At 34.7% G+C, this 72,089-nt stretch overlaps 1 protein-coding gene, 1 long non-coding RNA gene and 1 pseudogene across 2 annotated transcripts; 2 read left to right on the top strand and 1 right to left on the bottom strand.

Annotated features, from left to right (window-relative positions):
- The first annotated feature begins 1,822 nt into the window (after positions 1-1,822).
- On the top strand, positions 1,823-6,419 carry LOC131643734 (uncharacterized). Its single transcript, XR_009296280.1, has 3 exons — positions 1,823-2,588; positions 3,036-3,123; positions 4,937-6,419. It is a non-coding gene; the product is annotated as an uncharacterized LOC131643734 (long non-coding RNA).
- A 13,290-nt stretch (positions 6,420-19,709) lies between these two features.
- On the bottom strand, positions 19,710-33,430 carry LOC131650385 (protein FAR1-RELATED SEQUENCE 5-like; annotated as a pseudogene).
- Positions 33,431-45,916: 12,486 nt separating this feature from the next.
- On the top strand, positions 45,917-47,031 carry LOC131650382 (uncharacterized). The gene is made up of 3 exons (XM_058920095.1): positions 45,917-46,060; positions 46,165-46,409; positions 46,512-47,031. The coding sequence occupies exons 1-3, from the start codon at positions 45,917-45,919 to the stop codon at positions 47,029-47,031; spliced, it is 909 nt and encodes a 302-aa protein (XP_058776078.1).
- Positions 47,032-72,089: the final 25,058 nt, after the last annotated feature.

Here is a 72,089-nt window from a genome sequence, read left to right as displayed (position 1 = left end):
GAAACAGGGTCATCAATGATTATGACGTTAGTCAGCAGTCTTGGAACTCTCAAAGATCAATAAAGAACGAAATCTTATAATGACAAGAAACGCCTATTTCTGTTGACTCTCGAAACAGGCATTTATTGGGGGCAATTTGTTAGCTGAAGATTTCGTTTTATATTATTTATCCTTCGAAGAAGTAGAAAATCGAAGGAAAGATGGTTACTGATGGCCATCCCTTAAAAATAAAAGAATGGCTACTGATGGTCATGCTTCGAGAGTAAAGATTTCTAAGTTCACTATGAAGATAATGAATACTGAAAGCTAGTGAAAAGTATGTGTCTTCGGGGACTTAGACAAATTTGTAAATATATTCAAGTATTACTACTTAGCGTGTTTTTTCGTAGTGTTTGTTTAATACACTGCCACGCGTCGAAGACAGACTCAGGCGGGAAGATTTGAAATTCGAAGACGGTTTCGTAACTGTCCAAGTAACAGATGGCATCGCTAGAAGTTCTTATGAGAAACGTGGCAGTAGATTAGTATAGGACCGTTAAGGTCGAAACTAGTATAAATAGGAGTCTTAATGTTAGGATTCTGTGTGTTCATTTTGTACAAATCACTCACATATTTACTCAAGTATCAAGCGTTAAGAGAAAGAGTTCGCTAAGAAAATGTACGTATGACACCACCATTTTAATACATGTGTATTACCCTTTGCTTTTAAATATTTTCCAGAATTACTGCATTTCGTTTACTTCTTGCCATTTACATTTCTGTATCTTTACTTTAATGTCATTTACTTTCGAATTACTTTCATGTTATTTACTTTCAAAGTCTTTTACATTTCTGCAGTTTAAGATTCTTTACGTTTCAATAGTCCTTTTAATTTTCTATGTTATGTTACTTATCTTTTCGCTGAAGTCACATTTATATATAACAAAGTGATTGTCAAGACTATTTGTTCTTTAATCGAACAACGCTTATTGAAGAAGACAAATAATGAATATGGTTCGAATGAACGTTGATGACAATCTTCTTGACTATGTGTCCTAGGATCAATCTAGTCGATCCTGCGAGTAACCAAATCATATTTATTATAGTTTGGAAGACTAGCGGTTGTTTACCGGAAATCACCGTAAACAGATCCCCAATTTTTACTATATTCATCTTGGACTCTGTAACTGATTTGCACGTTGGAGTACTTACTAACCTTGCAAGTCCACCCAATTCCATCGTATCAAAGATCAACATCATCGATTCTATAGTTCTACATCGTCAAACAACAACAATTTTTGTTCCTATACATAACTAATAAATGATAAATTGTTATTAGTTAATTTTTAGTATATGTTTAAACTTTTGTTCGATTTTGAATTTTAAACCTCCAATTTCTTTTAACCCTTTAGTTCAACTATTTAAAATTGTTTGACCTACTACTTCGACCTAATGTATTCTCTTTCAAATTAAAAATTTGTAACACTACATTAATCCATTTAATATTGCTATTCATTTTATTAATTTGGGTTAAATATGTCAGAGGTCCGAATAAAAAATTACAACATTCAATTTTAGTCCATACAAAAATTTTCTTCAAACAATGGTCCTCGAAATATTTTTTCGTTTTTCCCGTTAAATTCCACCAACGGAGGCTTATGTGGCACGCCACGTCAGTCAAAGTCAATATTAAAGAAAAAGAAGCAGGTTGCGGGAGGTTTTAAACCCCCTTTAAATAACTTTAAAAAACAATAATGTTTCACAAGAAATTAATCAAACAGTTGATAAGAAAATCGTTGTTACCATCATTCTTCACAATGATCCAAACAGAACTATCACTACAAGAAAATTGTTGTTTAGCCGGGTGAATTTGCCAGGTGACAAACACCTCGCAAAATATTGCACTTGCGGGATGCATTCCACCTCGCAACCCAGATTTCTAAAAAAATAAATAAAAAATGTTTTTCCTATCTCGCAACGGAGGGAGGGAAGTTTGAAATTTTGGAAAAAAACGTTGTAGAGTGTTAAACACCCCGCAACAATTTTTAAAAAAGTTTTTAAAAAAATAAATATTACACTTACTGAGAAGTCAGGGTAGCAGGTGACTTTTTGTTGATTTTACTGACACAAAAGTTGCGTAGTGCCAATCACCCCGCAAGTCTCTACACCATTTTACTTTGCGAGGTGAGAACCACTCCGCAAGGTTTTTTTTTTAAATTTTGAAAAAAATAAATCTAGAAATTAATAATGATAGAAAGTGGTAGGTACATGTGTCAGACAAAGAGGTTGCGGGGTGAGAAACATGCCGCAAGTGTCAATGAAAATAAAGTTTGTAGGGTATTTCGCACCTCGCAAATGTTATTTAATATTTCCTTTTCATCTCCACCTCCCACGTTCTCATTCTCTCTATTTTTCCATTTCCACTCTGCCTCCCACACTTGCATCATTCACTGAAGAAAAACAAAATATTCACAGAACCTTTAACCCAACAAGAACCTCACAAGCTGCATCGTTCCTTCCAAACCTTCCACAAGTTGCAATCTCGTTTCAAGCCTTCTCACAAGATACAATTGTTTGTTCCTTTCTAGGGTTTCAACATTTGGGTTCAGGTATTTTTTTTTCATTTTCATTTTATCAACATTCATGCTAATTCAACTTTCGATTTCGTCGAAAGGGTTGAAATGAACTTCGTAGTATAATAAAGACTCCATTTTTATCTTTTATTCTGTCACTATATAAGGTTTCAATGGTTAATTTCTTTCATTGTGGTTGTCATTTCTGTCACTATAACTTAATCTAACAACGACGAGAACTATATAGATTTGCAATGTTTTTGGTAAGAAGGGTGGGGAAGAAAAGGAGTTTGAATGGTTAATTACTTTCACTGTTTTTTACTGGGTATATACACTTGATAGTGGATAATGTGGATGTTCTCTGAATGTCTTGCCTCTTGATTGTTTGGATTTTTTAAACTGAATGTGTATGTATTATTTTGTGCAATTTGAATGTGTGAGTTTGGAGCTGATATGAGGTTTGGTTTTGATGTGTGATTGCAGGTCTTTTCTCTCGGATGGATGCGAAATAAGATGGCTCGAGTTAGAGTGATACAATAAATTGACATTGGCCTTGAAGTGTTTTGGCTTGGTATGAATCTGTAAAACTTGAATTGAATCAGTAGCTCTGAATTACTCTTATGCATAGTTTCTGAAATTGTTTACAAATGTCAGCTCTTTTGACATACAATTATCGTTCGTATTTGCCATTCATATATAATTCTTGTAGTGCTGAACTAGTTTAATTTGTCATTCGTATTTGTCGTTCATATATAATTCTTGTAGTGCCGAATTGTTAGTAGTAATAGTTAGAAAAAATAATACATACACATTTAGTTTAAAAAATCCAAGGACCAAATTTGAATGTGTCTTAATTAAGGAAATAATATACCATCAGAACTCGCATAGCTTGTCTCGTCAAGTTGTCTTCCACTGAAAATAGATAGATTATTATTAGTAGTACTGCTTCTTGTTGAACCTATTTGAGCTGCTTTCTGAAGAAGTGCAGTAGCTGACATTGGAGTAGTACTAGTTTGTGCCATTTGCATGATATCACAAAAAACAGATGAAATATTATCAACTGAATTATATGGTTGATGATTAATATTCTGTTGATTTTCATGGTTGAACCATAGTGATAAACTTGGCTTTTGCTGATCACGAAACCCTTCATGTGGAAAACCAGCTAGATTTTGACGTGATATGAATCCATGTGACAAACTAGTTTGTGTGTTCATCAAATTTGACTCTTCATTCTTGAAATTTAGAGTTGTTGGTACCACAAATATCTTCTGAAATCAAAGCTCAATACCCCAAAAACCATGATCAATTTACACCAGTTTTTAATACTACAACACAAATTCAACACCCTTCTTCTGCTACAAGCCATGATCATTTCACACCTCAACACATGCCACCGAGTTCTGGCGTGGCGGATTCTCAATATCCTTCTGCTGGAAGGCATGGCCAGTTTAAACCAGAACTGCTACCAACTGAACCAAAACCTTAACACTACTCTGGAACAAGCCATGACACATATCATTTCGGTGTGATGGAATCTCATGAGCCTAAATATCAACACCTCAGTGCAATGAAAACTCAGTATCCATCTTCTGGAACCCATGATCAGTTTGAGCAATCTTTGCCACAATATTCTAGGGTAACTGAGCCTAAACTTCACCACCAATCTGTTACAAGCTTGCCACAGCATTCTAGGGAAATAAAGACTCATTACTCATGATCAGCTAAGAGCAGAGTTACCAACTGAACACCACTCTCCACAATATTCCAGTGCCATGAGAACTCCTTCAGCTGGAATCCATGATCAGCTAAGAGCAGAAGAACACCATTCTCCACAACATTCCACTGCCATGAGAACTCAATACCCTTCAGCGGGAACCCATGATCAGTTTAGAGCAGAGTTACCATGAGGTGTGTCTTGCACTCTCTTCTGCTAAAGCATCACAGAAAGCTCTATGTGTAATAAAACTATCCTTCCTGTGTGAAATCCAATGAAATCCATCATTAATAAGTTAACCATTTGCACTATGCAATAGTACTATCAAGGATTTAAACAACCGGCACACCGTCCGTAAAGACTTTTGCGATTTCAACTAGTACAGGTGATACCGTTTTGACGTCATGACCGTTTTTTAAAACCTTGAGTACTATTAAAAATATGTGATACTCAAGAGTAGGATTTTACTCCCATTGATCTAATTAGCTTGCTCTTGAAGTTTAAAGGGTTTCAACATTATATATACACCACTGTCAGATTTAATACTTCATGGTATGATTCTAGTGTCTTCATCAAGCATTTGATGAGGAAGCTAATTGTCTTTTTGTAAGGTGATAATCATTAGTTTTGGCCTTTTTTAATGTTCAATGTTTGATTATTCTTGCAGCTCTTTACTTTGTTGCTGTAGTCAATCTTGCTGCTCTTTACTTTGTTGCTGTAGTCACTCTTGCTGCACTTGTTGGACAGCATTTGGTGAGGTGATAATCATTAGTTTTGGCCTTTTTTAATGTTCACTGCTTTGATTATTCTTGCTGCACTTGTTTAATGTTCAACTGATATTTTGATAATCATTAGTTTTGTTTTTTCTATCATTAGGGGCTGTTTGTGTTAATTAAGGATGATAGATGTTGGGGTCTACTACACTTTTAATTGAAACCAAACATGTTATTTTAATTAGACATAGATTTAAATTATTGTTAAAAATTAAATAGTCTTTAAATTTAGACCACTCTCTCTAATAACTAAATGAATGTTAACAATGGTGGAAATAAACTCTATGCAAATGTTGTAACTACTGGGTGCGATATTTCCATTTTTTTTCAAACAGAAGTTACATCAGTATATAAAGCTAGTTGGTTAAGAAACCTAACTAACTAACCAATTGTTAGTTAGTTAGTTTAAACCACTAAAAAATCACTAACAACCTAGGATTATTATGTTTCATGGATTAATAACTAAATATCATGGCTAGGTGTAGAGGTGTCAAGTAGAAAACTCTATATATCCATAATATCTTAAGACAACCTACTATTGCCAGACTCTCTGCAGAGGCAGAATATGAAAACCATGTCAGCTTTGACATCTGAACTATTATAGATGAAGCAATTGTTGAGAAGTGCGATAGACATAGATTTAAATTTTTGTTAAAAATTAAATAGTCTTTAAATTTATACCATGTTAAAAATTATTGTTGCAGGGGCAACTCTGTAATGTCTAATTTCCGGTTCAGTTTAATATTTCAGTTTAATAGCTAACTAAATTTTTGAATATATGATGATATCCTTGTTGTTGATGTTTGAATAAAATTGTGTGATGACTTGTTGGTTTATGTGTATCTCTTCATAGAACCCCATGCTATTTATTAAGTTTTGATGCTGCCTCTATTTTTCTCATGTGATCCAATAAGTGCATATTTAAGGTTCTTGAAGTTTAGTTTGATGGCTTCATATTAAAGGTTATATTTAGATTTCTTTTCTATGGAATGACATTTAATTTTCTTTTCTATATTTTGTATGTAACATTGAGAAAAAAACAAATGGAGTTGGAGGAAGCATTGAGACTTTCACAAGAACAAATGATGCTTACTCAACAACAAATTCAACAACAAGTGCAACAACAAATACAACAACAAATGCAACAACAAATGCAACAAATGCAACAATTCTTTCGACAACAATATGGTGGTGGTGGATTTGGAGCGGTTGGTAACCAAGGAGTAGTAGACGAGAATGATGAAGAAAACGAAAATAATGCGGACGACCCGGATCCTAAGTGAATATTATTTTGAATTTAAATATTTTGGATAATCATGAATTTCTTTATATTAAATATACATTTCTTTATATTAATTATGAATTTCTTTATATTAAGTATGAATTTAAATATTTAGAATTAACTATAAATTTAGTATTTTTAAAATAAAATTAAATTTTAATTATTTATTATATTTATATTATTCTAAATATTTAGAATAATATAAATATTTTTTTTTACTATATATGTTACTACTTGCGACGTGCAATAAACAAGGTATGTCAAACTAATTGCCAGGTGAAATCCACCCTGCAAGTATTAAATATTCAAATATTGCTAAATGCATCTCACCCCGCAAGTTGTTTTGGATCATATGTGTCACACTGAACGAAGTTGGTAGCACTTATTGGAAAGCGTGTTTGCGGGGTGCTATACACCTAGCAAAGTTGCGGGGTGAAAAGCACACTGCAGAATCACCTGTGTCACCTGCTCTGACTCAACTGAACAAAGGTGCCTGTACCTCTTGGAAAGTGTGTTTGCGGGGTGCTTTTTACCTTGCAATGTTGCGGGGTGAGAAACACCTGGCAAATTTGCGGGGTGCTTATCCCCTTGCAAAAAGTTGCGACTAACGTTTTTGCGAGGTGGCTAGCCCACCTCGCTAATGTTGCGTTGCAGGGTGAAATTGGTATTTGCGGGGTGGCTTTCACCTGGTAAATCTGAGTTTTTTTTGTAGTGTATTAACTTATAGAGATATTGAAAAGCTCTTTTCAACCATGTTCATTTTTCTTTTATTTATTTTTTGCCTGTTACTTTGATCAAATACAAAGACTTCACAAAGTTTGAAATTGATACCTTGATGAAGCAATGGCCATCACATATTTTTGGTCCATAATATATTCATGATGATGTGAAGAATGAGGGTAACTAAGATTTTTCTACCAACTATTTAATTAATTGCTTGGGAATTCTTATTTGTTTTTTAAGTTATTTAAAGGGAGTTTAAAACCTCAGTAAATTGTCTCTTTTTCTTTACTGTTGACTTTGGCGTGCCATGTAAGCCTTTGTTAGTGAAATTTAATGGGAGAGATAAAAAATAGAGATGAAAAATATTGCGAGGAACATTATTTGAAGAAAAATATTGTACAAATTAAAATTGAAGGTTGACATATTTATAGGGATTAAAAACTTATTTAAGCTTATTAATTTATTATAAATTACACCTAGGGGTGAGAATAGGTCAGACCAGCCTACAGGGGCCTATAGCCTAGCCTATTTAAGGCCAGGTCAAGCCAGATCTGTTTAATAAAAAGGTCAAACTTAGACTCTTTAAAAAGCCAATTTAATTAAATAGGTTAGGCTTAGGCTATTAGAAAAACCTATGAAGCCTTATAGGCCGACATATATATATATATATATATATATATATATATATATATATATATATATATATATATATATATATATATATATATGCTAAATAAGTCGGCCTATATAAGCATATATAGGCCGACCTATATGGCTTCTTAAGTATATGGATTAATTGAAATTTTTAATGAGAAACAGACTTTTAAATATGCTTTCAGGTCATACCAGATTTTTAAAAAGATCAGATCAGGCCAAAAAAGAGAGCCTATAATAGATCATAGACCAGACTCAAACCTTATAAGGTTATCGTAGACCAGACTCAGACCTTCTAAAACTTATCCTAAGATAGGACAGACTTTTAATTTTGTAACCTTGTGATCCATAAGAATTTATTATAAGTTACACTAATAGAGTTTAATTTTGATCAATAAGAATTTATTATAAGTTACACTTATAGAGTTTAATTTTGTAACCCTGTGATCCATAAGTTACACATAGCTTGTAGTAGTGCCAATTTAATTATAGGATAAAAAGCTGAAATTGATAATTGTGGGGTACAGGTCAGTTTTCACCATTAAAGAAATGGAGTGAAGCCACAACATTGTATAAAGTGCTTCGAAACCGGAAATTCATAAAACAAAATAGCACAGCATTACTTTCTCTCTCCATCTTTGGCTTTTCTTCCTTTTTGACCATTTTATGAGTTTTGGCTAAGCTCATCAAATTCACAAACCATCTCGTTTTGCTCGAAATTTCCTTTATTGTCCTCTTGTGTTAGTCCTTACCACCTTGTCCAAATTTAAATTTTGTCTTTTGAAGCATATAAAGAGCACTCCACTCACACAATATTATTCACTAACCTATAGTTTTCATAAATTATGGTGCCAATAACCACATACTTCTTGTTACTCGTCTCTTCTGTTTTCTACGTTGTATGGGATGCTAGAATTGTGCTAGAGGAATATGCTGCTCAACGTGATCGTCTTGCCTTTCGACACTCTTCATTGGGTTTCGCTGCTTACACCATGAGCCACCTCGATGTTCCTTTCATTATGTAAATTTACGTTGCTTCATATGTGTTGCACTAGTTAAGCTTATGTCTTATGTTTTGCATAGGGGTGAGACATTATAACCTTTATCTTTTGTATGATTGAGAAAATGTTGAGTGGTTAATCTTGTTCAAAATATTTATTTCAAACTCCCAAATAAAAACTACTCCCTTTATCTCAAATTACTCACTTTGCAAAAATATTTTGTTCCAAATTAAGTCTTAGTAAATTTTCAGTGCAACTTTAATAATATTTTTTGAATATATTCTCCATCATTAATCATTATTGGAATATTTTTTTATGAAATTCTTTAAATTTTTTAAGTAGAAGAAATAAATAAAGAATAATATTATAAAATTAAACATAATTTATCTTTTAAATACAAAATTAATTATATTTTTTAATAGTGTGAAATGTTTCAAATATCTTAAAATTTGGGATGAAGGGAATAAGAGTGAAAGTATAATTAACGAGGGGTTGAAAAAAAACAGTAGAGGAAAACCGCATTGTAACTACTGTGAGTATGTGACAGAAACATCTTTTAAAGAATCAACCGTTACCGACAATATCCTATCTTAGCTATGTTGCATTGAATATATTTCTGCAATGCCATTAATACATACTATTTTAATTTGAAAGACTATAACGCCAGTAAATTAAATGTTTTTTTTCTTGAAACCAAAAAATTAAATTCTAGATGTTGTGAGGTTTGTTTTTTTATACGTTAAAGTTTAAGTCACTTGAACTCCACGGACTCGCAAAGGTCAGAGCTAGGGGTGACAAAACGGGACGCCCGCCCCGCCTTATGCCCGCCAAAAAACAAGCGGGGCGGGCATGCCCGCCAAGTAAAATGGGCATCAAAATTATGCCTGTCCCGCCAAGATGGCGGATTGGCGGGCGGTGGGCTTACCCGCCTATTTTTATTTATATTTTTTTAATAGATTAATATGTTTTTTTTACCTTTTAATTAAACTTTTCACTTATTTCTTAAAACAATTTTTTATAAAAGTAATTTTTTAACAAATTTACACAAAAAAATATTACATATATTTATAAATAAATGTATAAAATAAACCATCAAGGATTGCAATTACTAAAATTAACTAAAAAAAGAGTGAGTTTTGGAGGAGGAGCGGGTTTTGGCGAGCGGCGGGCTTTGACGGGGCGGGTATGGCGGGCAGCGGGTTTTGGCGGGACGGGCTTTGGCGAGCGGCGAACCTAAAATCCCAACCCAACCCGCCATTTTTTGGCGGGTGCGCGGGGGGCCCGGCGGACCCCGGCCTGTTTTGCCACCCCTAGTCAGAGCAAACCTTAGATGTTTGTGAGGTTTAAGTCATTGACAATTTCATTTTTTAAGTCAAATGGCAAATCCAAACTCTAGTTAAAGAGTACTCCCTCGGTTTCTTTTTAAGTGTCATTTTAGCAAAAAGCTCTTCAACCAAGATATTGGATTTTTAGGGTTACTTTTCCTATCATACCCTTATTTATTTTTCACTTTCCAAATAAATTCATTCATACACTCTCTTTTTTCAATAACTAATTGAAAAATGTGAGGTGGAGTTATTGAGAAAATAAGGGTATAATTGACAAATTATAACATTAAATTATAAAACGACACTTAAATAGGAACAAAAAAATTCTTCTAAAATGACACTTAAAAAGGAACGAAGGGAGGAATAGATACGTATAAAATTTGTGTAAATCCTATCTTATTTGCCAATTAATGTCGATATGATTGAGTTGGTTATGTTCAAATTCTAGACCTCACATATATGTTTGTTTCATAAGGTGAGAGAGGGGGAAATTTTAAACAAATATATGTTTTGTTTACAAGGTAGAGAGGGTTTAAAGCTAATTTGTCAATTCATAAACGACATAGATAATCAAACTCAAAATATTTGATATTTCAAATATTCTGAAATATATTAAAGTGTAAATAAAATATTGATAATGTCATAGAATTATTATATGATCAATGATAAGATGGACTATTTTCTCATCTTGATGATCCATCTAATTCTATAAAATATTTATAAAATTAAATTCTAGATAATATATAACTTATATGTTATGATTATATATCGATATGTAATACAACTCAATAATTTATAAAACAATTAAGATATGGCAAACAAAATAACAAATGAAAATGAACAAAACAAAATACATGAAAAAAGGAAATTAAGTTGAGTCATAATAAAAATAATGGAGTTCTTAAAAAAATATGGTGGAATTCTAATAAAATAGGTATACATTGGTTATCCTGAGACTGTTTGTCTTTGACTAAAAATAACGGAGGTAATGGTTTCAAAAATTTAAGTGCCTTCAAGTATGCTATGCTCAGTAAACAAGTTTGGAGTTTCATGACAAAGTCATACAACTTAACCACTGAACTCCACAAGGCCAAGTATTTTCTCAAATGTGAATTCCTTGATTCAGACATCGCGCACAATCCCAATTATGTGTGGTGGAGTATTTAGAATTTGAAATTTGTGGTGCGAGATGGGTACAAGTGGTGTATTGGATCAGGAGCAAACATTCTTGTTTAGGTCAAAATTGATTACATGATAACACTTCGTTGGACAATCCTTGACCGAACAACTGGGTAGTGACTAATCTAAAAGGTTTGGACTTGTTGAGTAGTAACGGTAAACAATGGAACTCTAACATGATTTATTCTCTAGTAGGGGTGGAATTGTGGCAAAAGTCCTTAATACTCCTTTATTTGAGGCAGCCCAAGAGGATAAGTTAGAGCGAACGTTTGAAAAGAATGGTAGGGTTTTTTTGGAGTCTAGGTATGCTCAATTTAGGATAAATTCTATTTAATCTTTTTAGATTTATGGATGTAAGACATGTGACAAAAAATCAATTAAAGGTTGATATTTAAAATAGATAATTATTTATTTATTCAATATAATTAAAAAAAAAGAAAAAAAAATAACGTTCTCCCTTCCCTCATGTTCCAACTTCCAATTCTCTAAGGCTTTATTTACAAGTTCGGAGGGGAGGGGAAAGGAAGACTTCCGAAAATAAAATTTTAAAAAAAATATAGGAAAATATTTGACATTTTTTTGAAAAAATGATTTTGTTTAGAATGATAAAAGAGTCATTATCATTATTATATTTTGTTTGAAAAATTTATATAGACCCTCCAAAACCCTTTAAAACTCTCCTTCAATATAATTTTTGAGTTCCCCATATTAGGAGATTTTTTATGTTATAAATAAAATGAAATCCTCCAAAACCCTCCTACCCAAATTATTTCTATTTTTTCACCCAATCTTTCCTATTTTCCAAAGCCCTCGCAAACAAAGTATAAAACATTTTTCTCTTTCTCATTTTATTTTACGTTGTCATTTTATCTCCTCTCCGCTGTCATAATTCATAAATTATCGTAATTCTATTATCGAAATTTATATATTATTGTAACTTTGTTGTCAAAATTTATGCGTTATTGTAATGTTGATGCCGGAATTCACTGGCAATCAACATTGCCGGTCATTGTCATATCTTCGATAACAATTTAAGTCAATTCAACTCGGTAAATCAGTTGTTGTAATCAGCGCTACAGTAACAACATCGCCGCTGAAATTTGACAAAAATCAGCGTTGCCGGCAATCAATACTGTTAACCATTGTCATATCGTAAGAAAAATTAATTCAATTCAACTCCATAAATTCGTTGTTTTCGGCAATTAGCATTGTCGGTCAATGTCATATCTTTTGGAACAATTTAATTCAATTCAAAGACCTAAATTTGTTGTTGTAATCAACATTATAGTAACAACATCGCCACAAGAAAACAACATCACTGCCAAAATTTGACAGAAATTAGCGTTGTCGACAATCAACATTGGCATATCTTCGGTAAAAATTTAATTTAATTCAACTCCATAAATTTGTTGTTGTACTGTAATCAACGTTATAATAACAGTATCGCTGTCGAAATTTAACAAAAATCATATCATTGTCATTACTGTAATTCGACTGAAATCACAACATTACAATAACAACACATGAAGATTTTTCTTTTCTTCTTAATTATACTCCCTCCGCTTTTTATTATAAGTCGTTTTGGAAAAAAAAACTGTATTTAAATATAAGTCGCTTTATAATTCCAATGAATAATTAATGCTATTTTTCCTATTATATCCTTAAATATTTATTATTCTCTCTCCTTTCAATTATATAAATTTATCTTCCATATGTCATTAATGAAGGATAATTTTGTAAAAACCTTCATAATTTCTTATTTTCATACAACAATTATTATTTTTCTTAAACTGTGTGAAAAGTCTAAAACGACTTATAATAAAAAACGGAGGGAGTATATTTCATTTGGATTAAAGATTATTTTTAAATAATAGAGTTGAATTTTAACAAAGGAAAGGAAGATATTGTTTGAACAAGATTTGTTCTGATCAATATTCTTGTTTTGATGATAACAATGTATATGAATTTTGTATAAGACAATGTGGTACTCTAATCCTATGCATTTTCCATTTCATGAAATATATAAGGAGTATGCACAATTCGCGCTAAGAAGCACTGACTCAGAAGATTCTGGATTGCGAAATCAGAACATGCTCTCGCAAGACATCAGAAGATGGTCAAGCAGAATCAGAACATGGTCTATGAAGCATCAGAAGAACTTGAGATCAGAAGCAGAAGCACTGAAGTTCTTATGGTATCACGCTAAAGCACTTCAAAGCCAGAAGACAAGAAGATGCTCTGCACCAAGCTGTAACTCTGATTCTGATTATTCAAACATTGTATTCACAAAATCTGAGATCAGAAGTTATTACTAGATGACAGGCTACGAAGTCTAATCTCTGACTGACAAAAGGAACGTTAGAAGCTACAAAAGGCAAAATCAGTAAAAACAGAGAAAAGCATGGCTCGAGGTAGTTGACAAAACAGTGAAAACATTAAATGCAAAGTTGTCCAGTCACGCAACGCATTAAATGCAGTTCAACGGTCATCTTCTCAAACGCCTATATATAGTGAAGTTCTGATCAGAAGCAGCAACCAACTCTTGCAATTATACTGAAACGCTGTTGAATTCATTACTCACGAACTTCATCTTCAACCACACATTCTTTGTAATATTTAGTGAGTGTTAAGCTTAGAACTTAAGAGAAATATCACAGTTATGATTATAGCTTTCTAAGAAGCATTTCAATACTCTTGTAAACATTTACTTTACATTGATTTGTAAAAGCTTCCTAGAGTGATCAGTGAGATCAGTAGACTCTAGAAGACTTAGAAGTTTCTAAGTGTTGATTTCCTAGAGTGATTAAGGTGTGATCAGTATACTCTAGAAGACTTAGAGTGTTTCTAAGTGGATAACCATTGTAATCAAGATTGATTAGTAGATTAAATCCTCAGCTGAGGTAAATCACTCTAAGGGGGTGGACTGGAGTAGTTTCGTTAACAACGAACCAGGATAAAAATATTGTGTTCATTGTTTTTATCTTAAGAGTTTTTAAACTTACACTTATTCAAACCTCCCCTTTCTAAGTGTTTTTCTATCCTTCAGTTATTACTTATATTTTAGCGAACATGAACACAAATATGCAAAAAAACAAGATAAAATCCATATGTAAATAAATCAAAGCTCTAAAAATGATCTTCAACATTTCTAAAATTGTAACAAATATGTTTCTAATAAATACATCAAAAATACTTAGACATTATATGTCTAAAAGAAGTTTTGATTGTTAGTGCTTGATGCACTTTGAGTAATAGAACGAATGGGAGAGAATGAAAAGTAATTGAGAGTTGTTATTATTGAAATCAGAAATGTTATTCTTACACCAAACCTTACACCTACACCGTATGTACGTACGACACCATTCTTGTACGGACGATACTGTTCATGTACGGACGAATACTATTCATGTACGGATGAATACTATTCATGTACGGGCGTTTATTTTTAATACCTGGACGTGCATTAACCAACTTCATTACTGTATTAACCAAGTTTTTACACTGCATTAACCAAGTTTGATGACTCCTAAAAAAATATTTTTAATACCTGGATGTTGCATTAACCAACTTTATTACTACATTAACCAAGTTTTTACACTGCATTAACCAAGTTTGATGACTGCTAAAAATTATTTTTAATACCTGGATGTTGCATTAACCAACTTCTTTACTGCATTAACCAAGTTTTTAGACTGCATTAACCAAATTTAATGACTACTGTAAAATACTGTTGAGTATAAGTATTGGTGTAACAATTGGGTGTATGAATAAAATTACTCTATTGAAATATTGTTATCAGAAAACTGAATTTTATATATATATATATATATATATATATATATATATATATATATATATATATATATATATATATATATATATATATATATATATATATATATATATATATATATATATATATATCATATGAGAACGGGTAAGTTATATGAGAATGTGAGTATGTAATAACAACCATTGAATTTATATTTAATGGTTGAGATTAAAAGATATTTTTAAAATTTGATTAATAATTTCTCTTTCCTCTTATTGCACATGATTTAGTGAAGATTATAATTTAATCTCAACCATTCCTTTTTAAATCTAATGTTTCTTATCTGGGCTGGTCCCGATCGACTCTTTAGAGGCCCATGACAAATAATAAAAATAGGCCCCTAATTAAAAAATTAACATCATTTATTTAAATTATAAATAGCATCAAAACATCAAAAGTAATCATTAATCCATGTAACTAACATAAAAAACAAATTCTAATCAATATTTTCAAAATAACTTCTAGCTACTTGAAAAAAGTCTCCCTTCTAGCATTTTTTGAAGCAAATTCTTCAATCAAGTCTTCATATTGTATATTCTCCAACAAATCATTCTCAATACCATTGAAATTGAATAGATAAATAAAAAAATTAGCCTTTTCACTTTACTAAATAAAAATAACATTTAAAAGTTTAACTTAGAAATTTCATAGATTAAGTTTAACATTAAAAAAAAAATCAATTAGCAAAACAATGAATCACATTTCACTACTTTGTCTATAAAAAAAAAACTGTTACAGTGAAACATTATAACATATATATCTTCATCACGCCTTCTTTTTCATTCTCTAACAATAAACAAGTACACCACCATGTTCATGAGTTCATTAACAATCCTCTTCATTCTTCACTTTTTCTCACTCTCACTCAAAACAAACAACAACACAACACCCACTCAAAAATAAAACAAAAAAACTCATTTCTTCCCTCTCAATCTTATGAATAAAAAATTAACGGCAACAATATTAAGCAAGCATCAAGAATCAATCAAGACTTTTACTTTTAGAATCAAGGAAAAAAATGAAACAAAGTTATCAATAAATAATTTTTCGAAGCAAATCGCAAAGAGAGATATATGAGGTTATCTCGGAGACGGGCACAGTGGTGCCGTGGTGGATTCACTGGTTTTTGTGTGGTGGCGGGCGACGATGCAGACGAAGTGGTGGCTAGAGGTGGAGAAGTGAAGTAACAAAACTATCGATATCAGTGAAAACTGAAAAGTTGTAGAGCAGAACAAAAACTGAAGGAAGAAAATCTATTTTTTTATTGCTATTGTTTCTGTTGGGCTTATAATAGATTGGGCCTGTTAGTTGTTATTTACACACTTTGAACTGATTTATACTACTACTAAAAATAAAAAAAGTGAGGCCCTATGCTGTGGGCCTGCTTGCCCTGGCCCAGGGCCGACCCTGGTTCTTATTCATTCTCTCTCTCTCTCTCTCTCTCTCTCTCTCTCTCTCTCTCTCTCTCTCTCTCTCTCTCTCTCTCTCCAACCTTGGTTTCTACCTTCACAATCCTTCTCTCTCATCTCTTCCTCAAATCCTAATCTCATCGAAATCGACATTCATCCAAGGTATATCTTCTCATCAGAAATATTATCTCCAAACTCATTTTCTCTTCAACCATCACAGTCCTTCTCTTTTTCCTTGAAACCCTAGCGTCACCGCCCCTTTCTCCACCATGTCTTTAGCCACCACTTCATCTATCAGTAACTCTCACTATTTCTCAAAAACGCCGTTCCAGAAAGGAGAACCCATCATCTCCAACGCCTTTGTTTTTTTGAAAAATAATGAGTTTTGATTTTCGATTTTAGATTTCTTCTGGTTTTTAATTTTAGGGTTTGTCATCACAAAACCATAATAGTTTTGTTTATCTGTATATTATGTTAGATTTGTGTTTGATATTTGTTCTTGGGGAATTGCATTAATATTGTACCACATTATCACTTGCGTATTCGGGATCCATTGGTGAGTCTGTAGCAAATGTCATTTCTGTTTGGATTTCTATTTGTTTCCAAAAGACTAACGATACAAAGTTCAATAAAAAGCTTAATAGTGTGAAGTTTCCTTTGTATTCTCCTTTTGTTTCCAACATTTTGTTTTTACTCGTACAGATACGCTAGATACACTTAAGTTGTACAAGCAAGGTGAACTTGAAATTCAACTATTTGTACATTTTGTTTTGATGTCATAGGTATGTTTTTATGTATACTACAGTTACCAATGAAGTGCACTTGCTTTAAGTTTGATATTTTCCAATGATAAAATAGTTTCAATAGACTGATGTGTAAGTAAATTAACTTTACTATATCTGCTGGACAATTCTTGATGTAGTTTGTATGCCTTGCAGTATTTTCTAGACAACATGTTTCATTTATTTTTAGTTGGTTGTGAGTGTATTTTCTGGAATGTAATGGTATGCGGTGTTGTGGTTTTATTGTTCTTCTTTGCATTTTCATGAGAATATCAGTTTAATGAGTTGATTGTTGTTGCTTACATTTTCCTTTCTTGACCATGATTTTGTGTATTTCAGTATAATGGATATTTGTTTATTGGTTGGATTTTTCTTTCTTGCATCTTGTATACATTATCATGTTTTTTTACTTTCCGTTTAATAAAAGTTTTTGCTTTTAATATTTTGGTGTTTGTGAAGTTATAGTTTCATCTCAACTATGTTAATGTATAACCAATTTAGTTGGACATTGCCATTTCAAACTTGTACTGAAGAAGCAGTATGTTGTGTTTCTTTATTGTTAAAATATTTGTTTTTTGTTCTTGATCGATTGAATTTATTCTCAATAATTTTATTGTGTATAATGCAGAGTATTAATACTTTTCATCCATGAAAAATAATCATTTCAAGATTCTTTTTCTTCTATTTCCAGATGTGTATTCATGACCAGGTGAAAATGAAATCATATTTAATATTGGTTCAGACAATGGTTTATATTATGAATCTTTCTTGCATCTTATGGTGGTGATTTGAGTTATAGATGATAATGTTAGAAGGTGCGTAGTTATGCTCCATAGTAACTAAGTTTGCTTCTGTTTCTTTTTTCAGTAATATTGACGATGTCGACAAAGCCATGGATAATTTTTCTTGCATCTTATGGTGGTGATTTGATTTATAGATGAAATGTTGGAAGGTGCGTAGTTATGCTCCATAGTAAGTAAGTTTTCTTCAGTTTCTTTATTCAGGAATATTGACGATGTCGAAAAATCATAGATGAGATAAATGAACAGACGGATGCAGCCGATCGATTGGAAACCTTATTTATACGGTGAGTTATATGTATTCCGTTTTGCATGTAGGTATTAGGAGATGTAGTATCTGAAATTTCTCTATCAATTGATCTATGAACTCCCCATCAACTGGAAGCTTTTTCTTCCACATACACTTGTATGTCAATCCCTTTCTCAAAACCAGACTCGTGATACCATTTGTTGGGGGAGTTTTTTTCACTAGAGAGCATTGATACATAGTGTAGGACTAGGCACCTTTGTGAGAGACACACCACTTATTCACCCAAAACCTTAAGGTGATAGGTGAGTGGGTTCTTCCATTTATAAATACTCAAGTCACCACATTCCTATCCAATAATTAATTATTGCATCCAAGTGGGATATTGTTAGATTAATTAATTTAATTAATCAAATATGATTGAAATAATTAATTAATTATGTTATGGTTATATATAATATTTTAAAACAATAATAAATAGTTTAATGTAGCCGAGTAGAAAAAGTTTTACTTAGATATGCAAAGGTAGTGTGTTCGAACCCTGCCATTCTATACCTCTTAACTTAGCATTTATATATTTTTTATTATTTTAATTTTATTTATACTACAGTACAATATAACTATAGTAAAATTTTAAGTAGTTTTTTTTAAAGATATATACTAGAAAAAACATATATTAATATATGTTTCAATTTTATTTATATTACAATATAACTATAGTAAAATTTTAAGTAGTTTTTTTAATGATATATACTAGAAAAAACATATATTAATATATGTTTTGTTATTATATGTCCGAACTGACACATATGAATGGTCCAATAGCTCTCAGATATGACAAAAACTTGATAAATAAACAAACTTTACACGAAAAAATTATGAAAAATAATTGTCTAAGACAATATTAATTTAGATTAATTGCTCAGTTTTTTTTGTTGGGTCCATTTTATTATTTGTCTTGGGTCTCTAAAAAATCAGAATCGACCCTGTATACGTATATATAAGTATGTGACTTATATACTAAGTAACTAACATAGAAAACCCTAACCCTCACAAACTTGGGCTTAAGTTACTTAACTTGGATTTTACTCTCAATAATGAAATTCCAATGAGTCAATTTTATTTGATTGTGTCGTTTGGGTAGTAGCTTGATGTTGAGTTCCATTCTCAATTCGATTGGGTTGTGTCACTTGAAAGTTAGCTTGATGTTGAATTCCATTGTTAATTTGAATTTATTGGATTGAAGTTTTTTGCTGCATAGTAATAAAATATAAAAATAAATGAAAAAATTAAACAAAATTTAATAAATTGATAACAAATACTTACCGGTAACGATTGCACTAAATTTTCTTGAGAGCTCATTCTCTTCTTCTTTTTATTTTTGAGTATATATTTGACTTTCTTGCTAATTTTTCAACCCAAGACTTATCTTATTTTTTGTTATTATGCAAACAATCTCGCTTCTTTATGAATTTTTCCATACCAACGGTGTACATGTTGTCAATCTCATCATTTACAATTGATATGGATACATGAACCATTCCACTTTATTCATCATCCACGTAATTTTTTCTAACATATCATCAAGTATTTTTCTCGACTCTTCATACACTTTGGACAAAAATGTGTAAGTTTCATAAGACTTTGAAGCTCTATTGGTCAATTTGATCATTCCAGGACATAACTTATTACATCGCTTCATGAAGTGTGCTTTTATGTCTAATTCAACATGCCTTCCATTCCAATCTTGATTACTTCCACGCCTTGCACCTCTTGTCCATCTCTTAAGTATATAGTGTTCTGGAATTGACTTTATGTTCATGACATCAAAAACTTTCAAAAGTGTGACTACATAAGATGCCACGTGTCTCATATTTACGACTAGCACAAGAAACTTTTTGTTCATAGAATCTCTCATTAATATCCTCTCTTTTGTATTGTCATAATATATGACAACATACACACCTCCTTTTAAATATTTTATGAAAGTGTGTTGATATTCTTCATACTCCTCTTGGAATTCCTTAAAATTTCTTGGAGTGTAAACACTTCCGGCTTGTACGACCATACGAGCCTTCTTCATTTTCAATTTAGGAAACTTATGTATTAACTCATATTCAGCGTCTAACTCATTGTTCAGTTTACCATTAAAAACCCTTTTCAAGTGAGTAAAAAGTTTGTACCAAATTTAAATTTGACTTCAAATGATTTTTGAAATCATCATTAAAGTTTTAACTTAATTGAGTAGATCTCATTCTTGGAGTGTGTTTACCCAGAAAAATGGTAAACAAGCGCTAGTTTCCTTTTTAAAGGTTACTTTTGCAGAGTCAACTAGAATACTCCAGGACTAATTGCTTTATTTTGTTATTTTATGTGTATCTGGTTTGTATTAAATGCAACAGTGGCTTTAAAGTAAAAGTAAACACTGAAATTAAAGGTTTTAAAGTAAATCAAAACAATAAAAAAGCAGTAAATGTGCACTGAAAGATGAAATATAACGTAAAATGATTGCATTAATTAAACTGGTACGCATACGTACATTACAAGGTTGCACTCTTTACTCATTATTGCACAGAGATTTGAGTTTACTTGTGTTTATGTAGAAAATGCGGACCCCTTAACTATTCCTATTGAACTTGCTTAAATAGTAAAAATAAGATAACTACTACTAACGGTTGACTGTCATCCGCCGACACGTGTCTTCGACATGCAGCATCTTCGATGTATAAGGCCTCCACGTGTCTCTTGTAACTGCTGAAAACCGTCTCCTTTTAACTTCTAATACCTCTCGACTTCCACTTCAGTTTCTGCAGCAAAATTCTTAAGTCTTCGCATACTTTTGGTCGAACACTGAAGCCTCTGATAATCTTTCTAGTCGAACGGCTTCGACTACTAAGCATTACTTAGTCGAACCGCTTTGACCCAAATGGCAATGTAGTTATTTAATTGAGGCCTAATTACCAATTTAGGGCCTTTCTACCAAATTGAAGCCCAATTACCAATTTTGAGTCCCAGTTGCCCATTTATTGGTAAGTCGAAATCCTAGGGTAACAAATTGCCCCCCAAGCGACTTCTTTCGACTGACTTTAGGAAAAAGAAAAGATGGCGTTTCAGTTCTTTCTTGGGTTTCGACTTTTGTTAATTCCCATTACGCCATGATTACATTTCATTTTCCCAGGCACTAATTATTACCTAAACACTAGGTAGTGGGCTTTTTACCTGTTCCCAACTTGCTTGTGTCAGTTTCCAAGATATTTAATACGATCTTTGATTTTCTAACTTCCTTTCCCACGTTTGTCTTGCTGAAGTAACTACATATTCTCTATATATATAGCCTTATTTCTTCCATTTCCTTTTGCATTTCCCTACGCATAACATCTTAAATATTTTCATACTTCAATCTTCGTCTTCAAACCATGGCACAACCTTTAACAAACGCCCACATAAGATCCTGCATCAAGAAAGAATTTAAACTTTCTGAAGAAGAGTTTGATGCGAACCACATCAATGTTCGTGCTCTCTATGCTGGTCAGGGACTTGAGTTTTATCCTGAAATTTTAGATGGTAACATCTATCCCTGCATGCTGACTGAATTTTGGAGGTTTGCATCTTTGCGCATAGATCCAGAAGGGAGGACTACTATAACCTCCAACATTCGAGGGGCTCATGTCATCATCACTCCTTCAACAATCTCTGATTCGTTGAAATGCAGTAATACCGGTGAAACTTTTGGTGACAATATTTTCAACATGAACACTTCTAATATGTTAAGGGATCTCATGGACAATGACCCCTTTTGTGCCAAAGTAATCAGAATTTGGCACCAACTTTTGGTGGGCAACTTTCGTCCACGCAACCATGATGAAAATAGCATCATGGTGGAAGACTTGGAATTCATTTCCTGTGCCCTTCAGGGGAAGAAAATCAACTTTCCTCTATTGATTTTTAAGCAACTTGTGGAAGCTGTCTCTTTGACTGCCTCTCGTCAAGGAATGGTGACTTGTCTTCCTTATGGAAGATTCTTATCCTACCTATTCCTCAAGCAAGGTGTGGTGAGGAAAATGCGCAAGACTGGACGTATGGATATGTTTCGAAGCCGAAAGTCTGCCTCTACTATCCTTGAAAGACATCGACCGAAGGGTTAACTAATATTAGATATTTTAGTGACTTTGGTTTTTTTTTATTGTACTCTTCGATCGCTCCACTTCTTTATGACTATTTTTGTAATAGTTGGCTACTTTTATAGCCATCTTTAATCTAATATTTCAGCTTCGGTCTATTATGCGTATTTCTTGAAGTGTAGGTTTATATTTTTTCAAATATTTACCATTCACCCTCAAAATTCGACCATCTGAATTTAATTCTTCAATTTCACATGCATTGTTTGAAAACACTTGCAAAATTTTAAACGGTCCTTCCCAACTTGGGGACCATTTACCTAATAACTTATTCCTTTGATCCATGGGCAGGATAACTTTCCATACATAATTACCTACCATGAATGTCTTCTCTTTGACTTTCTTGTTGTAAGCCTTCGCTACTTTTTCCTTTTGTCTTATTAACCTATCCAACGCTATTAGCCTTTCTTCGTCTAATTCTACTAATTCATCTAACATCATATTCCAGTATTCGTCAGACGAGAGACTGTTTTGTCGTTGAATTCTTGTCGACTGTAGGTGAATTTCTGCAGGCAATACAACATCATGCCCAAATGTCAAACGAAATGGGGTAGTCTTTATTGCTTCCTTTGGTGACGTCCGACAAGCCCAAAGGATTTGGTCGAGCGTTTGGTGCCAATTTCTTGGCTTTTTCCCCACATGCTTCTTTATCAAATTTATAATAACTTTATTAGCAGCTTCGACCTGACCATTGGCCTGAGCGTAATATGGAGTGGTTGTTAGCAATTTAAATCCTGACTCTGCTGCAAAAGCTTGCATCTTTCGACCAACAAAAACTGATCCTTGATCAATAGTAATAGTTTTTGGAATTCCATATCTTTAGATAATGTGTTTTTGTATGAAACTAATCACTGCTTCTTGATCAGCATTAACTAGTGGGATTGCCTCTATCCATTTAGTAAAATAATCTATTCCTACTAAAATGAATCTTTGTTGCTTAGAAGTGTTAGCTGAAGATTTCGTTTTATAAATTGGTTCTTCGAAGAAGTAAAAATTCGAAGGAAAGATGGTTACTGATGACCATCCCTTAAAAATAAAAGAATGGCTCCTGATGGCCATGCTTCGAGAATGAAGACTTCTAAGTTCGTTATGAAGATAATGAATACTGAAGCTAGTAGAAGTGTATGTCTTCGAGGACTTAGACAAAATTTATGAAATATGTTCAAGTATTACTACTTAGCGTGTTTTCGTAGTGTTTTTAAATACACTGCCACGCGTCGAAGAAGGACTCAGGCGGGAAGATTTGAAATTCGAAGACGGTTTCGTAACTGTCTAAATAACAGATGGCGTCCTTGGAGTTCTTATGAGAAACGTGGCATTAGATTAGCGTAGGGCCGTTAAGGTCGAAATTAGTATAAATAGGAGTCTTAATGTTAGGATTCTGTGTGTTCATTTTGTACAAATCACTCACATATTACTCAAGTATCAAGTGTTAAGAGAAAGAGTTCGCTGAGAAAATGTACGTATGACACCACCATTTTAATACATGTGTATTCTCTTTCGTTTTCAAATATCTTTCAGTATTATTGCATTTCATTTACTTCTTGCCATTTACATTCCTGTATTTTTACTTTCATGTCATTTACTTTTGAAGTATTTAACATTCCTGCATTTTAAGATTCTTTATGCTTTAACAATACTTTTGTTTCATATGTTATTTTACTTATCTTTTCACTGAAATTATACTTACGTATAACCAAGTGATTGTCAAGACTACTCGTTTTATTCGAAACAATTCTTATTAACGAAGACGAATCATGACTATGGTTCGAATGACCATTGATAACAATCTTTTTGACTATGTGTCCTAGGATCAATCTAGTCGATCCTGCGAGTAACCAAATCATATTTATTATAGTTTGGAAGACTAGCGGTTGTTTACCGGAAATCACCGTAAACAAGAAGATGCAGGTTTGATTTCTCCTATTAAATCCAAAGCCCATCCTCTAAAAGGCCAAGGTTTGACAATGGCATGCAATTCACTGGCTGGAACATGTTGAATGCCTGAAAATTTCTGGCACTCTTGGCATCCTCTTGCATATTCAATACAGTCTTTTAGCATTGTCGGCCAATATAAACCTTGTCTAAACAACAGCCATTTCATCTTATGGCCTGACTGATGAGCTCCACAAACACCACTATGAACCTCTGACACAGCCAAATATGCTTCAGCCTCACTTAAGCATTTCAACAATACACCTTCGGCTGTTTTCTCGTATAAATCATTTCCTAATATCACATAGTTTAGAGTTCTGTATTTAATCTTTCAATCAGTTCCTCCGACTGGATTATTTAGGTATTGGACCAATGGGTTTCTCCAATCAGCATCAGTCATATTGTCAATGGCAAAAATTTCCAAGGCGTACAAATCTTTACTTTCAACTTTACTTTCAACATTATCACCTACCCCCTCGAATTTTGACGTCGACAATTGACCTAACTTGTCTAATACTTCATGGGTTTCTTTATTCTTGATCTCGACCATATCTTCTAACTTGTCTTTAGAAACTCTATACTCATAAGCAATTTGTGCCAATTCATTGGCAATGTTATTGTTAGATCTTGGTACATGCAAGATCTCAACATGTTCGAATTTTTCTAATAAGCGTATCACAATTCCATAATACATTATTAGATTTTCTTTGATGCATTTATACTCTTTTTTGATTTGTCGAATTATTAGCTCAGAATCACCTCGAATCTCAACTCGTGTTGCCCCTAAATCTATTAGGGCCTTCAAACCAGTTATCAAGGCTTCATATTCGACCTCATTGTTAGAGCATATTTCTTTCATTTTATAATGGAACTTTGTTGGAAGTCCTTTGGGAGAAATAATCAAGACTCCAATGCCTGATCCATTTTTGTGACTAGAACCGTCAAAAAACAATTTCCAGTTGGTTCGTTCGACTTGATTTACAGACAATTCGACTAACCCATGGTCGACTATAAAATCAGCCACAACTTGTCCTTTCATAGCTTTTAAAGGAACATATGTTAAGGAAAATTCAGTTAGCGCTAAAGCCCACTTACCAATTCGACTATGCAAAATTGGTTTAGACAACATATGTTTAATAACATCAAAATGAGAGGACACATACACATCAACAGGCTTTATATATTGCTTAAGTTTGTTACATGAGAAATACAAGCATAAGCATAATTTTTCAATATCATTATACCTAGTTTCAGCATCTACTAGGGTTCGACTTAGATAATATATAGCTCTTTCGACGCCATTATCATCCTCTTGGGCTAACATACTCCCAATTGTCGAGCCTGATGCAGCTATGTACAATTTCATACTTTTTGTCCTATTGGGGGGTAACAAAATAGGAGGCTTAGTTAAATAAGCTTTTATTTGGTCGAATGCCTGTTGCTGTTCTTGCTCCCATTTGAATTGATCTTGGTTCTTGAGCTTCACAAGTGGTGAAAATATCTTCGTTTTGCCACTTAGATTTGAGATGAATCTCCTCAAGAAATTAATCTTCCCCAACAATGACTGGAGTTGTTTCTTTGTTTCTGGCGCCTTTAGATCCAAGATTGCTTTCGTCTTATTTTGGTTTATCTCAATGCCTTTCTTGTGAACCACGAAGCCCAGGAAATCCCCTGCATGTAAACCAAAAGCACATTTTAAAGGGTTCATTTTGAGTCCATATTTCCTCATTCGTTCAAAAGATTGTCGAAGATGGTCTAAGTGACCATTTTCAGAGTTAGATTTTATTACAATATCATCAATATAAACCTGCATAAACTTGTCAATAAAATCATGAAACATGGAATTCATGGCTCGTTGGTATGTAGCTCCAGCATTTTTTAAACCAAAGGGCATTACTACCCATTCATAAGTTCCTAAAGCACCTGGGCATCGAAACGCCGTCTTAGGTACATCTTCGTCAGCTATAAAAATTTGGTTATAACCTGAATATCCATCCAATAAGCTGAGATATTCAAATCCGGCTGCAGAGTCGACTAACATTTCAGCAACCGGCATGGGATATTCATCTTTAGGGGTAGCCTTATTTAAATCTCTGAAATCTATGCATATACGAAGGCTACCATTTTTCTTTATGACAGGCACTATATTAGCTAACCATTCGACATACTTCGCAGTTCGAATAAACTTGCTTCTCAGCAATCTTTCAATTTCTACTTTGATTTTTTCCATAACCTCTGGCGCAAACCTTCTAGGAAGCTGCTTGATAGGTTTTTTACCTGGGTTTAAAGGTAGTCGATGTTCCACCATCTGTCGACCCAAACCAGGCATTTCGTGATAATCCCAAGCAAAACAATCTTTGTATTCTCTTAGGAGTCGAATCAACTTGTTTTTTAAACAACTTGCAAGCTTCGTGCTCACATATGTAGGCCTTTTAATGATCCCATCACCCAAATCGACTTCTTCCAGGGGATCTTGAGCTTGCATTCTTTTGACTGATCCTAATGGATCCATTTCGAAACCTAAAGGTTCATCATCGTATATCCCATCAAGTCGTTCAACTTGGTGATCGACTTCAGGACTGTCCTCATTTTTTACCAACATGGCCTCAAGAGCCATATTTTTCTCTAATTCGGCTTCTAAAGCCGTTGTTTCTTTGTTTTCGGCCAAATAAGCCGTTATTCGAGCCAGGTATTCTGACTCAGTGGTCATCATCTTTGACTAATGTCCTCTGCTCTGGAGGACTTTCATGGTTCAATGGTTCATTAGGGTCTTCTTTATTCCAAATGAAACCATAATTTGGGTCTAAGTTCAAATACTTAGACACACTTTCATCAGAAGAATACACCTCTTCTGCTTTGTTGCAAGGAGCTACATTTGCCAGATGTTGGTCGAAGTGTCTACGACCACTTTCAGTTTTGTAATAACTTTGGTCAGCTTCAATATTCTCCACTATACCATCTGGCCTCCAAATAGCCACACGTTGATGTAAGGTCGAAGGAACTGCCCCTATTCCATGGATCCATTCTCGACCCAACAGCAGTTTAAAATTTGCTTGCGATGCAATCACCATAAAGATGGTTGACCTGACAGTTGAACCAACAACTAGTTTTACTTGAATTACTCCAAGTATTCCACTTGTCTTGCCCTCATAATTAGACAACACCATATTATGGGGCCTTAAATCTTTGTCAGATTTACCCACTTTCTGAAGTGAGGAATAAGGCATTAAGTTTACAGCAGCCCTACCATCGACAAACACTTTGTTTATTGGAACATCATCCACTTTCGCCCTTATGAATAAAGGCTTCAAATGATACATCATTCCTCGACCTGGCCTCTCAAACACAGCCTTTTGCTCTTCTACCACTCCTTTTCCCATTACATAGTAACAGACAGGAGTTTCTTCCACGTTCTCGTCAGGAAGAAAATCATCTTCGTTCTTAGATACCTCAGATACTCTGTCGAACTCTGCTGGAAGTACAGAGACAATTCCACAGTCGATTAGCAACTCATCTGACTCTATGTCAAAGTTGTCGTCGACCTCTTCGTCCGACAGTGGAGAATACTCAGGCTCTTTTTCTGTATTGAGGATCGGAGCATCATCGTCAACCAATTCTTTAATCAGTTTCTTTCCTAGGATCATTCCTGCAGCCAGTCTTTCATTTGCTATTTTAGCCTGCTCTTCAGTCAACTTCCTGTGAAAAGGCTTTGGCTGATAGTGAGAAAATCCTGCCTGCACCATTTTCGAATTTTCCTGTCCATTCTTATAGCTTCTTTGGTAACGCCTCCACTGCGTTCGAGTCATGGGGTTCTTTCCTTTGTAGTTTGGCGATATGTAATCTTTTCTTTTAGATCCACTATCCGTCCAAGAGCCTTCAGCATTGGTTCCATCGCCTTGAATCTGCCATTCTGGGCGTTTACCTCTGAAGTTAATGGGTTTCACCCATTTGTCTTCAGGGACATCCGTCTTGGGACGGAAAGTCCTTGGTTTTTCAAACATCTTCATGTATTCTCCAGCCCTTCGACCACTGTTTTCTCCTGTGTACATGAATTGACGATTCTTGCCTCGACGAGGATCGAACCTCACTTTGTTTGCAGCATCAACATTGAAAACAGCATCACACCTTGGGCATAATCCAACTTGAGAGTTGTTATTGTGGCATCTCTCAAGGAATTTCAAAAGACTTTCTTTTGGTTCAGGATAAACCATGTTCAAAACTTTGCCATCAGTAGCGCCGTTTTGCTTTCTAACGAAACCATCAGTAGTCTCGACCATCATCACATCAGCAAGCTCAATATAGTGAGCCTCTTCGACTTGCAAAGGATCAATATCAACTTGCATTGATGACTTTGGCTTTTCTCCAAACTCTAACCTTCCTTCTTTCAAAGCTTTTTGCACCAAATCCCTGAAAAGGACACATTGAGAAGTTTTATGACCCAAGAAATTATGAAATTTACAAAATCCTCTTTTTTTCTTTTGTTCAAGAGGAGGATTTTTAAGTCCTGGGGGTATTATGATTTGCCCATCAGAAACCAACAAATCAAATATTTCATCACATTTTGTTATATTAAATGAATACGTTTTACTAGAAAATTTTTCATTTTTACTTTCAATCAGATTTTTATCTTTTGAGGGCTTGAGCAATTTACAGATATATGGTGGCCCTGGCTTTAATTCAGCCACGTTGACCTCTCCCTCTTCGTATTCACTATCGCTATTAGAGTCGAACTCACTTGTAGTAACATAAGCTATCTTTTCTTTCTTATGATATTTACTAGCTCTGGCTTTTTCAGCTTTTAGCCTTTCGACCTGGCGTACTCTATCTGCCAGTTGTGCCATATCTCTCAAATGTTGGGTGTCTAATTTCTTCCTTATGGAATAATCTAACCCACCTGCAGCCATTTCGACTAACTCATGTTCAGGAATTTGTGTGAAACATCTAGCTTTCAGTAGCCTAAAACGGTTTAGATAATCATCGACTGGTTCTGTACCCTTTCGCCTAACTCCAGCTAATTCTTTCAAACTAATTTTCGACTGTCCCATATAAAATTGTTCATGGAATAATCGTTCTAATTGGTTCCATGAGAACAAAGATTGTGGAGATAAGGTTGTGAACCAAGTAAATGCATTTTTTGTTAAAGAACTTGGAAAATACTTCATCTTTAGATTTTCATTGTTTGCTATTTCTCCAGCCTCTGTCTGGAACCTAGCAATATGTTCGATTGTCGACTCGCCAGTCTCACCAGCAAATTTGGTGAATTTTGGGACTTTCCACCCCCTAGGCAATTCTGTTTGCCTTACATATTCTGACAACGAGGAAACGAAATTTGGTCTATGCAAACCTACATTTATTCCATTCTTAACTAAAATTTGTTCGGCTACATTAGAGATATTATTGTGTCCAACATTGACATCTTGCTGGATGTTCCTAAGAACCTGGTCAGCATCTTGATGCCTTTGTACTATTCTAGGGATCTCTTGCTCAATTTGATCTCCTTGTCCTATAGGTTCGACCCCTCTCACATTCGACCCTTGAGTAGTCGAAAGGTTTGGTTGTGGGGGCGCTCCAAAGAAATCTGCAATTCTGGCCATTTGTCCGGCCAATATTTCATAACTTTGGTTCGTGTTATTTATCATGGGAGTAAAAACAGTTCCCATTTGTTGAGTAAGGGCATTCACCATTTCATGATTACTTTCGTCTATTTGTTGTCGAATTGACAACATTGACGTAGTACTTAAAGATGACAAAGCCTGGTGATTATATCCTATGCCTATAGTCGACCCCCTGGATTTTATGTGCTTGTAGCCATCATGCTGTCAGAATATAGTGAAGGATTTGTGTGCAAACCTTGCATCATAGACGTGGGCATTCCAAATTGAGGGTTAAAACCTGGTGGAGGCATCATTCCATGAAATGGCGGTCGTAACGGATTAAACGGTGACCGTACATTCGTTGGTGATGATACCAATATTGCTGCCGTCGATCCACCAGTATTTGTTGTTCTAACTGGGGATGAATCTGCGGCACTTTGTGGTGTTGTTCCCGTCAGAACAACCCCTTGATTTCCTGAAAGATCAGAATTATTTGTATTAACTTCAGCCATGTTAGTTAATTTCCGACCACTTCTTAATATCATACATAACTATTATACTAACAAATATAAAACAAACAGCAATTGACGTGTCCCACTGGGCGTGCCAATTTGTTTACCCAGAAAAATGGTAAACAAGCGCTAGTTTCCTTTTTAAAGGTTACTTTTGCGGAGTCAACTAGAATACTCCAGGACTAATTGCTTTATTTTGTTATTTTATGTGTATCTGGTTTGTATTAAATGCAACAGTGGCTTTAAAGTATAAGTAAACACTGAAATTAAAGGTTTTAAAGTAAATCAAAACAATAAAAAAGCAGTAAATGTGCACTGAAAGATGAAATATAACGTAAAATGATTGCATTAATTAAACTGGTACGCATACGTACATTACAAGGTTGCACTCTTTACTCATTATTGCACAGAGATTTGAGTTTACTTGTGTTTATGTAGAAAATGTGGACCCCTTAACTATTCCTATTGAACTTGCTTAAATAGTAAAAATAAGATAACTACTACTAACGGTTGACTGTCATCAGCCGACACGTGTCTTCGACATGCAGCATCTTCGATGTATAAGGCCTCCACGCGTCTCTTGTAACTGCTGAAAACCGTCTCCTTTTAACTTCTAATACCTCTCGACTTCCACTTCAGTTTCTGCAGCAAAATTCTTAAGTCTTCGCATACTTTTGGTCGAACGCTGAAGCCTCTGATAATCTTTCTAGTCGAACGGCTTCGACTACTAAGCATTACTTAGTCGAACCGCTTTGACCCAAATGGCAATGTAGTTATTTAATTGAGGCCCAATTACCAATTTAGGGCCTTTCTACCAAATTGAAGCCCAATTACCAATTTTGAGTCCCAGTTGCCCATTTATTGGTAAGTCGAAATCCTAGGGTAACAGAGTGATTGTTTTTCGAACATAAGTCCATGCACATTTTTCCTTCAACTGAAAATCGTATGCAACCACGAACCTTCCAAAACATTATGCTCAATAAGTAAAGAATTCCATGCATTCAAAAATCCACCTTCCTCTTCGCGTAGATATATGCATGCTTCAAAACCCAAATCGAATTGTGAGCTCTTTTGATATAAATTATTCACGCGCCTTAAAGCATTGTGTATTATATGTGTCGGCTGGAAATTTCGATGATTGAGAAGTGATAAGTTGAAATAAAAGTGTTGAAATAAAGCTATTTAGAAGAGAAGTTAAAGCTTAACTTATGAAGGTTGTTCGAATACCAAGCTCATGATTGGTTTTATCTTGCTAAGCATTGACAAAAGGAGTTATTCTCGAAGAGCAGATGAAACTTAGAATTTATTTTGTAAGTTTCGAAAGAGATTGCCTCGACGGTCACGTCGGTTGATTTTACACCTTGAAAGGAAGAAGATTCAAATTTAAATGATCGATCTTATCTATAAAGGACGCGTGGAAGCCTTAGAATTCGAGAAGCATGCAAGCAGCAAATGTAGCATTCCGTTAGGAAAAGATCTTTATGGTCAAATTAGTATAAATTAGAATCTTAGCATTAGATTTTAGTGTGTTCAATTCTGTACAAACACTCAATAATACTCAAAGTACCAACATATATCGAGAAATGAGTTTTCTGAGAATGTACGTATGATTCACCACATTTTACTTCAATTACCAGTTTTTATCTTTATAAAAGTCTTTTAGATTTCTTTTATCTTCGAAACAAAGTTTTTTACATTCATGCCTTTATTTCTTTTTAAGACATTTCCCTTAATTACAAATTAGTCATAACAATCGTAAGAATGCATATCAGAAAGACATCAAAACACCAAAGCTAAACGTATATCCTAAGATCAATCTAGTCGATCCTATAAGTAACCAAAACACTGTTTTTGTTAAAAGACTAGCACTTATTTACCAAATTTCAGGGTAAACAATATGCTTAATGTACAATCCATGAAAATTTTATGGAATAACCAGGGAAATAGCCTTAGCCATTGCAGCATCTTGATCGGTTATAATGGTTTTAGGCTTTTCTCGAGCTATTGCTTTGAGAAATGTTTCAAATAATCACTGGAAAAAAAGGCATTGTTTTAACATATAACAACTCTTCCTAAAAAATGATTGTTTTCCTGTGATTATTAAGTATGGTCGACAATCCTTATTTGTCTTGTTTGTGGTATCAAAAGTGACAATATCACCAAAGTACCTATAATCATTTATCAATTATGCATCCGCCCAAAATATATTAGTTATTTGTTCTTCAACATCCATATGAAAATCATTAAAGAATGAGGGATTTTCACTTTCTTGTTTGAAATATGTCATTAATGCACCCACTTAACCGTGTTTTAGTGATTGCTTCATTTTGGTCTTAAGCAAGTTCTTCAGGTCTTGTCTAGTAAAACCAACCGTCTCTATCCCACCGGGTTGCTTGGATATATATTCATGCAAATCTTTTGGTCTTAATCTATATTTTTCTCCCAAGACAATTTGTGATGCTTATTCCTTAGATATGTGTCGATGAGAGAGAACCATATGAAGATACTCTGGCGGAAAAAAAGGGTGGTTATGTTGAGCTTCAAAGTCAACAACTTTATTTATATTTCTCAATCTTCCGATCTAGTGAAATAATCATTGGCGCTAGACATCTCGTTCTGGTTTACGCTCTAGGTTCTCCCGTTGGGTTGTGTCTTTTATCAATAACTCGTGCACCCTCCTTGAAGCATGTGAATCTTCTTGAAGTAAAAACTCCATCTATTTTTCTTTTATTTGAATATTCCCGACGAATACTAAATCCAACTCTTTTGCTATACTTATTACAAAATTCATAAGCCTCCGCTTCTTCAGATAGAAACTTTACTCCCAAGTGAGGTTCAGAGTTTCCAACACTTTTTGATTTTGTTTCAAACTTTTTTCATGAATATTGTTCACCCATTTATCATCAAAATTTGGGATTGATGACATATTCATATTTTTTGAAAAAGTATAGTCATGATGTTTTTAAAACAATAAAATTAGAATAAACATAATACAGTAAGAAAATTTTATGAAGTAATAACAACATAACTAAACTAATAACAATATAAATTAGAAAATTGCAATCATGGTTGAAAAATAAATCAAAATTGCTAAAAAAAGTTGTCTAAAATAATAACAACATAAAACTAAAAAGAATTGCAAAATCTTAGTTGAAAAAAATCATATTACAAAAAAAAATTCATGGAATAACAAAGTAGATTAGCTAATAGCAACATAAAACTGAATGAAGTAATTTTTTTTTGCATAATGTAGACTAATAACAACATAAAACTGAACAATAAGCAAATTTCAAAACTGAAGTTGAAAAAACTCAAAATTGCTATAAAAAATTGCAATTATAAAAAACAATAATACCTTCAACAGAACAATAACAACGATAAGGGAGGTGAAATGGCGATATCTGGCGGCGACGATGAAACTATGATATATGTCGTGATACGGTAATGGATGACGGAGGTGAAAGATTGATATGTAGAGATAAATGAAGAGAAAAAAGAAATATTGGAATATCTAAACACTTAGCAAGAAAGAGAAGATATTGGAAAGAAAAATGGTGATGAAAGATGATGGAAGGTTGGAAGTTGGAACGTGAGGAAAGAGAAAACGTAATTTTGTTCTCTCTCTTTTTATTTTTATTAAATAAATAATTATTAATTTTAAATCTCAACCTTTAATTTTTTTTCATGTCTTACTTCCATAAATCTAAAAGGACTAAATGGAATTTATCCTAAATGGACTAAATGAAATTTAAAAACTCTCATGTTAAATTCGCTAGGAAATAAATTAAAGAGGTTGCTCTTGTTTTGCTACTGGTGACTCTATCTCTTACTAGTTTTTACAATTTTATGAATGTACCAATATATATTCAGAATCATATTATTATTAAAAAGAATTAACTCTTCTCCCGTAAAAAAGAAATTGATGTACACACTTTATCATTAATTAAGTTATCTATTTATAAAATTACTACTACCTTCTTTTTGAGAATTTCTTTTCAATTTTTATAAGACTCTTAGAATGAAATCAAAAGTAAATAATATAAAGAGGACATAAATTTATTTTTCTCTTTTGAGTAATAAATTTGTAACACAAGACCTATTCTCAATCAATTCAATCTTTTTATTCATTTTCTTTTTTTTAATAGACTATTTATGTCTAGCAGAATTTGAATCTAAGACATTGAGGGAAACACACTATCAATATTCTTATTCATTTTCTTAATTAATTATAAGTTACACATAATAAATAGTTTAATTTTGTAACATTGTGATCCATAAACATTATAAGGTACACATAGCTTGCAGTGTCATTTTAATTATAGGATAAAAAACTGCAATTGATGACTGTGGGGTAGAAGTCAGTTTCACATTTAAAGACATAGAGTGAAGCAAAAACGAAGCACATCATTATTTATAATGTGCATTCGAAACAAAAACAGTACAACATTACTTTTTCTTTCCATCTTTGGCCTTTTCTTCCTTTTTGACCATTTTATGTTTGAGTTTTGGCTAAGCTCATCAAACTCACAACCCATCTCGAATTGCTCGAAATTTCCTCTATTGTCTTCATGTGTTAGTACCTATAAAGCACTAGTAATTTTTGTCTTTTGAAGCATATAAAGCCACTTCACTCACACAATATTATTCACTAACCTATAGTTTTCAGAAAATATGGTGCCAATAACCACATACTTCTTGTTATTCGTCTCTTCTATCTTCTAGGTTGTTTGGGATGCCCGAATTGTGCTAGAGGAATATGCTGCTCAACGTGATCGTCTTGGTTTTCGACACTCTTCATTGGGATTTACTGATTACACCATGAGACACCTCGATGTTCCTATCTTTATGTGAATTTACGTTGCTTCATGTGTGATCTGTCTCTTTGTATTGTTGTTGTTATTATTATTTACAATCCAATTTAGAGTGTTGATAAGAGTCAAGGTATTATTAACTAGGGTTGAAGACAAAAACCAGTGGAGGAAAAGCTCAGTGTAACTACTGTGACAAAGCAGCTATTAAAGAATCAACCGTTGGAACTTAAAGGAGAACCGACAATTTTCCATCTTAGAATTGTTGCATTCAATGTATTTATGAAAGGCCATTAATACATATTGTCAAATAGTTAAGTGACTTTAATTTACCTTTTAAAGAATAATAAGTGGAATGTTGCGAATTTAAACCAGCGCACTTGTATGGGATGTTTCTGCACAGCTAGTTGGCTTAACAGGATATACATATTGTTTATTTAGTTTGAAAGACTATACCGACATTTTCTTATGTAAATTAATTTTTTTTATTTGACATGAAACCACAAAATTAGTCTCTAGATGCTTGTGACTAAGGATGACAATTTGAGATATCTCCCGTATTGAAGAGTAATTCAATATTCAGAAGATGAGCATCAGAAGTTCTGATGTGGGCTGATCTTCTGATTGTTACTCAGAAGATGTTGTTGACCAGAAGATGTTATCTTCTGGGTCCCATTAGCTTAGCTGTTTAGTAGTAAGGGTACTTTAGTATTTTGTAGTACTGTACTGTTTGTACCTTAGACTTGTTCACTAAGTTTACTCTTTTAGGGCTTATGTGGCAAGATTTTCTTTTCCTATAAATAGCCTTGTAATAGCTATCATTAATAGTAGAATACAACATTTATTCTCTCATCTCTTTTGCGCCGTTATTCTATTATTCTCTTTGTCATCATCTTTATTCATTGTGCACCAACAATTGGTATCTAGAGCTCCGGTTCCAAACATAGGGAAACACGAGTGAACGTGAGTTTGTGTGACTGTGTGATTGATTTTGTTTCTGGGAAACAAAGTTGTGTTGAATCACATTTTTCTCTTGGTTGTTTGTGGGTTGGGAAACACTGTGTGAGTGTGAGTGAAATCTGATTTTTCTGCACAAGTTTGAAGATGAGTGGAAGCAACTTGAATACCAAACTTCCAGTTCTTGATGGTAAAAACTGGAATAGATGGATGATTCAAATGCGTGTATTATTTGGTGCTCAAGATGTTTTAGATCTTGTCACTAGAGGATATGTTCCTGTTGCAGCGGATGCAACGGAAGAACAAAGAGAAGCGCAGAGGGAAACAAACAAGAGAGATCAAAAGGCGTTGTTCTTCATCCATCAGTGTGTGGATGTGAATGTGTTTGAGAAGATTTCTGATGCTATGACGTCTAAGGAGGCGTGGGATATACTGGTCAGGTGTTACGGTGGTGACGTATCAGTAAAGAAGGTGAAGCTTCAATCCCTGAGAAAGCAATATGAAAATCTCAACATGAAGAACAATGAGAAAGTTTCCGAGTATATCTCTAGAGTGATTGTGATCACTAATGAGATGAAGGCTTGTGGAGAAACTCTTTCTGAATAAGTAATCATAGAGAAGATATTGAGGTCTCTTTCTCCTCAATTTGATTATATTGCTGTATCTATTGAACATTCTAAATATCTGGAAACCATGAGAATAGAAGAGTTGCAAAGCAGTTTAGAAGCACAAGAGTTGCGTCTGACTGAGAGAACTTCTGAGAGAGAAGTTGAGCAAGCTCTGAAGGCTTCTTTTGTCAAGAAGGACCAGAAGCATAGACGTGGTGATAGATTCCAGAAGGAAGCCTCAACTTTTGATGAGAAGAAATATCAGAAGGGAAAGGATAAGAAGAAAGTTCAATGTTACCGTTGCAAACAGTTTGGCCATTTTGCTAGAGACTGTTTGGAAAACAAATGAAGGAGATCAGAAGAAGCAAATATAGCCAGAGGAGGTTCAGATGATGAACCTGTGCTATTGATGGCTTCAAAGTCTGACGAAAGATGTTCGTCAGAGTGGTGGTATATGGACACTAGGTGTTCAAATCACTTGACTGGAAACAAACAATGGTTGATAGACTTTGACTCTGAAAGGAGGACAAAGATCAGATGTGCTGATGATAAGTACCTGTATGCAGAAGGTATGGGAAATGTCAAAGTTAAAGTGAAGAATGGAAAGATTGTTCTAATCAAAGACGTTTGGTATGTTCCTGGAATCAGAAGCAATCTGATGAGTGTGGGTTAGCTCATTGAGAAAGGTTTCTCAGTTGTTATGAAGAAAAACCTCTTGAAGTTGTATGATTCCAATCAGAAGTTGATTATGCAATCTGAACAGGGAAGCAACAGAACATTCAAGGTGAATGTAGAAACAGCTGAAATAGAGTGTCTGAGTGCTGAAGGCTCAGAAGGTGATAGTAAGCTGTGGCACAAGAGGTTGGGGCACTTGAACTATAGAAGCCTGGGGCATCTAAGTTCTAAGAAGCTTGTACGTGGCATTCCTAAGATTGTGAAGCCTGAGAAGTCATGTGAGGTATGCATGAAAGGCAAGCAACCCAGATTGCCATTTGTATCAGAAGTTGCTCCAAGAGCAAAGCATGCTCTGGGAGTAGTGCACTCTGATGTGTGTGGACCATTTCCAGAACCTTCACTTGGAGGAAATAAGTATTTTGTGTCTTTTGTGGATGAGTTCACAAGAATGACGTGGGTAACTCTCATTAAGTTTAAGAATGAGGTGTTTACAGAATTCCAGAAGTTCAAGGTGAAGGCTGAGAAGCAGAGTGGTCAGAAGATAAAGATTCTCAGAACGGATGGTGGAGGTGAGTATAACTCTACAGAATTCCAGAAGTTCTGTGTTGATAGTGGAATTGAGCATGAGGTTACTGCTCCTTATACTCCTCAACACAATGGTCTTGCTGAACGTAGAAACCGTACTTTGCTTGATATGACGAGAAGTATGCTAAAAGAGAAGAAGCTTCCTCATAATCTATGGGGAGAAGCTGTTGCTACTGCAGCATATGTGCTCAACAGGTGTCCAACAAAGAGGCTGAAGGAAATTGTTCCTTTAGAGAAGTGGACTAAGGAGAAGCAGAGTGTTAGTCATCTGAAGGTTTTTGGTTCTGTGTGTTACAAACATGTTCCAGAAGCTAGAAGGAAGAAGCTGGATGATAGGAGCAAAGTGATGTTATTGGTGGGGTACCACAGTACAGGTGCATACAAGCTCTATTGTCCAGAAACTAACAAAGTTGAAGTCAGCAGAGACGTCATTGTGAAGGAATCAGAAGTTTGGGATTGGAGAGAGTCTCAACCAACTTCTGATATAGAGATTAGTTTTGAAGAAAAGTTAGAGTCAGAAGATGAAGAATCTTCTGAAGATGAGTCAGAAGATGAAGCATCTTCTGAAGATGAGTCAGATGGAGAATCTGATTCTGATCCAGATTCTGATGATGAGTCAGATGGAGAATCTGATTCTGATCCAGATTCTGATGATGATCCAGAGTCTGGTGGTAGTCATGATTCTGGAAGGGAAAACTCTGAAGACGTAGAGTCTGGAGGACACGCTTCTGGAGATAATCATGAAGGTGGAGACTCTAGAGGTGGTGACTCTGGAGTAGTTGACTCTGAAGTAGCTCAACGGCCACAAAGAGTCAGAACAATACCTAGAAGGTTTGCAGATTTTGACATGTTACAAGACACAAAAGTTGACTCAGAAGGAGATGTCATTCAGTGTGCCATGTTAGTAGATTCTGAACCAGTGAGTATTGAAGAAGCGCTCAAGAAGAAGGTCTGGCTGAATGCCATGAAAGTAGAACTTGAGGCTATAGAAAGAAACAAGACTTGGAAGCTGACAGAACTTCCAAAGAAGAAGAAAGCCATCAGCGTCAGATGGGTTTTCAAGGTAAAGCTGAAGCCAGATGGATCAGTTTGTAAACACAAAGCGAGGCTAGTGGCTAGAGGTTTTCTTCAGAAACCTGGACTAGATTACTTTGAGGTGTTTGCTCCTGTAGCTAGACATGAAACAATCAGACTGGTGATTGTGTTAGCTGCGAACATAGGTTGGTCTTTGATGCATCTGGATGTAAAGTCTGCATTTCTGAACGGTCCATTACAAGAGGAGGTATATGTGTCACAACCCCCTGGCTTTGTGAAAAAGAATAAGGAAGGGATGGTGTACAAATTACACAAAGCTCTGTATGGATTGAAGCAAGCACCCAGAGCTTGGAATTTGAAGATTGATTCATTTTTCAAGAAGCAAGGATTTCAGAAGTGTGAGATGGAATATGGAGTTCATGTGCAACATTCTGGAAGTAATATGATTCTGTTGTGTCTGTATGTTGATGACATATTGCTTACAGGGATTGCTCAGAAGATCTGTTGAAGTTCAAGAAGGTGCTGATGAATGAGTTTGAGATTACAGACCTTGGGAAAATGTCATAGTTTCTAGGGATGGAGATTCTGTACTCAGAAGATGGTATCATTCTGCATCAGCTGAAGTATGAGTTAGAACTTCTGAAGAAATTCAAGCTGGAGAATTGCAAAGCTGCTGTTACACCGTCAGAAACGAATCAGAAGTTGGACTCTGATTCTGAAGGTGAAGATGTTGATGCTACGGTATTCAAACAGCTGGTTGGTTCTCTAAGGTATTTGTGTAATACCAGGCCTGATATATGCTATGCAGTTGGATTGATTAGTAGGTTCATGAGTAAACCTAAGTGGTCCCATTATCAAGCTGCTGTCAGAGTCTTGAGATATGTCAAGGGAACTCTGTAGTATGGCATATTGTTTCCTTCTGGGAGAAAGGAAGAATCAGAATTATTGAGTTATTCTGATTCTGATTGGTGTGGAGACAGAGTTGATAGAAGGAGTACTTCTGGATATTTGTTCATGTTTCTGGGAGGTCCTATTTCTTGGAGTTCCAAGAAGCAACCTGTTGTTGCTCTATCAACCTGTGAAGCTGAGTACATCGCAGGTGCTGTAGCTGCATGTCAAGTTGTGTGGCTTCTAAACTTATTAGAAGAACCGAAGATTAAAGTGAAGAATGGAACATTAGAAGTTGTGCACTGTAGCACCCAGAAGCAGATGGAAGATGTTCTGACGAAGGCGATCAAGACGGATCAATTTCTGCTCTTGAGGGATGGAATTGGCGTTGTCAGCTTTGAGTGAAGAATATGAATTAAGGGATGGTATTGAAGAGTAATTCAATATTCAGAAGATGAGCATCAGAAGTTCTAATGTGGGCGGATCTTCTGATTGTTACTCGGAAGATGTTGTTGACCAGAAGATGTTATCTTTTGGGTCCCATTAGCTTAGCTGTTTAGTAGTAAGGGTACTTTAGTATTTTGTAGTACTGTACTGTTTGTACCTTAAACTTGTTCACTAAGTTTACTGTTTTTAGGGCTTATGTGGCAAGATTTTCATTTCCTATAAATAGCCTTGTAATAGCTATCATTAATAGTAGAATACAACATTTATCCTCTCATCTCTTTTGCGCCGTTATTCTATTATTCTCTTTGTCATCATCTTTATTCATTGTGCACCAACATCCCGTAGATACTCGCAAAAATTATTCACATTAGTTAGGATAAATATGTAAAATGAATAGTACGAGCATGGATACAGGAAATTACACATAAAAATAAGCGGGAACGGACACGGATACAAGTACTTTAGTAGTCACTCGGTCTCATATCTGCATTATATATATTTATATATTTTCAATTTTATTATTATATAGACATGTATGTCTATCAATTTTATTAGGGTTAAATATGTTTGTGATCCTCCTAAATATCTCATATTTTACTTTTAATCCTTTAAAAAAAACTCTTCAAAGAATAGTCCTCCTACAAATTTTCATCAACACTTTTGACCTCTTCTGCAACTTAGCGATAGTTTTTACAATTTAGTGACAGAATCATCGACGGTTTTACCAACGATTTCTACTTAGGACTGAATTAGCGACGATTTTTGCAGGAGGGGCCAAAAGTGTGGATGAAAATTTTTAGGAGGTACATTACTTGAAGAAAATTTTTATAGGGACTAAAATCAAATTTAAGTTATTTATAAGGACGAAAAATATATTTAACCCATTTTATTAAATACATTACTATTAAACTTGTATATGTTAAGAATCAAGTGTAAGGAAGAAGTCTCACATTGATTAGAAAAGTGAAGATTGAACATTTTATATGTGAGAGAACTCATACACCTATTACCTTAAAGTTTTGGATGAATATGCGGTATGTCTCTCACAAAGGTGTGTCCCAAGTGTAAAATGTTCTCTCGTGTTGACCCTTGAATTACCTTCAACATCTGGTATCTAGAGCACCGACTGAGCGATCGTGGGAAGAAAATCACGATGTCAATGAATCATTCGAATGAGCATTTTTTGGCGAGTCTCCCAATTCTAAAAGGTCCGAATTATGAGAATTGGTGCAAGCAGATGAAGGTGATTTTCTGTTATCAAGATCTTGTGAAAGAAGGAGTAACACCGCTTGCAGAAAACACAACAGATGAAGAAAAGGTTGAACACAAAGAATTGAAGATGAAGAATTATAAAACACTCTTCATAATTCATAAATGTGTTATTCCAAATGAAAGGTGAAAGAGGTGAGGTTAAATCAATGAAAGAAACTTGGGAAATTCTTGAATACTCTTTCGGAGGCACATAAAAGGAGAAAGAGGTGAGGTTACAAACTAACAAAAGAACATATGAATTGCTTCAGATGGAAGAAAGTGAAAGCATAGCTGATTTCTTCAGTAGGGTTACGAAAGTGGTGAATCAAATGAAGGTATGTGGAGAAGTGTTGACATCAAGATCAGTTGTGGCAAAGATCTTGAGGTTATTGACTCTAAAGTTTGACCACGTGGTGGTAACAATAGAAGAGTCGAAAGATTTATCAACATTAACAAAGGATGAGCTTCAAGGGACGTTTGAATCTCATGAACAAAGAATGGCTGAGAGAGCTACAAGAAAGTCGAAGAGCGATGTGGATTTGCAGGTGTAACACGGTGTGAGAACTGACTTTTAGAAATGTTGCGGATAGCAAGAGTCGCCACCAACTTTTATTTTATCCAATATATAGAAAGGCTAAAAGAACAGGAAAAGAACTTTTAAAAAGATTTTAAGTTTGGGGGGTAGGTTATACAAAGGGAAGGTGTGAGCACCCTTTGTATCCATGGTTATCCATGAGCTCTTAATTGCTTAGCTCACTTTGTTTTCAAAATGTTTGAAGTGTAGTGTGTGAATAATAAAATGTTTGAATAAGAACTTTAGCTTGTAAATAAGTGTAGTCTTTTTGAAAAGATTCTTTGAAAAGAAGTGGGAAAAGATTTTGAATTTTGAATTTGAATTTGAATAGAGCAAGCAATTAGGAGCACCTACCCTAAGTTAGAAAAATTGTTCTTTTAGCTTTTTAGTTTGAAAGGGCTATCCATACCATAGGAGGGTAGGAAGTCCTTTTATTGGATGTAAAGGGTCATCGAGGAAGTATCGTTCGCCATAAAACTGTCCCTACCATATAGAGGGTAGGTAGTCTTTAGGGAAGGATAGAATAGTCATTTAGGCAACAGGCGAGGATACCTTAGCAAAAGGACAATCATCTTTATTTCCGAGGCAGCATCGAGGGACAAAATCTTATGATGATTTCAATGAATTAAGGCAGCATTTGCTTTAGGTATCCTCGGCATCGAGGGACTTGACTATTTTAGAATCGTAATTAAAAGGCAACAGGAAGCATAAGAAGGGTTACCCTAAAGGTGTGTGTGTGGCACAATCATGTGGTTAAGTTCAGATATTTGTCTTGTAAATAAGTGGTCTAATTTATTTTAACAAGGCTTGCACTCCCTAGGATTACTAACCACACAGTTAAAAATAAAGGCAGAATTAAAAGTTCCTACGCTATTACAATAAACACCTGTAGGGCAGAAAAATAAAGGCAAAAGGAAAAAGAAAAAATAATTAATTCAAACATATTTATATAGCTTGAACCTTCAATCGAACCTTCGATCAATCTTGAAAATTAAGAATGAAAAGGGGAAGACTAGTGTATGAAAGATCTATTGATTAATTACACAAACTCTAATTCAAAATAAATGATTAAAACAAACTAGGTAAAATAATTAACTTAATATTTTAAGTAACCATTAGAAATTAAGAAAGTCGAACGTTCGATTAAATATGATAATTACATGATTTTAAATAATTATTGGATTAATCCTAATTAATTAATTGATTAAAAGTATATGCAAAAATTTGAATTTTTTGTATTAAAAATGATTATTGGTAATATTATGTAAAAGTCGAGTTTACGATTAAAAATAAATAATTATCAAAAAAATAATTTTACTAGTAAATATAAAATTTTTTTAGAAAAAAATAATTATTTGAGAAAAAAAGAAAAGAAAAGAAATAAAAAAGGAATTATGTAATTAAAACTAAAAAAAATTAAAAGAAACTTAGCTCTGATCCTGTGTGGCACGTCTCTAGAGGAACATGGTGCACTTACGCGTCCATGAGCGTTGGATCTGATGGGAGACTCGTCTGATGGCTGATGCGCTTAAGGAGCACCACACTAGCATGCGTCTTAAAGCACCGGATCTGTTTGTTTTGAAATCAAAACTGGCCGTCGTTTTAGGTCCTGCAACGACCTATACCTACAAACGCGTCCATAGCTACAACCCTGCATTTACGAATACATGCAAACGCAAACAAAATTTTTTTTGCGAGGCCATGGGAGTGTTCATCTGGACCTCACGAATACAACCATGGCCTTAATTTGGCCTAATTGTACATGCAACGAAAAGCCCTAAAACAAAACCCTAATTTTCAACAATGGTATAACTCGGTATAGTCAAGCATTCACCAAATAAATCATCCAGAATCATTCTATACATCATAGCAAATCATAATGTGCGTTCAAAACATGTTTATATGCCATGAATCAGAGCAATCGAGTTTGAAAATTTCACGACATACCTCAGCTTATAGGAGATAATTCTGGGGGTGTTGATGTCGTGCAGTGATCCAAATTGCTTCAAGAACCTTCAAGGATCGTGTTTGAATCCTTAGATTGGCTTGAAAGCGGCTGAATGTTGGAAACTGAATTTGATTTTTCTTGAACTTTGAAGACTCAATTAGGGTTCTTTCTGCAGAGAAAATCGTTGTCTCTGCGTCTGGAATGATTATGTACTTATAGATGAATGAAATAGGTCAACAATTATGAAGAAAATCCACTTGTATCTTGATTTGCAAGTTATGAAAATTTGATTGAGATATGGTTCATAATCTTTCTAATTTTGTCCAAAATTTGATTCACTTATTCCAAATCAAATATGCACGAAATTTGATTGATAATATGGTGTGAATGTTGATTGGATTTGATCCTTATAGTATCTCTAACCAAATATTTGATTTTCTTTTGATTTACGTAATTTTAATCATCTTTTAAATGAATAAAAATTCATAATAAATCAAATAAATCAAATAAATCATGTAATTTCGTGGCAATTGAATTTTGAATCTTGGATATCATGAGGATGAAGATTAGGACAAAAAAGATTGGACTTGTTTGCAAAAAAATCCAATATGAACCACTTTTATTTCACATTTTTCCTTCAAAATTGTCCCACTTTGACAAGGCATATCTCCCTCAATGTTTAAGATATGGAAGAGTTCTAGGACTTTTTGGAAACCTCAAGATGTTCTCTACAACCACTTTGGAACCTTCTTTGCATTTGAGGATTTTATCTTGGTGATGTGGACTTTGACAAAAAACTGTTTTTGGTTGACTTTCAAAAATGACCTACAATCTTTTGATCCATATCTCTCAAGTGAAGCATTTTTAGACTTGGCATGTGAGAGACAAAGTTGTAGAGAATTCAATTTCCTTCAAAATAAACTTTGGATGGAAAATTTCTGATGTTCCATGTGAAAGTTATGGCTGGTCAAAGTTCAATTGACTTTTAGGTAAAAAACCCTTATTTAGAAACTTTGAGTTTTGTTGATTTCTGAACTTTCCTTGATGAGTCATGATCAACCCTTGATCAAATTATGAATTATACTTCAAAATAAGGGTGTTGACAAAAAATCAGGAAGTTTGACTGTACTTTGACCATAGTTGATTTTTAGGTCAAACTAGTCGACTGTTGACTATCTGAGCAATTGACTGAGCAATCTTGGGAATTGAAGCTTGAACTTTGTCATAGAAATAGTTTGAAACCTTTGAGTCTTACACCTATGCATGAGATTTGCAGATAAAATGAGATGGATAAATTTTGGGGTATGACAGCAGGCCTAGTCAGCAAAAGAAAAGAAAGACAAAGGAAGTTGGAATGGAAACAAAGGTAGAGGAGGCTACAACAATTCAACTAGTCATCTTCATCATTCTTCGACGTGAAATAAGGCACGTGATTCTTATTTTAATTCATTTTCAAATCTTCTCTTTTTTACTCGCTTGAAAATTTCTCTCTCTCTCTCTATTACTCTACCATAACTGTTCATATTTATCTTTCTCAAGTTCCTCAAACCAGTTTAAAAATGAGTCAAAATTATAATTAAGTTAATACCTATGGACCAAACTAGTAACCAATATGTATGGGGTTAAGATGTTAGGAGTAAATATGGGGGAGAAAGTAACACTAAAGAAAAATAGGTATGGATCCAACCCTATTGGGGAAATCATTGATCATGCTGAAACCACTCTTGAGGAACCACATGTTGAAGCACATGTTGATCCACTTGTTGAACCAAATGTTGAAACAATTGTTACCACATCTAATGAACCACATGCTAAACCCCTACTGAACCAACTGTGGATATCCCTACTTTTGATACTTATCTAAATGACGTCTTGGATGGATATGATGAGTTTTCTGAAGACCTAAGAGAGGAGAACCCTAAAAATGAAGAACATGAGGTTCAAGGTGAATGGAATGTAGAAGCTGGTGTGGATGATGACATTCCTATTGCCCATATAATGAAGAGCATCATTGAAAATGTAACCAAGTCTGAAGATAAAGATACTCATGAGAAGGCTAAAAAAATGGTGGATGTGAATGAAGAAACTGAAACTAATGAAGAACTTGTTGTTACTATGCTGAAGAGTATAGCTTGGTCTGTGGCTGATAGGGTAAAAGAGAAGAAGAATGAGAAATGTGTACCCCCAAAAACCTCCATGAAAAGAACTGAAATTGTGAAAAAGAAAACTCCATAAAGGACGCCCGTGAATAAGAAAAGAAAGGTTCAAGAGAAAATTACTGAGAAGAAGTCTCTAAAGAGAAAGCTAGCTCAATCAAGTGACTCTGAGACATATGCTAAAGAAGATGTCCATGACATTGCGTCTACCATAAGGAGAAAGGTTGGTGGAAAGAGAATTCTTATGAGTGTTGTTGTTGCACCCGTGGATAATAGGTTATTCCATTGTGAAATAAATGTTCAGAAGTGGAAGTATGTTTTTCTAAGAAGGATTTCTTATGAAAGAGAGCTAGGTACCGATGCTCTTGATTGTAAAGAAATTATGGATTTGCTGAAGGCTTTTGGGCTAATGAAAACTATAGCTGATTTTGGTCCCTGCTATGAAAAGTTGTTCAAGGAAATCATAACGACCATTACTAGTGAGTGTAATCTTGAAGGAAGTAGCGATTATAACAAGGTTTATGTAAGAGGAAAGTGCATGATATTTTCACCCTCCATCATTAATGACTTTTTGGGTAGAAGCAAGTCTGCAAAGACATAGAAGGTTCCTACTATGGATAAGATTTCTAATGATATTACTGGTGTGCAAGTGAAGCAATGGCCTAAGAAAGGGTTAATCTATAGTGGAAGCATGAGTGTGAAGTTTTCTATTCTGAATAGGATTGGTGCATCAAATTGGGCACCTACAAATCACAACTCAAATATAACCACTGCTTTGGCCAAACTTATCTTCCTAATAGGAACCAATGTAAAGATGAGTTTTTGAGAATATGTATTTGAGAAAACTATGAAGCATGTTGATTCCTTTGGTGTTAAGCTACATATAGCATTTCCATGTTTAATAACTGGAAATATATTGAATCAACACCCTGAAGTTTTGCATCCAGAAGATGCTCAGTTCAAAAATGCAGGGCTACCTACTCTTGATAAGGTGTTTGTTGGAACACATGTTCCATACATTTTGGTGACAAAGTACCAAGACCAATAATCTCCTTTATCCAAATCCACCAAGAAGGATGTACTGCTTGAACTTAAGGAAGTCTCAAAATCCCTTGAAGAAACTATCATATCAAGCTCCTTAATAAAGAAAAATGTGGATAAGCTGATTAAGATTATGTCCAAAGAAGAGGGTGATGAGGAAGAGGAAGAAGCTGACAGTGAAGAAGATGAAGAAACTACAAAAAAATTTGGGGTTAGGGTACTAAATAAATTGGTAAAAAAAGAAAAATAAATAAAGACAAGAAGTTAACATAGCTTCTTCAAAATAAAAGTTGGAAAAAATATGACCAACAATACGCAATTCTCTAGTACCAAGTGAATTACAAAAGAGTTATATGGAAGGAATTAGATAATGTCGGGAAAACTAGGTACCTAACTCGAAAGATTTAAGCCTACTATCCTTAATTATCCAATCCTGACATAAGTCACGTTACAACCTTTAAAAGAAATCAAAAGTATGTGTTTAAATATGAATTTGATTGATTCGATTAGAAATTTTCCAAATTCATTATTAAATGCTTTTGTATGCTGATTGAGTGATTACTATGTCAAATTGAGTGCATATATGTGAGATGAGAGACAAGTTGAGTACTTGTATGTTAGGAAGAATTCCTAGAGTTGATTGGATTGAAGCAAGGATAAGAAGTGTTGATCGGAAAACAGAAAGGTGATGTTCATTAGTAAGAGTAAGCATTTTAATTTTGATGAAATTTTCAGTGTTCAGATAGGTTATTTGAGGACAAGCAACATATTAAGTTTGGGGTTGTGATGACAATCGTCATTACCTGATTTTTACAAGAAAATTTTAATGAAATTGGAAGATTAACGAGCAAAAGCCACGCCAAAGTGTGAATAATTAAGCAAAAAACTATCACAAGGAATAAATAAAGACTTGGTGAAAATATTGAAGAAAAAGTGAAGAAAACAAAACTCCCCCTATATCGCGGCGCAATGTATAAGTATCGTGACACGATGTTACAAATTGCTAACATGTAGGAATTTCTGTTTAAAGGCCTATTGCTAAATTTTGGAGGAATTCAGATACCTAGAGATAAAGTGACAGCTAGGAATATTCAAGAGGCGAATTTTGAGAGCATTGGATTCATTGGAGAGGTATTCCTCTGTCATACCTTAAAATTTGCCCTCTCATTTTTAAAGACAAAAATCTTCAAGTGCAAAAATAATTGAAGAGCACATCCTAAGCTTCCCAACAAATTCAAAATTATTCTCAAATAATGAAAATTGAGAAAATTATGGCTGGTAAAAGTTGGGAAATTTTGAGTCACAGTTTTAATCCAATCACCCCTTAAATTATTTTATTTCAATTGTTTTGATTTATTCATTTAAATAATTAAAAATAAGGAAAATAAAATAAATTAAGCTCTCAGTGAGGTCCAAGCCCATTTTCCTTTTAACCTAATGTTTTCTTATAAATAACTGACAACCCTTATTTTTTTTATTTCACCAACCATTCACCTTTACCAAAGTCTTCATTCTCATGCACTAACAATCAACAACTCTCATAATTTTATACTCAACCACAAAAAAACCCTTTGCCATCGTTTCTGACCGTCACGAATAATCTTCCGTCCCTCTAATTCCGGTTGCAGCAGAGTGATAAATTTTCCAGCCTATCTGCCGAATTTTGAAACTACTGTTTCGACGCTCAAAATCGCAAATTCCTCGTTTTTCTATTTTATTCGATTTAATTTCTATTTTCATATTTTCAAAAAAATCTCAAAAAATTTGTAGCTTTGTTATCTTATTTTATTTGATTTATAATCAGGTTTTTATATTTTTTTTATTTTATTTTGATCACTTTTCTATTTTTCTATTTGTTTTCTTAACCGTAACATTGCAGTAGTTTATGAACAGGTTTCCTATAGATTGACCAAGTGGAAGGAGCTTTATCTCTTGACCTCAAGGGGTACCCCAAATGTTTTTCGGCCAAAAGCTTTTTGGCTTTTGGCCAAATCAAGGTTATTCGTATTTGGCCAAAAACCTTTTGGTATTTGGCCAAATCAGGTTATTTGTAATTTTGTCCATAATTTAATTTTCTAAACCCCAATTCTTTTCTTGTATTATTATTATTATTATTATTATTATTATTATTATTATTATTATCTTTATTATTAACATTATTACTATCTTTTTTCCAGGTACTTCCTTTGGCCAAACACTTTGTTGACTACTTTCTCATGATGCACCCTCAAGAATTGCCACATCAAATCTCAGCATCTTCCTATGATTCTATTTTCTTTCTTTTTTCTTTTCCTATAATTAACCCTCTTTTATTATTAATATTTAATTAAAAACAAAAACCTTAAATTTTCTCCCTTAGGTAGATGTTGTCTGTTTTCATGAATTAGGGTTAGGGTTTTATTTTTAGGCTAATAATTATTTTTAGGCTAATAATTATTTTTAGGCTAATTAATTTAATTTTATGATTTATTAACCTTTTTTTATAATTTTAATTAATTTAGCCAAATTAAATTTTCTCACTTAGGTAGATGTTGTCCATTTTCATGAATTAGGGCTAGGGTTTTATTTTTAGGCTAATAATTATTTTTAGGCTAATATTTATTTTTAGGCTAATTAATTTAATTTTAGGATTTATTAATTTTTTTATAATTTTAATTAATTTAACCAAATTAGGTTTTTAACCTTAGGTAGGTATCATCCATTAACTCAGAGTCGTTTTTTAAAACATTTTCTTATTATTTTTAATTTTGTTTACCTTCTTTTTTCAAAAAAAACCTTTTCTAAAAACCGAGGGTTTGTTTACCCTGTTTTCTAAATACCTTTTGTTTGCCTTATACCATTTGCCTTGCCTTATTCATTCTATTAACTCTGGTTAACTTGTTCCCCCATTTGGGGTTTGCCTTTATTATTTTTTTATTTGCCTAATTTTGTATCTGCCCCAAAGCCTTGTAATAGCTCAGTTTTTTTCTATTTTTGCCTCTATATTTGCCTGCAGGTGTTTATTGTAATAGTTTAGGATTTTATTTTTCTGCCTTTTCATTCCTGCCTTTATTTTTCTGCCCTACAGGTGTTTATTGTTATAGCGTAGGAACTTTTAATTCTGCCTTTATTCTTAACTGCGTGGTTAGTAATCCTAGGGAGTGCAAGCCTTGAATTAACTTAGAATAAGTAATTACAAGATAAAATATCCGAACTGAATCACTTGATTGTGCCACACACACACCTTTAGGGTAACCCTCCATATGCTGCATGTTGTCTTTTAATTACGATTCTAAAATAGTCAAGTCCCTCGATTCCGAGGATACCTAAAGCAAATGTTGCCTTAATACATTGAAATCATCGTAAGATCTTGTCCCTCGATGTTGCCTCGGTAATGATGATTGTCCCAATTGCTAAGGTATCCTCGCAGGTTGCCTAAAGATTAAATGACTATTCTATCCTTCCCTGAGACTACCTACCCTCTATATGGTAGGGACAATTTTATGGCGAACGATAATTTCTCGATGACCCTTAACATCCAATGAAAGGACTTCCTACCCTCTCATGGTATGGATAGCCTTTTCAAACCAAAAATTTAAAAGAACAATTTTTCTAACTTAGGGTAGGTGCTCCTGATTGCTTACGCTTTTCAAATTCAAAACTCTTTTTCCCACTCATTTTCAAATACTTTAAAAAACAAGGCTACACTTATTTACAAGCTAAAGTCCTTAACAAAGTTTTTCAATTCACACACGACACTTTTCAAACAATTCAAACAAACAAGTGAGCTAAGCAATTAAGAGCCCATGGATAACCATGGATACAAAGGGTGCTTACACCTTCCCTTTGTATAACCTAACCCCCGAACTCAAAATCTTTTTAAAAGGTCTTTTCCTGTTCTTTTATCCTTTCTATATATTGGATAAAATAAAAGTCGGTGGCGACTCTTACTTAACCGCGACATTTCAAAAAAGTCAGTTCTTCCACCATATTACATCCTCCATAGATTTTTCTGATGAAGACTTATCAACTCATGATATTTTTTAATCTATTAATGAGTAGCTAAGCTTCTCTAGATTAGATCTTTTTGAGATAAACCTTATTATTACTCTATTATATCATATGCTTGTTTGAGATTTAGTGAAAAAATTTCTTATTATTATCTTATTTAATTAATCTTGAGTTCAACGCTTTTTTATTTGTTTACGAGCATACAAATTGATATAGATAAGTATGGATTTTTTACTGTTACTCTACTTATTTTATCTAGGGAACTTATTCAATTTAGTAATTAATTAGGTATAGGTAACTATAAGTTATTATTTTTTAATTAACCGATATAGGACGCCTAATTTAACTCTCACCTGGCCTAATGAATTAAAGAATTATTGTGTAGATTAGTGAGATGTACACCAAAGAATTAAGATAATAATTTAATTACAATCAATAAGTACACAATTCATCAACACGTATAATAAGGGGATTCAATATAAAAGACCTAATCACGTTTCTCATCTTGAATTTCATTCTCTTAGTTTTCTTGTTCTTGTTTTGGAACCAGATACAATCAAAAACTCCTTGGTTGTTATTATTTTTATTTGCACATAACTACTTTGTTAAATTACAATCCTCATGGAGACGATATTTTTAATTATTACTTTGACATTATCAGTACACTCTAACACCTAGCATATTCCTCACAGATTCGATTAAGTACCCGCTCTAACACCTGTGGAGCGCTTTGCGCGTCCGACCTAATTGAAGAAAGACTTGAAGAGGTACTTTAAAAGAAATATGGCCTCTAAAAAAGAGAGACTCATTTTTATAAAATTTAGAAAAACTTTTCTCCAAATTCTGGTTGGTCTAACCAATAAAGACATGGGAGTCTTTGGACATTTCTTGGGCCGACTTGAGTAAAGACTAGATACCTAGTGATTTACAACCACCCTCATTGCACAATGTTTATATCTATCTACTATTGATTTATATGGAAAAAAATCTTATTATTAAACTTCCCCTTCTTCCTCAAAGCACTTTGAATCTTAAAGAACGAGAGTAACAATGGTCGAAGCTAGTGAATTTAATACCATATGTGGTATAAGGTTCTTTTCTTATTGAATCAGTATGGCATTAGTATGAAAATAAAACAGGATACCATATATTCTAACTAAATGAAATAAAGCATCGGATAAGTCCCCAAGACTATAACTGGAGGCGTAAAAATGAGGAAATATCGCATATATTCTCTGCAGATTATCTCATGGTATTCATCAATGGTGACTTATAATCTATTTCTGTTATCAACAATGTCCTCCATATCTTTCAACATCTTTCTGGTCTCACCCCAAATAAATTTGGCTAAGAGTGAGGTTTTCATTTTATTTTTGTAAAGGAAACCATAAAGAATAAGATCCTGAACATTCTTGTTTAGAAGGAAGGAAAACCTTTTGTAAGGTAATTAGTGTAACACCCTTCTAAATCCGCGACAATTAAATAAATATTTCAGAGTACATGAAACAAGGGTACCACAATTCAATTTAAAAACAAACATCATACGTCATTGCCATGCATTCACTGAGGAAATTCAACATAATTCATCATAACTCATAAAATAATCTCATGTCAACACAACGGAGATCCATCATACGGATAAGCATAACATCATCTATGCAATATCCCACAAAATTAATACAATAACAACAGAACAGAGTATCATCATAGACTCTAACTAGCGTTCCCCAGTGTTACAATATCAGAGCATGACACCGACGCTATACTTAAACAAACTGGCCTATGAGCTATCCTCACCAAAGCCAAAAGTCGCTACTTGCCAATCTGCAAATGTCAACAGTAAAGGTGAGTCTCAATCACAATTAACAAATGTTATTGAGTCATAAATAATAACACATCATAGTTACATTATTCACTCAATTGTATTATATTCAGATATTCAGACAAGTTTCATCATCACAACAACCAACACATCATCAAATCATAACACTGGAAAAGCATCCAATCATGTTATAAAAATCATGCATATGAATGCAACTGGCACTATGCATGTGGTACCAACATCATCAATGAGACTAACCCACCGACCGATCCAACAACATCAAGATACGGCCCTGCCAGCACAAATTCCGCACAATGGGAATTATGCCCTTCACTAAATCCACAACATAATCTGGATTCAGCTCTCAACACATGATTATGAATGAATGCAAATATATATGAAACATACTTATACCATCGTCAAGTCTATGAGTAACATCATCCAATACTCAAACCATCATCATCATCATCATCAAAGTATGTTTATATACATTAGCATCATTCAAATACAATCAATCACCGTCATCATTAGGAACATACATGTATCCGCATCAATCCTCATCATCATCATTCATAAGGAGCATACATTATTTCACATCATCCAAACAAACAATCATCATTATACAATTCTCAACAATCATCACATAATCATGTTTTCAAACATATCTTATATTGTCACATTTCATCATACATGTCAACAATACATCATCCATCAAACTAACAAAATATTCACATCATCCTCACATCCTCGCATAGGATGTCTCATAAGCTTCGCCATACAATTCAAACAAATCATCATACGACTCACATTTTAAACATAACATGTATCGTCATATCTCATCATATATGTCCACAACACATCTTACATCAAAACAAGCAAATAATGGTAAAAATAATTTCAAGATACTGCTCATTTCATCATTATAACACAAAGAATATTTCATAAGCTTCATCCTGCTCGAAACGGCACTTAAAACAGACCAACGGTTCGAAAGTTATGCATTCTTTAATTTTTTGAATATTATTAGCACGCGGCGCCATCCGTCTTTCGAGACACGTCACCAAAATCGACGCCTTCGCGATGCAAACAATGTTCGCGGGGCAAACTGACAATATTTTCGTCGCCAATGCGGCGCCATCCACGTTCGCGGCGCAAACTGGCAACAATAAGAGACCTCACAATGATTGACAGCATTACGGGATTTATCCCAAAATCCCCAAAACCCAATCAAATTATGTCATGAACCTCAAATACCACAACATCAGCCACATACATGTTATAACGTAAATATAACACACAAAGAGGATCATTTAATCATCATAACAATCATATAATCATGTAATTCATCAAATCATACAATTCCCCTCAAAATCATCCCAAAACCCCAATCTAGCATATAACCAATTGACACAAACAATGCATCTAAATCAGTACTATTATCTATAAGGTTACTGACATTGATGTTTTTCGGTAACCTTATCGATGTCAGTAACCTTACTGAGTATATTTTTTCCAAATCACCCGATTGATGTTTTCTGGTAACCTTAACGATGCCAATAACCTTACTGAGTGTTCATTTTCCAATCACCTAATTGATGCTTCCCGATAACCTTACCAGTGTTAGCAACCTTGTTGTTCATTTCACCTTTCCTAGCCACCGAGTTGATACTTTTCTAGTAACCCTATTGATGTTGGTGTAAAGCCCAGTTCCCGTCCGACACATCATTTTAAAAACCCAGTTCCCTCCTGGCAACCCATCAAAATCCAGTTCTCATTTGGCAGTCAGTCTCCGTCTGATTGTTACATCAAAATCCAATTCTCATTTGGTAGTGAGTCTTTGTCTGAATGTTACATCAAAATCCAATTCTCGTTTGGCAGCCAATTCTCGTCTGACGGTAAATTCGAAACCACTCCTCATCTGGTAATGTTCCAATTCCTGTTTGGGAGTTAACTTTTATCCCTAGTTCCCGTTTGATAGCTAGCCTTAAGTATTGGTTCCGTAGTTCAAAAAACATGGGAATTGCATTTATCAATCATTGCAGCATTTCAAATTCATAACATTATCTTATACATACCATACATCATGCGTACATCAAGCATAATCATATCAAACATGCATACATGCATTACATTCAATCATATATACCCACAAAAACTGCTGAAAATCTCAAGGCATGCTTACCAGCTAAGATGCACTCAAGTTTTAAATCCAAGCTCAGAGCTATCCATTCTTCGTACCATCACTATAGCTACCTCAGTTGACAACAGACACAACCATCAAAGGTACCGCTACCAAAGTTTCACTAGGCAGCTTACCTACGATTCATATCCAAAGCCTAGTAATCACCAGCCTCCAGGAGTTATACTTTTAATTATAAAATTCGAACTTTCCGAATTCAAACCTTTCAAACATTCAACTTCATTTGGTTATCATATTATCAAGTCTTGGTTGAGAACAGACACAAGCGACGTCATCATTCCAAGTTCCAAATATTTGGATTCTAACTCGTAGGTTGTGGTAGGTATGCAAAATTGCCATATAACTTGTTGCATCAATCTCCCAGCAGAGATAAGTTATCTTTTATCCCCTAGGTTATGATAGAAATATAACTTCTATGATATAACCTAATGCGCCAATCTCCTAGTAGCAATAGATTATCCAAAAACCCAAGTATCCACACCTTAGGTTATGGTAGATATATGAACTTCTGTGATGTAACTTAATGTGTCAGTCTCTTAGCAACAATAAGTTATTTGTTCACAAAACGAGCATAATTTATCTCCTAGGTAGTAATAAATGTGTAAAGTCGACGATACAATTTACTATGTTAGTCTCCAATCAAATCACGTTAGTCCCTGAGTAGTGATTGATTGATTATTTACGTATTTCCTTGTTATGTTAGCCCCCGAGCAATAACAAATCAACTCCCGACTTATTACATTAGTCCCCGAGCAGTAATAAGTTACTTCCATTCAAATCATGTTAGTCCTCGGGCAGTGGCTAAATTGATTATCTACGTCTTTCCTTGATTACGTTAGTCCCCGAGTAGTAAAAAGTTACCATTTATCACATTATTCCCCTGGCAGTGATCAGTTGTTCCACATTTATCACATCAGTTCCCTTATATTCCCTTACTTCTTTGGCAAGTAGAGGATTTTGATTTCTGCTTGATTCCCCTATTTCTTTTTCCAACATCTCTCGCTGGCCCTTCTTGATCCTTTAATGCCTCCTCCATTGAGACCTAGTCATGGGGTTTTTAGCCTTGTAATTCTCCGATTTGTAAGTGTTCGCGATGAGCATAATAGATAGCCAGCAACAGTAGGCTTGATCTTCGGTGATGGATGAGAAAAAAAGGGGTTGTACATGCAAGGCACTTTGATGCCAAAGTAAGAAAGAGAACAACAAGGTACAACAGAAAGTAGGAGATTTTGGGAAAAGTTTGGATTACCTTTCTCTCTAGAGGTAGAGGGCTATTATAGTGTTCTTTTTGGTGAAGATTGGGTCACGCTATATTTGTGGGCCTGTGTGTGATTTCCTGGCCCAAAATATAGGAAATAATTGACTAGGTCTTGACTAGATGAGCGTAAGAGACTAGTCGTTGCCGGGGAAGACTGCCCAGCGTGCTCGAATAATCCTTGGTCGTGGGGGACCTAGAGAGTAGACATGCTCGGTAGAAAGGGGAGCTTGCCTTCTACCGGTTCTATGGATTGGGCCAATGCTTATTGGGCTGCTTCATGCTAATGAGTGGATTGGGCCTATTGGAAAAATTGGGCTAGTCCAGAACAGTAAGTTTGTTGTTTAGACACTTGGAACTTCTTTCTGTAAGCTATGGAAGATCCCCTTCCGAGTTCAAAACTTCTCCACTTCTCCTCCCCTCGACCTCTATTCTCGTTTTGCCTTGTCCATCTATCAGTTGGGGCGTTGGATGGTGGCTTGAAAGTTACCCTTCGCTTCTCCCTTGAATATGGGCTAACTGGTCTTTGAGGAACTCTTTTCTGCATTGCTGTTCGGAGGGTTAACCATCTTCCTGTTGTATTTTCTTTTAGGTATTTGTTCGTTGGTGTTGGCTAATTTTCCGCTCCTCAATCTCATACAACAATGTTAAACAAACAGATGATAGTATACAATAAAACAGTAAAAAACAAAAATAATGAATTTATGACTCGAAATTTAGACACAGTCCCACTGGGCGTGCCAATTTGTTTAAGGTGGAAATTCATAAACAAGCGTTAGTCTTCCAAAATAACGAATATCTTGGTTACTCGCAGGATCGACTAGATTGATCCTAGGATATGGTCTAAGTTTCAAGATTTTAATGATTGAATTGTGTTCGTTCTTGGTTTGGTCTTGTGTTTGGTTCGTAAATAAAAGGGAAAAAATATGTTTGAAAGGTAAAAATAAAGTGCAGGAATGAATAAAGGGCTTTGACTCGAAGGCAATAAAGAAAAGTAAAAAACTTTACTGAATAAAAATACGAATTCATAAAATCTAATAAAATTCTATTAACATGAATTGGTAATTCATACGTACATTCTCAGCACTCGTTTTCTCGATACACTTGATACTTTGAGTATAATTGAGTTTTGTATAGATTTGAACACTAAAATCTAACGCTAAGACCTTAATTTATACTAATTCGACCCTAACGGGATGCCATGTTTTCGCTTGCATGCTCCTCGATCTTATGAGGCTTCCACACGTCATTTAGGATAAGACAAGTCATTTAAATTTAAATCTTCTCCCATTTGAGGTGCCAAAATTCAAACAACGTGGCTGTTGAAATCCTTCTTTCCAAATAGTCCAAAAATATTCTAAGTCTTTTATCCTTGTCTTCAAAGACTTTTAACTCAAACTTTGCTGGAAAAGGAAAAACCCATTTTACGCAAAAAGAGTCTATTGAATGACTTTCAAAAGTCATGTTTTATGCCTCTCTTAGAGGTATACTTTTTGCAGCCAACTTCGACCTTCCCCTGTCAAAATCTTTAGCTAACAACTACTATGAGTTTTCTATCAAATGTAGCGGAAACAACCACAAACTCCTTAACAACCTTCAGACACAGCTTGATCATCCTTGCATAGAAACACCACAATCCAGGTGTCAACAAAACAACATAGGTTTAAAAATAAATCAAACCCAAAAACAGCAGCTCTGCACTAAAGCTACAAGTCTGATAACAACAGACAGGAACGTGACACATCCTGTCACACATAATCAATGATCCTTCTCAAGGGATTATTCAACCAACAATATGAATTGTCCATGTTCATACACCTTTTCTGTAAAATCCTCCTTCCATGCCTGAATTACCATAAAGTATCTTTGTAGCAACCTGCCCTAAGAATTTAGCTTTTAGAGTCGCCACCTATTCTGAAGGGCGAATAGGAAACCCTACGCAGTATAGAGATCAGGGTAAGATACTATATTCAGGTCGAGGGAAGGTGTTAGGCACCCTCAACCCTTTCCTATTGGCTTTGAATCTAAGGTTACAGTTTATGGCTAAAAATTTGAGGTTTAATAGCTAAAGGATTGAATAGGGGAAAAATTGAGATTTTAGGGAGGGGGACTCGCCTTGTTGCCAAGTGCCTACGTATCTCCTTAGGGAGAATCAGAGTCAACGTAGTTCGGGCCACAGGATTGTACGCCTTAGAATTAGAATTGAATGTATTTGAATTTGTTTTGAAGTTGTTTTGAAATGCGAATGTTCGAAGGTATTTTGAGTTACCTTATCGTAGTTGTGAAAATCCAGTGTTGAAACACCGTAGTATCGTGGTTTAGTGTGTTTTGAATGTTTGGGAAGTGTTTTAGGATATGGGCGTACAACCCTGATTTGATTTAGCACTATTAACCGCAACGATCAATAGATTCGATCGCCATAGTTAACAGATTTTAAATTGCATCACTACCAATTTTAATCGATTGATTCGATTATCACTAATAATGAATTAAGGTATTTTTTAATAATTTTATAGTTTAATTTGTATGTATCGTTACCCCTCGTAATCGATTGATTCGATTACAAATAATAACGAATTTGATAAAGGAAAATGCTAATCATCGTAACCAATAGCTTTGGTTAAAACCATTTAGCAAAATAAATATTATTTTAACTTATAGGATTTGATTAATTGAATTAATCGATTATTAACCATTGCGACTAATAGATTTAGTCGGAACGAATAATAAATTAAATCCTAATATCTTTGCCGAAAAATTAATGGGATTGGACAAACCCTAACGTATGTAACTTTAATAGGGTTTTTATTGTGATTTACAATTAAATATTAATTAAATTAATTAACTCGAATAGTCGAGTAATCAAAAAAATCGGGAAAATAGTATAAGCCTAAACCTAATCCTAATTTGATTATATTTCCCTAATCCTAATTTAAATAAATAGATTGAATTAAACCATATTTAATTATTATTTAAATTCTAAACAATTAAATAATAATAATACAAATTATATGAAGAAACCTGGCTGTGATCCTATGTGGTACGCTCTCGAGGATCCATGGTGGAGCCCCATGCTGTGAAGCGTCAGATCTGGTCTGCGTGAGATCCGGTGGTCTTGGCGTGAGGGTGTACGAAAGATGCATGTAGTCTCGTTACACCAGATCTGCAGGTGTGAATTCTCAAAGAAAAATAGAAGAAAAAACGCGTCCTTGGTGAGGATCGATCCCAGGTCACTGGGGATAGGTACACGCGCCTTTTGCCATTCGGACCAGATGCGTCTGTTGTCAATCTCATCATCGTAAACGTAAATAAACGAATTTAAACGGAATGAAAACAAATTGAAAAAAAACCAGCGCCCAATTGCTCTTCTTCTTCGTGGTGTTTTTTTCCAGAAAACACAGCAGCGTCTTCTTGTGACCATATCACCTGTAACATAATCAAATGTTAAATACGGATTATAAATTAAATTGAAGGGCATGGATCAACTCGGTTTGATCCCCTGAGCAAGATAATAGCCTTGGTTTCATCCAATTTAACCTGTATTGAATAGCCCCAATTTAGAGCTACAAAACCCTATCTATGGCAATTTCTGGTTCCTGCGGTTAAACTCCGATTGAAGCATTACAATAGCTTCAAAACATCATTCTAAGCACAGCCACACAATCAAATCGTATCTGATACGCGTATATATATGAAATCGACACTAAAAAAAAAAGCTTAAACCAAGAGTTATGGGATTCGGTTCTGGGCGTTTCAGTCAATGATGATGCTCCTGTTGGCTTCAGAATACATCCAGGCACCTGACTTGATCCTCAAAATCGCTTGAAACCCCAGCCAAACTTGTCTACCCCTTTTCTTATGCACCACGTTTTTTCAAGTTTGTATATAGTCCCTGGCTGCCGAAAACTTCTTTCTTTTCTCTCCGTTTGCAATTGTTGTTCAGTTATATATGATTCAATTAGGTTAACAAATTAGTCATTGAATCTTTAAAAATCCATGATTGGAATATTGATTGCAATCACCATAGAAACCTTCCAAAATTAGCTCTAATTCCTTCTTCATTCTTTTGTATTTTAGTTTTTTTTTAATTTAATATTTAATTGAATAGAAATTCAAATAAATATAAATAAAAGCCACAAAAATATGAAAATAGGTTTAGAGATTTTTATTTATGTTATGGATGTATTGAATCATTTAAACTAATGAAAAAAATCAAATCTTGGATTTAAAACAAATTATTTCACTTTTATATGATTTATCCATATTTACATGAATTAAAATTCAAATAAATAAAAATAAATAAAAAATAAAATAATTATTTTAAGAGTCATCGTAAAGCCTATAAACAAATTTGTAATCCACATCATATGTCCATTGGTCAAGAAAACCAAAATAACTTAAATGGAGGACCTATAATCTCTTGTACCCTTTAGATGAAATGAGATGGGCAAATTTCGGGGTATGACAGCTGCCCCTGTTCAATCTTCTTGAACATGAAGAGGTAGAAGATGATTGGACACTGAAATGCCCTGAAATTTGCTTGCGTAGGGAAAGAGTTTTGTGGGAGATGGGCTTATAGATGCCATCTATTTGCCTGGAAGGGTATTTGTCTAAAGCGTATGCTTTTCAGACCTGGATCATTTGATTGTATCTGAAGAGAGAGGAAATAATGTCTTACATAAGACTACCTGAAGAGGTTCCTGAATAGGGTATATCGAAAGTTGATGTGAAGAAGCTTAGGCTTTGAACAATGCTTAGGAAGAATGTCTTGGAGAAGACTAACTGAGGAGTTCTTTAAAAGAACTAAGCGTGCCTTAGAAAAGAATGGATAAACATTTTTAAGAAGGCTACCTAGAAAGGCATGATATGTCTTAAATAAGACTCACCTAGAAAGGCTCCTAAAAGGATATGAAACGTCTTGAACAGGACTACCTAGACAGGTTATGGTACGTCTTAAACAGGACTAACCTAGAAAGGTTCTCGGGAATGATACGATGCGCCTTAAATAAGACTATAAGGTTAACTTGGATATGTCTCAAACAAGACTGACCTATAGAGGCTCCTGGAGAGGATAAGGAGGGATTGGATACATGTCTTTAAGAAGATTACCTAGAAAGGAATGATATGTCCTAAACAAGACTAGCCTAGAACAGTTTTTGGAAATGGTGTGATGCGTCTTACACAAGACTCACCTAGAAAGGCTCTTAGATAGGATACAGGATATCTTAAACAAGACTTACCTAGAGAGGTTCCTATAAAGGGAACGATACGTTTTAAACAAAACTATCTTGAAAGATTCCTATAAAGGATATGGTATGTTTTAAACAAAACTACCTATAAAGGTTCCTATAAAGGGAATGATATGTTTTAAACAAAACTACCTAGAAAGGTTCCTATAAAGGACACAATATGTTTTAAACAAAACTACCTAGAAAGGTTCCTATAAAGGACATAAGACGTTTTAAACAAAACTACCTAGAAAGGTTCCTATAAAGGACATGAAATGTTTTAAACAAAACTACCTAGAAAGGTTCCTCTAAAGGACATGAAACGTTTTAAACAAAACTACCTAGAAAGGTTAGGATATGCCTTAAATAAGACTGCTTGGAAAGGTTAGGATAATTATCTTGGACAAGACTACCTGGAAAGGTGAGGAATTCTTAGATTGCTTCTGGATTGCCTTTGAAGAAAGACTTGGAATGAGCTATTAGAATTGTATCTGTTAAGATTTAATCGTTGACACGATCATATTTGCACCATATTTGGATGATAACATCCTTTTGATTATGAAGTGACCTGAAAAGGTAGCGTTAGTTTTATGCAATGTCATGATGCATGCGTCATGTAATGAGATTCTCAAAATAAATGAGAATTATGCATGTATGCCTATCCCACACTGCGGGATGTAAATAGTACATGCGTGGGAAGATCAATTACGCAACAATGCTCTTTGTGTGATACTAGTGTGACTTCCCGAATATAAGAAATTTGGAGACGTGCCCCTTTATCTGAAGGAGGAACCTTTAGAGAGAACTCGAGTTTCACCATGTCTTGCCTGATATGCCTTGCCCCAGTGTTTGAATTCTTGAAAGATATGCCCCAAGTTCATAGGATCCTTGATTGTAAGTATTGATTTGAATGTGAAGCGGATGCTTTTCAGAGTGAGTCATGCGTTTTGGTTGCGTCCTGACGGACAGTGATTTGCTGAGTACTCAGAATGAGATGATGTCTTCTATAAGACTACCTGAAGAGGTCCTTGGGAAGAATGGGAAATTGTCTTAAACAAGATTACGCTTTAAACAAAGCTCAAAGGGATGTGTTGTGCAGAGGGTCAAAAATATTCCTATAGAGGATAAAGACTGTTTTTTGTGATGTTTTAAACAAAACTTAGGAAAAGACATCTTGAAGAAGATTACCCTAGAAAGGATGGTGAACTGTCTTAGAAAAGACTCGGTACTTTAAACAAAGTTTGATAAGGTTCTTGGGAGCATAAGAGAAGTTTTGAACATGTCTAAAAAAGACTAACTGAAAAAGTTAAGAGATGTCTTACAGAAGACTACTTAGAAAAGGTTCTTAGAAAGGAATATGTCTTAGAGAAGACTGTCTGAAAGGGTTTGAAAATAGAAAGGATAAGAAGGTGGGTCTTTAAAAGACTGTCTGAAAAGGGCTCCTAGAAAGGGTAAAAAGTATTTGAACATGTCTTAAAGAAGACTATATGGACAGATTGAGAAGTGTCCTATAAAGGTTCCTGGAAAGGACGTGAGAGTGGCATTGACGCCATCTGATACTAAGCGATCTTTGCAACATGCCCCCAGGTGATGGGCTTGCCCCATGGGCTATTCAGCATCCTTGAGAGATTCCATGGATCTTGATTAGATTGCCCCATGTAAATGGGATAATGACGGGTTATGCCCCGTGTACACATTAGCCATCCCAGTCATGCGTAAGGGATGTTTCTTCTTTTGACGAGTTTTTAAAGCTACTTCGTCAGTCAGTAGGATTTTTAGCCGTTAGCCATGCCCCATGCAACTTCTCCCTGATGTTAACATTTAAATCTATATAGACAAGTGTACTTTGTAATGAAATTCATAAGATGCGAATGCATATGTCTGTCTTGAAAGTTTAAAAACATTTTTTGAGTAAAACGGAGTTTTTTTTTTTTAAGAAAGTGATATCAACTCAAGAGTTATAGTAGACCTTAAGGAGTCGGGATACCTTTGGTAACGGTATGCTTTCGAACTAACCATGCTTCAGTTAGGACTTTTAAGGGTTGTAACGTGGCCTGGTTCACGGTTTAAAGAAACAAAAGATAGAGGCTCAAAGTTCATTTGTACCCATCCCAATCTTCGTGATGTTCTCCAGTCCTATGCTCAGTTAACTATGCATTTAGTCTCCAAAGGAATTTGGGGAATTATGACATTGACATTTATGATGGTTCAAAAACCAAAGGTTTATCTGCAAAGGCAGTCATTCTCCTTTTTTTGTAATATCTTTCCTTTTGTCGAAGGTACACAGTGACCTCTTTTCGACTTTGTTATCCTTAACTTTTGCCTGAACTGTTCATTTTAAAACTACAGTCAGCGGGATGCCCCAATTTTGCCTAAGTCTCCTTAATAGGTTTTGACTTAGCATGCCTTGTGTTGTTTTTCTTTTTCTTTGCGGACATTGACTGCCGGACTTAATTGATGACGGAGAACCATCAGCGATTATGTTCAAAGGAACAATTTGGAATGATTAAGTTAACTGAGCAGCTACCCTACCCCAGGTTATATATGAAGGGTTTTATTTTATATGAAGGAAAACTCCTACTTCTTTAGGCTCAAAGGGGTTGACGAGGGATTAACATCCTTATATCTCCATTATTTAGGAATTGAACAAATGCCTGTACATCGTCAACATGGTCTGTTCGAAAGCGTAGTGTATGAAATTGTGGTATCGTTTTCGTCATTCTCCCTCAAAAGGTGTACGACTTTAATCGAGAGTTGAATATCACAAAGAAGAAAACCGAGTAAAAACACAGTTTTAAATATAGTGAGAACACTAGGAATGAATCAAGACAAACGTAAGCAATGCATTAATGATTGTTGTAAAGTACATAGCATATGTCATAAGACTAATGTTTAAACAAACGGAAAGAAATTGCGAATGAAAACAAAACTAATGATCTAAGAAATCCTTCTTCTAGCCACCTTGATTTGTTCACTGTCCTTGGAGTCTTCCCCAGAGTTAGGGATAGACTGTTATGTCTGAGGTGTTTGGTCTGTGTTGTCCACCTCTTGCATACCGTATTGTAGATCCAGGTAATCATCATCCCTAGGGACATTGCTAGCAGGAATGCAAACTATGCGAGTTGTCCCTTTCGTTTGTGGAGTGGGGACAAATCCTTCTTGGGAGGTCTCTCCTTTCTCTTGGAACTGAATAGCTCTCCTGACAGATCGGGCCTGAGGTTTGTCCTTAGCTGGGCCAAAGCCTGAAACAAATCCTAGCAGCGGGTTTTCGTCGTTAGGGATCTCATCCTGAACCAGGGTATCCCCAGACTGAACCTCTTTTGCTTTTTCTTGTTTATCCAGGAGGGCCTTCATGAATCCTAGCATCTGAGTCATACCTCCTTTAACTTCTTCCATACTAACCTTTAGTTGATCCACCTCCTCACGAAGAGCGGCTTGATTCTGTTCCAGCTGATCCATTGATCTCTCTTGCTGAAACCTTATTTGATAACACGGTCGGGATGTTAGGTTATTCTTCCCAATGGTCCCTTGTTCGTGAGATAGAAGAGAAATCTTCTCTTAATGCCATGAAAATGATGTGTATGCCATGCATGATATGCATGATATCCTTTTTTCTTTCTTTTTTTTTTTGAATAAAATATGATGCAAGAATGCCCATGATGTATGATGCATGAAAACACAAAGATGTAGCAACAAACAAAAACCAAAAACAAATCATATAAGGCAAAGATGCAAATCATATCATGATATTTCAAGAAATCTAGGTTCATAGGTTCGACGTAGCGGCTCTTGGGAGCCAACCTTTTTTATGGGGGTTCTAGAAGGTCTCATGGGGTCGTTCGTAGCCTCCGAGACTTTTTGTCTCTTCGGATTTTGGAACAACTCATTTTATCCATGAGGTTCGAATTTTTGGGGTAGGTTCCCGGAGAGATCAGCTAAGTATCCAGTCCAGCCCTCCACAAAGTCAAGCTTCGTTTCGGACCTTTCCAAATACCTAACCCACTCCGAGTGGAGTTATCAGTGAGACTCGTAAGGCGATTCATGTCCCCTTTTGGTCTCAAAGTTAACTCCCACACTTAGGGTTTTAACACTACATAATATATCCAGCAGTATATAAAAATATAATAGTCAATGAAAAATATAAATATATTCACATAAGTGATCAGATATAAACATATCCTGAATAATTAAATATTTCTTAAATAAAAATAAATAAATAAACAAATTTAAAAAAAAAAGAAATAAAAAATAATTACAAACCCTGAAAAAGGCGCGTTAGCCAAACCCTAAAAAGTTGCCAAACCTAAACCCTGCCAAAGCCTAAAGCCTATAGGAGCATAGTAATTCACCGTTATAGTTATCCCCAGCAGAGTCGCCAGCTGTAGCAACCTGCCCTAAGAATTTAGCTTTTAGAGTCGCCACCTATTCTGAAGGGCGAATAGGAAACCCTACGCAGTATAGAGATCAGGGTAAGATACTATATTCAGGTCGAGGGAAGGTGTTAGGCACCCTCAACCCTTTCCTATTGGCTTTGAATCTAAGGTTACAGTTTATGGCTAAAAATTTGAGGTTTAATAGCTAAAGGATTGAATAGGGGAAAAATTGAGATTTTAGGGAGGGGGACTCGCCTTGTTGCCAAGTGCCTACGTATCTCCTTAGGGAGAATCAGAGTCAACGTAGTTCGGGCCACAGGATTGTACGCCTTAGAATTAGAATTGAATGTATTTGAATTTGTTTTGAAGTTGTTTTGAAATGCGAATGTTCGAAGGTATTTTGAGTTACCTTATCGTAGTTGTGAAAATCCAGTGTTGAAACACCGTAGTATCGTGGTTTAGTGTGTTTTGAATGTTTGGGAAGTGTTTTAGGATATGGGCGTACAACCCTGATTTGATTTAGCACTATTAACCGCAACGATCAATAGATTCGATCGCCATAGTTAACAGATTTTAAATTGCATCACTACCAATTTTAATCGATTGATTCGATTATCACTAATAATGAATTAAGGTATTTTTTAATAATTTTATAGTTTAATTTGTATGTATCGTTACCCCTCGTAATCGATTGATTCGATTACAAATAATAACGAATTTGATAAAGGAAAATGCTAATCATCGTAACCAATAGCTTTGGTTAAAACCATTTAGCAAAATAAATATTATTTTAACTTATAGGATTTGATTAATTGAATTAATCGATTATTAACCATTGCGACTGATAGATTTAGTCGGAACGAATAATAAATTAAATCCTAATATCTTTGCCGAAAAATTAATGGGATTGGACAAACCCTAACGTATGTAACTTTAATAGGGTTTTTATTGTGATTTACAATTAAATATTAATTAAATTAATTAACTCGAATAGTCGAGTAATCAAAAAAATCGGGAAAATAGTATAAGCCTAAACCTAATCCTAATTTGATTATATTTCCCTAATCCTAATTTAAATAAATAGATTGAATTAAACCATATTTAATTATTATTTAAATTCTAAACAATTAAATAATAATAATACAAATTATATGAAGAAACCTGGCTGTGATCCTATGTGGTACGCTCTCGAGGATCCATGGTGGAGCCCCATGCTGTGAAGCGTCAGATCTGGTCTGCGTGAGATCCGGTGGTCTTGGCGTGAGGGTGTACGAAAGATGCATGTAGTCTCGTTACACCAGATCTGCAGGTGTGAATTCTCAAAGAAAAATAGAAGAAAAAACGCGTCCTTGGTGAGGATCGATCCCAGGTCACTGGGGATAGGTACACGCGCCTTTTGCCATTCGGACCAGATGTGTCTGTTGTCAATCTCATCATCGTAAACGTAAATAAACGAATTTAAACGGAATGAAAACAAATTGAAAAAAAAACCAGCGCCCAATTGCTCTTCTTCTTCGTGGTGTTTTTTTCCAGAAAACACAGCAGCGTCTTCTTGTGACCATATCACCTGTAACATAATCAAATGTTAAATACGGATTATAAATTAAATTGAAGGGCATGGATCAACTCGGTTTGATCCCCTGAGCAAGATAATAGCCTTGGTTTCATCCAATTTAACCTGTATTGAATAGCCCCAATTTAGAGCTACAAAACCCTATCTATGGCAATTTCTGGTTCCTGCGGTTAAACTCCGATTGAAGCATTACAATAGCTTCAAAACATCATTCTAAGCACAGCCACACAATCAAATCGTATCTGATACGCGTATATATATGAAATCGACACTAAAAAAAAAAGCTTAAACCAAGAGTTATGGGATTCGGTTCTGGGCGTTTCAGTCAATGATGATGCTCCTGTTGGCTTCAGAATACATCCAGGCACCTGACTTGATCCTCAAAATCGCTTGAAACCCCAGCCAAACTTGTCTACCCCTTTTCTTATGCACCACGTTTTTTCAAGTTTGTATATAGTCCCTGGCTGCCGAAAACTTCTTTCTTTTCTCTCCGTTTGCAATTGTTGTTCAGTTATATATGATTCAATTAGGTTAACAAATTAGTCATTGAATCTTTAAAAATCCATGATTGGAATATTGATTGCAATCACCATAGAAACCTTCCAAAATTAGCTCTAATTCCTTCTTCATTCTTTTGTATTTTAGTTTTTTTTTTAATTTAATATTTAATTGAATAGAAATTCAAATAAATATAAATAAAAGCCACAAAAATATGAAAATAGGTTTAGAGATTTTTATTTATGTTATGGATGTATTGAATCATTTAAACTAATGAAAAAAATCAAATCTTGGATTTAAAACAAATTATTTCACTTTTATATGATTTATCCATATTTACATGAATTAAAATTCAAATAAATAAAAATAAATAAAAAATAAAATAATTATTTTAAGAGTCATCGTAAAGCCTATAAACAAATTTGTAATCCACATCATATGTCCATTGGTCAAGAAAACCAAAATCACTTAAATGGAGGACCTATAATCTCTTGTACCCTTTAGATGAAATGAGATGGGCAAATTTCGGGGTATGACAATCTTCCCAGGATCTCACCCAGAACTGAACATGATGCGTTCTCTGATACCAACTGAAATTCTTGTATATCAGACTTCAGATGTCCTTATGACATGTCGAGACATCTGATCTAATCAACACGCATAGGTGATGTATAAACATTCATAAACACTACTGAAAAGTAAACAACTGTTTACGGTGATTTTCGGTAAACAACCGCTAGTCTTCCAAACTATAATAAATATGATTTGGTTACTCGCATGATCGACTAGATTGATCCTAGGACACATAGTCAAAAAGATTGTTATCAATGGTCATTCGAACCATAGTCATGATTCGTCTTCGTTAATAAGAATTGTTTCGAATAAAACGAGTAATCTTGACAATCACTTGGTTATACGTAAGTATAATTTCAGTGAAAGGGTAAGTAAAATAACATATGAAACGAAAGTATTGTTAAAGCGTAAAGAATCTTAAAATGCAGGAATATTAAATACTTCAAAAGTAAATGACATGAAAGTAAAAATACAGAAATGTAAATGGCAAGAAGTAAATGAAATGCAATAATACTGAAAGATATTTGAAAACGAAAGAGAATACACATGTATTAAAATGGTGGTGTCATACGTACATTTTCTCAGCGAACTCTTTCTCTTAACACTTGATACTTGAGTAATATGTGAGTGATTTGTACAAAATGAACACACAGAATCCTAACATTAAGACTCCTATTTATACTAATTTCGACCTTAACGGCCCTACGCTAATCTAATGCCACGTTTCTCATAAGAACTCCAGGGACGCCATCTGTTATTTAGACAGTTACGAAACCGTCTTCGAATTTCAAATCTTCCCGCCTGAGTCCTTCTTCGACGCGTGGCAGTGTATTTAAAAACACTATGAAAACACGCTAAGTAGTAATATTTGAACATATTTCATAAATTTTGTCTAAGTCCTCGAAGACATACACTTCTACTAGCTTCAGTATTCATTATCTTCATAACGAACTTAGAAGTCTTCATTCTCGAAGCATGGCCATCAGGAGCCATTCTTTTATTTTTAAGGGATAGTCATCAGTAACCATCTTTCCTTCGAATTTTTACTTCTTCGAAGAACCGAATTTGTAAAACGAAATCTTCAGCTAACAAATTTCCCCCAATAAATGCCTGTTTCGAAAATCAAGAGAAATAGGCGTTTCTTGCCATCATAAGATTTCGTCTCTTATTGATCTTTGAAAGTTCCAAGATTGCTGACTAACGTCATAATCATTGCTGACCCTGTTTCCAAAACGTCTTGTCATTTTCAAAGATGTCTTCTCATAACTTACATTCCCACGTTTTTGACCTTACTTCTTGATCATTACTCCTACATACTAGGAGTAAAGCTAATTTATTCGACCACCGTTGGATTAAATCACTAGCCGCCACGTGTCCCTTGGTTTTTACCCAAAAAGATTTAAAAAGGGTTTCCGTTAAACCTTTAAATACTTGGTTTTGCACTTTTGTATAACTTTTCATTCCTACTTCTTCATCCTCTTCAAAAAACAAAACACTCTCAACCTTTTCAAAAAGCTTACTTTCCCAATCAAAACCTCTCCATGGCTTCATCTTCAAATGTTCTTCAACCTGTTCTGAAGCTCCAAACAACAACGCGGTCTGGGGAACAAGAACACATTCCAAACCCTAATACCGCAGAAGTGCGCGCTATTTACGCTTCCCAGGTAATCATTCCCTTTGAACTTTCTGGAAAACCTCTTGCTTTTATGGGTCCGTTACCAGGTGAAAACAATTCATCTATGAACAGATTCTTCCCCGCTTATTACAAAACTAGACCCTTAGTTAGTAAGATTAAGATAGATGAAGATGGTCGTTCCCCCTTAGGAGAATCTGCTAATACTGAAGAAACTTCAACTGTGACCCCTTTGGCTTTGGCGAAAATTAGGTTAAACTATATGACCAACTTTGTAAAAGTGTTTAGGTCAATCCCTTTAGCCAAAGATCCTGATTTGTACTATGCCTGGTTAGAAAAAGTAGAGAGAACGAAAGGATCTTTCTGGAAATCGTTAGGCATATATGATTTAATTCAACTGTCAAAAACAGGCTTAGAATATAACCAACCCATGTTAGTAGCAGCGGTTCACTTTTGGGATGCTTCTCATAACACTTTCCATCTCCCATGTGGGATGGTTACCCCCACTCTCTTTGATATAGCTGCTATTACGGGACTTCGACCAACTGGGGAAACCTTCGATCCCAATGAGATGGATACTGATACTATTGGTTTTAATGAATCAACAGTTACTTACACTGCATTCATCCAGAAGCACCATGACAAAACGCAAGAAGAAGTTTCTGATGAAGAACATATTGCTTTCTTGGCATTATGGCTCTCACGATGTGCCTTCTGCTCAAGATCCATACAGGTCGCAAAGAGATACCTTTGCATGGCTAATCAGCTACATGCTGGAAAAAAGCTCAACCTAAGCCAGTTACTTTTAGGATCTCTTTATGAAAATCTTAGCGAAGCCTCAAACCTTACCAAAAACTACGAAACTGGCACTCTGCTTTTTGCTGGTCCTTTCTGGCTACTGCAACTGTGGCTTAATGCTACGTTCGAAACTCATCTTCCTTTTCGAGGCAATGTCGACGAAGAAGATAACAAAATTAAGAATCGAACTATAGAAGGAACCAGGTTGGCTTACCTAACTCCAAAAGAAGAAACTGGGAAGCTTCGTGAACATTTTCTAGCATATTCAATGATGTTCGCCCAGCGCAATCAGTTCGATCCTTCTATGGCTCCGTTCGTACACATAACAATTGGTCCTGAATGGTTTACTCGAAGGTTCCCATCAACATCTCAGGATCAACAAACTGAGACTATGGAAATTTGGGAGGCCTTTCTGACCCCAAAGTTGTTTTCTCATCGCCTTCGACCATCAAAAGGTCAATGTGTCCTTGTGTGCTACCAACCAAATCTGGTTTCGAGACAGTTTGGGTTGGTTCAAGTAAAACCCAAGTGTTTATATGAGAAAAGGAACCATATGTGTTTCCATACCTTGTACCTGACTGAAGAAGAATGTGAATCAAAAATCAACAAATACGTTGGTGTCACCAACCTTTCTCCTATTCCTTTCGAACCTGCTTTTTATACTACACCAGACTT

This window comes from Vicia villosa, linkage group LG1, assembly GCF_029867415.1.
Source record: "Vicia villosa cultivar HV-30 ecotype Madison, WI linkage group LG1, Vvil1.0, whole genome shotgun sequence".
Classification (NCBI taxonomy): Eukaryota; Viridiplantae; Streptophyta; class Magnoliopsida; order Fabales; family Fabaceae; genus Vicia; species Vicia villosa.
The sequence above is the reverse complement of the archived record's forward strand: the minus strand, read 5'-3'. Positions and strand labels throughout refer to the sequence as shown.

Coding starts and splice junctions, on each gene's coding strand:
- LOC131650382 (XM_058920095.1), top strand. CDS start 45,917: ATGGGGGAGAAAGTAACACTAAAGAAAAATAGGTATGGATCCAACCCT. Junction 46,061..46,164: donor AACCAAATGTTGAAACAATT/GTTACCACATCT, acceptor GGATATGATGAG/TTTTCTGAAGACCTAAGAGA. Junction 46,410..46,511: donor ATGCTGAAGAGTATAGCTTG/GTCTGTGGCTGA, acceptor AACTCCATAAAG/GACGCCCGTGAATAAGAAAA.